Source organism: Rosa rugosa, chromosome 2, assembly GCF_958449725.1.
Source record: "Rosa rugosa chromosome 2, drRosRugo1.1, whole genome shotgun sequence".
NCBI classification, from domain to species: domain Eukaryota; kingdom Viridiplantae; phylum Streptophyta; class Magnoliopsida; order Rosales; family Rosaceae; genus Rosa; species Rosa rugosa.
In genome coordinates this window covers 58393724-58464677 of record NC_084821.1, presented here as the reverse complement: position 1 = coordinate 58464677, position 70954 = coordinate 58393724, and the positions used below count along the sequence as shown (strand labels likewise).

The 70954-nt window shown below is 38.4% G+C and overlaps 8 protein-coding genes and 1 pseudogene across 9 annotated transcripts in view; 4 read left to right on the top strand and 5 right to left on the bottom strand.

The window, feature by feature from the left end:
- LOC133728806 (uncharacterized) overlaps window positions 1-1140 on the top strand; it is a 2335-nt gene extending 1195 nt beyond the window's left edge. The window contains exons 4-5 of the mRNA XM_062156245.1: window positions 2-137; window positions 234-1140. Coding sequence (XP_062012229.1) covers window positions 2-137; window positions 234-476 — 379 coding nt within the window. The 3' untranslated portion in view covers window positions 477-1140. The remainder of the gene's footprint in view (window position 1; window positions 138-233) is intronic.
- Window positions 1141-2853: 1713 nt separating this feature from the next.
- On the bottom strand, window positions 2854-5182 carry LOC133732523 (small ribosomal subunit protein eS4x-like). The gene is made up of 5 exons (XM_062160095.1): window positions 5067-5182; window positions 4549-4626; window positions 4243-4423; window positions 3823-3920; window positions 2854-3469 (listed from the first exon to the last, which is right to left on the bottom strand). Exons 1-5 carry the CDS (start codon window positions 5067-5069, stop codon window positions 3035-3037), a joined length of 795 nt encoding a protein of 264 aa, XP_062016079.1. The 5' UTR covers window positions 5070-5182; the 3' UTR covers window positions 2854-3034.
- Window positions 5183-25637: 20455 nt separating this feature from the next.
- On the top strand, window positions 25638-28700 carry LOC133728805 (galactan beta-1,4-galactosyltransferase GALS3). The gene is made up of 2 exons (XM_062156244.1): window positions 25638-26990; window positions 28112-28700. The coding sequence occupies exons 1-2, from the start codon at window positions 25765-25767 to the stop codon at window positions 28455-28457; spliced, it is 1572 nt and encodes a 523-aa protein (XP_062012228.1). The 5' UTR covers window positions 25638-25764; the 3' UTR covers window positions 28458-28700.
- A 3815-nt stretch (window positions 28701-32515) lies between these two features.
- On the bottom strand, window positions 32516-34166 carry LOC133728801 (uncharacterized). The gene has a single exon (XM_062156240.1). It carries the CDS (start codon window positions 33831-33833, stop codon window positions 32799-32801), a length of 1035 nt encoding a protein of 344 aa, XP_062012224.1. The 5' UTR covers window positions 33834-34166; the 3' UTR covers window positions 32516-32798.
- A 141-nt stretch (window positions 34167-34307) lies between these two features.
- LOC133728803 (ycf3-interacting protein 1, chloroplastic) lies at window positions 34308-37211 on the bottom strand. 2 transcript variants are annotated; one of them, XM_062156241.1, is made up of 6 exons: window positions 36739-37208; window positions 36621-36665; window positions 36409-36522; window positions 35449-35529; window positions 34852-35022; window positions 34308-34455 (listed from the first exon to the last, which is right to left on the bottom strand). In XM_062156241.1, the coding sequence occupies exons 1-6, from the start codon at window positions 37084-37086 to the stop codon at window positions 34366-34368; spliced, it is 849 nt and encodes a 282-aa protein (XP_062012225.1). In that variant the 5' UTR covers window positions 37087-37208; the 3' UTR covers window positions 34308-34365. The 2 variants fall into 2 exon arrangements, with proteins under 2 accessions (XP_062012225.1, XP_062012226.1); XM_062156242.1 differs by lacking the exon at window positions 35449-35529 and having other exon boundaries at window positions 36739-37211.
- Window positions 37212-37930: 719 nt separating this feature from the next.
- On the top strand, window positions 37931-43835 carry LOC133728800 (receptor-like protein EIX2). Its single transcript, XM_062156239.1, has 2 exons — window positions 37931-40622; window positions 43368-43835. The coding sequence occupies exons 1-2, from the start codon at window positions 37956-37958 to the stop codon at window positions 43605-43607; spliced, it is 2907 nt and encodes a 968-aa protein (XP_062012223.1). The 5' UTR covers window positions 37931-37955; the 3' UTR covers window positions 43608-43835.
- A 132-nt stretch (window positions 43836-43967) lies between these two features.
- LOC133728804 (ycf3-interacting protein 1, chloroplastic-like) lies at window positions 43968-47261 on the bottom strand. The gene is made up of 3 exons (XM_062156243.1): window positions 46492-47261; window positions 46288-46401; window positions 43968-44875 (listed from the first exon to the last, which is right to left on the bottom strand). Exons 1-3 carry the CDS (start codon window positions 46504-46506, stop codon window positions 44780-44782), a joined length of 225 nt encoding a protein of 74 aa, XP_062012227.1. The 5' UTR covers window positions 46507-47261; the 3' UTR covers window positions 43968-44779.
- Window positions 47262-51356: 4095 nt separating this feature from the next.
- Window positions 51357-65104, bottom strand: LOC133728802 (ycf3-interacting protein 1, chloroplastic-like; annotated as a pseudogene).
- Window positions 65105-69545: 4441 nt separating this feature from the next.
- Window positions 69546-70954, top strand: part of LOC133731144 (receptor-like protein EIX2) — a 2784-nt gene continuing 1375 nt past the window's right edge. The window contains exon 1 of the mRNA XM_062158589.1: window positions 69546-70954. This exon is cut by the window's right edge and continues 1375 nt beyond it. Within this exon, the coding sequence (XP_062014573.1) occupies window positions 69582-70954 (1373 nt within the window). The 5' untranslated portion in view covers window positions 69546-69581.

Below are 70954 nucleotides of genomic sequence, written 5' to 3'. Positions count from 1 at the left end.
GGGAGGCATTTTCAAGTTTTGATGCAGAAATTGTGGCTAAGTTTAATGAAAAGAAGATAACTTCAGTAAGTGCTGATACTGGTACTGATATAAGCTTGATCAGAGGAGTTGTTGACAATGCTAAAAGAATTCTTGAGGTACTACTATAAGATAAAACTGACCTTATATATTTGACAGATTTTACAATTCTGTGATTTTGATTATTACCTCTCTTTTTTTAACTCTATTTACAGATTAAAAGGGAAACTGGGTCATTTGACAACTACTTGTGGGGATTTGTGAATCACAAGCCAATTTCCACCCAGTACAAGTCATGCCACAAGATCCCTGTGAAGACCTCCAAATCAGAGTCCATAAGCAAAGCCATGGTGAAGAAGGGTTTCAGGTTTGTGGGCCCCACTGTGATTCACTCCTTCATGCAAGCTGCTGGCCTCACTAATGACCACTTGATCACTTGCTCGAGGCACCAACTATAGATGATGATGATGATCATAGAAATGTGTGTCAGATATATTAGACCATATGTAACCCAATAAGCATAGTAGGCTTATTGTCTAACTCTAGGTATTGGCTTTGTAATGTGGGTTTGTAAAAGTTTTAGTGGAAGTCTTGAGAGGCTTAGGAATGGGAATGCAATCCTTTCAAAAAGTGTGTTGATTGAAAAGAAGGGAATATAAATAGAGCTAGGAAGACAAGGAGCATGTGCAGGTGGGTTAGGCTAGGGCAAGTGATATATTTGATCCCAATAGCTTTCATTGCTAGTTGTGGCCACCACACCCACCACCACCTTTATTATTTGCTTGCTTTTGAAAGATTGTGAAGAATAATCAGTGCAGGTAGGGATATCCATGGACCATGATCCATCCCTTATATCCATCATCATCTCTTTCAACTTGGATTGGATCAAAGTGTTGTCAATTCTTGAATGAAAGGCTTCATGTGCAAGCAGATGGACATAGAATTGAGACCCCAAAAGTTGTATCGTATCATCATTCGATTCATCACACAATTTCCTTCTTGTAAACTCTAACCTTTGTGGGAGATTTGTTTGTATCATAAAAATTAATGTCTAAATTTGGTTTTTTGGTTATTGGTCTGTAATGTATACTTATTATCCAAGCATCTACTCCATGTGCTCAATGGTGTCTTTTCTACCTTTTCCTCTATCTGTAACCTTTGTGCAGAAAATGTATATGATGACAGTTAAAGCCATGCCTGTAAGCTTTGATTTTCTGTAAGCTGTAAATCCATGAAAGTGGCATAAGGAATCTTAGCCATGGGTGTGGTGGACCTTGTTTAGTTGACATTCCAAAGGCTTTCCCTCCAATGCATTACTAGCAAAAATCTAGGATTGGATTCCCTCCTTGTATTAGATGATACCTTTTGCCTGTCATTCCCCAATCCTAAAGATTGTCCCTGAAATTGCAGGGAATGATTTAAAGAATGGACTAGTTAGCCATTCAACTCTCTCCATCAGCTTCAAACACATATATGGTAGACACAACATTGCCAGAATAACTCAGAAGCAATTTAACAGAAGTCGGAAGATGAAAAAAACGATTCTGATTATAGTTGGCGAAAGGAAATTGCTTGGTGGTAACAATGTGAATCGTTACTAGGGTTAAGGTTTTGTGCTACTTGAAGAGGATAACTCTTCTCAATAATCCACTCCAAGAGGAGGACCATGCAACAAAAGAAAAAATTTAATAGCACATCTCAATTTCCCTAACGGAAAGGCTCCAGTGAGAACTTTAAAATGAGGACTTTCAAATCAACGGTTGGATGAGTGATTCCAATTTTAGTTGAAATATTAATTTTACAACGCACATGTCATCCAACCGTTAATCTAAAAGTTTTCATGACATCATCATTTTAAAGTCCTCATTAGAGCCTCGCACATTTCCCTTTCCTAAATTTTTTTGCCATTTTTTTCCCTCATCTTTCCTCCTTTACCCTCCCTCTGTTTCCTCATAATATCTCTCTCGCAGTTTTGTCTCTCCTCCCTGACCCTCCTTTTCTGTCTTCCCGGCTGCAAGACTACAACTCTCTCTCCCCTATCTTTTCTCTACCCCCAATCACTCATCTAATCAAACATCATTCCAACTACAACAAATACACAAAATTGCAGAGGAAAAATTATACATTGATGTCTAAGATTCTCTTAAGTGTAACAAGGAAGACGATCCTTGTCTAAGTAATTATGATTTTGTATATATATAGTTGAAACAAGTTGAACAAAGACAGGGCTTATATACATATGTATATATATAATGATCAATGAATCAGTGATGTAGTAGCTATGAACAAAGGTGTGATGCCTGCACATGTAATTTATGATACCCAGCAGGGTGTGTGTGTTTGGTGGGGTGGTAAAGCTTTGGTCTCATATATAAGAGGTCAAAAGTTCGAGCTCCATTAAGGGTGTGAATGGGGTGGGGTTTTTTTTAAAAAAAAAAATAAATAAATAAAAATAATAATAATAATAAAATTTATGATACCCAGCAAGCAGACATTCATCAGAACCTGACGTCACAGGGCAAGTTTTTTAGTTGAAAAGAAGTAGAATAGGAATTTAAAATTGTACAAAAAAATTAGTATTGTGTATTTAACGGTCGGAGCTGTGTAAATATAATTTCTCAAAACAAAACATTAGATTCGGATTGTAGTGCAAGAGACCGGTAACTTCCCACGAGTTTCATACCCATAGTTAGAATGCCAGCCAGACTACAAAGGTAATATCAGTCTTCAGACGAGGCGTTGTGAAAACTATTACAATTAGCAATTACCCTAGAAGGGAAAGAGTTCTCAAGCTGCTGAAAAAATGGCATAGGAACAGTAAGAACCAGACACTGCTCAAAGCGAAAATTTACTTCGAAATAACATAAAAATTAAAGTCTTATCTGTATCAAAGCAAAAGACAGAAAAATTAAAAAGACAAAATTTGCAGCAGAAACTCCAACGCTAATTTAGTAAAAATTACAAAAGTACTAGTGAAATTCTTCAAATAAGCTTAAATTGTTTTGACCAAAATCTTCTAAGCAGCAGCTGTGGCTTGGGCTGCTTGCCTCTTCTTGGCCTCCTCAATGATGGTAAGCTTAATACCCTTACCCTTGGGAAGGCTTACCCATGGCTTGGTCCCCTTACCAATCGTGAACACATTCGCCAAACGGGTTGCAAATTCATGTCCAGTGGCGTCCTGGACATGGATAGTCTCAAAGCTTCCCTTATGCTTCTCCCTGTTCTTGATTACTCCAACTCGCCCTCTGTTCCTACCACCTGTCACCATGACAACATTACCAACATCAAACTTGATAAAGTCGACGATCTTGTTGGTCTCCAAATCCAGCTTGATGGTGTCATTTGCCTTGATGAGAGGGTCAGGGTAACGAATTGTTCTTCCATCATAGGTATTAATGTAAGGGATGTTCTTTTGGCCGAACTGCACAGAACGGACCTTGCAGAGTTTGAACTGCAGAGATATAAACTCAATTATCAGAAAAATACAAGCATCACTTTTCTTAGTCAAACTCAAATGCAAAATTCAGACAGTTTCCTTGCCCCATCTATAAGCAAGCTAGCAATAAAATGGCAGTATATCAACAGGGAATGTAGATTTAAAAAAGAAACTGTTAAAATCAATGGATCCTTCTAAGTTCAACTAGTTTAGAATAGGGAAAAAGCCTTATTGAAATCTTTCAAATAATGGTATAGTTAACCTTTTTTGAGAGGGTAAAACTTAACTCAAAATAAACAATGCATATTCTTTTTCCTTGGCAAAGGAAACCACCCTGTGACAAATTCAAGAGGATGGAAGAAAATCACCTTTGCCTCTTCATCCCTGATTGAATGCAGACGGAACCGTCCTTTGGTGTCATAAAGGAGACGGAAATTCTCATTTGTCTTGGGGATTGAGACAACATCTGTCAAGGTAAAGCAGAATGTTAATAAAGTGCCACATTCCAAAATCAAGACCACTGATAAAAATTTTAGAACCCTATAAAAAAACAAAAGGACACACAAAAGAAAATCAAACAACAAGACCACCTATAAATCACTTAATGCCAGTTATTGAAAGGAAATACAAGGTGCTCGGAAAACTGAAAAACACAAGACTAGTAGACTGGTATAAACAATATTTATTCAATATTAAACTCCATTGCTCAGTATGGATGTCGATACGGAAATAAGAGGATCAAGAACAATGAAGCAGTAATATAGTAAAGGAGGCAGCGCTTCACGTACCCATGAAACCAGAAGGATAAGTCTTATCAGTCCTAACTTTCCCATCGACCATAACATGACGTTGCATCAAGATGGCAATGACCTCACGGTATGTCAAAGCATACTTCAACCGGTTTCGCAAGATAATGATCAACGGAAGACATTCCCTGGATTTGTGAGGTCCAGATGAGGGCTTGGGGGCCTAGACAAGTATAATTCCAAAACCCCAATCAACACATTGAACATTGTCCCATGTAAAAGAACTAGCAACACAATATACACATTCAACTCAAACGAAAAACAAATCGCACTGCAAAATTGACTTACAAATGCACCACCCAATTTGTCAAGCATCCAATGCTTGGGGGCATTGAGCCTCTTCAAATGCTTCTTCAGTCCTCGCGCCTGTAGTCACCAAGAAACAAAAATTAACAACAAAGCTACATAAACACAAAACAATAAAACCCACAAACACACTTCAAGACTGCAATTTTACCACAAACCCAACAAATATAAAAATGACAGCATGATACTATAAACACCTGACAACATAATCAGGTCTCCGACAATGAACAAAGTTGTTTCAGATTTCCCACCAACAATAACAACCACCATGTTATGGCAATTTTATTACTTCAACCTCAAAAATTTAGAACCCTAAAGAGCAGCAGAGCTAGGTTTGTAAGATTTGTTCTATCTCAATATATAGAAAACCAGGCTGAGCAACTAGTATGAGCTAAAGTTGGATCGAGCATGGTATAGAGATTAAAGAAAGAAAAAAACGAATGGAATAGAAATTGCAAGGTAACCCAGTTGAATGTGGTATATGAAAATGAAAGACGAACCATTTTGTGAGCTTGATCTCCCGCCGGCGGCCGAAACTCCTTCTGCTGCTGCTCCCTAACTCCGAAGCGGCTCGCTCTCTCTTAAGTTTACGAAGTACTTGGCAGCTCTATATACCACCACTCTATGCGAAACCCTAATTAGCTTCCTCTTTTGGGCTCGAAATTGGACCTACTTTGGCCCAAAGTTCATTTTGTTTCTTAATTCTGGCTTCTTTTGTCTTCGGATATTAGGCTTCTTGCAGGCCCATTATTATGTATGATATTGTTGGATTAGCAGATTTCTAAAACCAACCAAACATGTGAGCACAGGCCCAATTATTACTTGGGTGTTATATTCCTCCTGGGAGAGGAGAAGTGTGTTGGCTTATTATCAATTGTCTAATGTGCTTTGTTTATTATTATTCCTGTGTTTTAAATTATCAACTCCCATAAATATGACTTAATTTATGTATTTGCTCTGACTAGCTTCTGTCATTCATTTTCAAAATGATAATTATTTTCGTTGCAGACATTGAACTCTTAGTATTTTTTTTTATTTTAATAAATGGCTGATTCGGCTGCCCTCAAATCTTAATTAATGAAACTGCTGAATATTATAGGGTGGGATATTGTGCCTAAACTTTTTATTACAATAAGCATCTATAGTATTTTCCAAAATAATATTTAAGAGCGTGTTAAGTTAGGTGCTAATTCGAAACTCAATACTATACTTGAAAACAATTGCCCTGCTCCGACATGTTTAATAAAACCTTTCAATCTCGTAGAACACCAGTGGTCGAAGTTATAGTATTCAGTACTTCTATAATGTCTGCATATAAGTTGAGATTGACCGGCAAAAAGTAGAATATGATAAAACTGTTCCTCGTTTAGCATAATGAAAAGTGTACAGGTTAATTACGATTATAGGTACATTATTTAACAAAATTATAAATATATATTTGCTTAGGCCGTAATCCTATGATGATCTGTATAACATGCATGAAGAAATAAACGAAAACCAGACTAATAAAATAGGTGCATCCAGTTAGTTGTGAATTGGACGTGGAGTATGGACAGGTTGGCCGACCCAGCTGTTACCAAGAAAATTAAACAATTAAACAACCACCAAAATGGACTTGGCCGATGTGAAAGGTGGGACTTGAGGCCAATACAATGGTGGTGTTAATTCTGGCCATAAAGAAAGAAAAATGAAGTGAAAAGAAATTAAGAAGAAAATGATGAACGTTCTGGCTCTTTCTCTCTCTGAATATTCATGGTTTATTGTACACTCATCAAACCGGAAATGGCAATGAAATTCTTTTCTATGGTTGTTCATTCCTTGTAGAATCGAGTGTGTGTAGGTAGATCTACCGCCTTTTTCTTCAGTATGCCGTTCGCCGCAGTCACTGGAATACCTTCCTTTCTCTACGACGAGAAAAATGAAAACACCCCATCCTTTGTCCTCTAAGCACTTCGATTTTCTTTCCGTACTTCTTTGAGCTTCTAGTACTGTTGAGTAAGTCACTCTCTTCCCATCCAGAAGTTCACGAATCCGGTCGGACTCTCTCCCAAAAGAATGATTTACAAAGGCAAGCCCTTTCTCGGTTTGCGGCGCGTTTAGCCCGCGATTTGTGGACAACGATAGAGCTTCGGATTGAATAAAAGGAAAGGAATCAAACAAGCGCCCCAATGCTTGCTATAAGAATTGCGTACGTCCCTAATGGGAAATTCTTAGTAGTCTTGGCCTTTTTGTTGTTTGTTCTTAAGCAGTGATTAAAAATGAAATGCATCTCTCTCTAATTGACGTTCAGTAATTCTAATTGTAAGAAAAGCTATGAGAAATAGCACCTGCTCAAACGAATAAGAAATGATATGAATGCATGCGTGTTTCTAATAAAATCGCTCCCGATAAAAGCTCTTTATAACAAATTTATAGATCAGCTAAACAAAACCTAAATTCTTATTTTTTAGTTATCTAGCAAATAATTGATTCACATCATCATAGTGTTGTAAACTAAAACAGCCGTTTTATTTAATAAAAGAAAATAATAATTAAGCGGTTTTGATATCTCCTTTGTTTTCATAAATATGCAGAGAACTCAAGGTGCAAGCAGCATGCCCTAAACCCACGAAAAGGTACGGATTTTTAATCAATCACCCAAATTTAATCAATCAGACTTCCAAACCCGGGACCTTTTGCCTCCCCTTAAATTGGAGGACTATTTACAATCTCCTCCAAGTCCATTGATGTCTCTTAAAATGAAAGCAACGAAAGGGACAATGGTCCTATAATTGACACCCACGAAGACTATGCGAGCCTGCGAGGCAAATCATTAACACGTTCCAACCCAAAAGTCCTAGAATCAAAACAAACAATCATTTGTGTAAATAAACAACCATCGTTGTCTATAAAATACGTTTCATTGAAACCAATAATATGAAAAGAAGACATCACTTGGGTTGCGTTTTTCAATATGCTTAAAGTGAACTTTCTTCAACACGTTTAAGGTAAGCGATTGATTATTAGTATGTTTATCTCGAGTCTAATGCATTGCACATGTAAAATATACACACATCAAAACTATCACAAAATTTTATATGAATAGATTGACATAAATGTATGGTATTAAAAAATAAATTAAAACTTAATAATGACGGAGATAATTGTTATGACTCATATAGAGTTTGAATTTTACCCGTTAATAAGCTCATATTATTTGTGAAGTTATCATATCAAGAGCTCATTAATTAGCCTTATTTAGAGACTATTTCTAGAGTATAAAAATGTTTCAAGATTGTCAACGGATTTTTTAATGATTTTTTAAATTATGAAATTATTCTTAGCGTAGTTTTGAATATATATGGAGAAATTATATTTCCACGTCCCTCTTTTCTTGATAAACATAAGCTAACTTTTTGTTCCCTCAAATTACCCAATATACACGTATCCTTAGTACACTTCTACATTGTAAACACATACATAAATTATTAATTTTATTACGAAACTCAGTTGCTAAGATCGATTTCGTAGAATTGCAACTTGGTAATGACAGAATGATGTATGTAGAATTTGAATTTTTCTTGTTCATAACCTCGTATTATTTGCGAAGTTATCATACCGAGAGCTCATCTAGACAAAAATCTCTTTTCTTAATATACAACTAGTTTCTCCACAACAGAGAAACCCTAGCCCGTAGGGTTTCGTGCACAGCTGCGGCCGTGACCAACCGCGTCTAGCGTCGACCTCGGCTGGGTGAGAAAGTATATCGACGATGGATCTATGCAGTCGTGGTGATTCAGTGTTGTGTCAGCGGCGACTCGACGTCGGTGGTCTAGGTAGCTCTCGGGTTCGGCGATTCAGTGGGTTCCGGTGAGTTGGAATTCGGTTGAGAGACGACTGACTTGTGGTGTCAGCAAGGTTTGAACATCTTTTTTCTCAAGCTGGAATTCCCGAGGTATAATTGCCAAGCTAGGTTTGAACATTTTTTTTCTCACGCCCAAAGCCCCTTTTGGGCTTTTGTCAGCAACAAGCCCAGCAGACAGCCCCAGAGCCCCATCAGTAATGCCCCTCAGCCCAATAGCCCCATCAGAACTGCTCCCCGGCCAAAAAGACTGCAGCCCAGTAAAACTTGCTGTCAACCCTAATTCAAAATTAGGGTTTCCCGCTGATTTTTTCGGAGCAGCCAAAGCTGCAGATTCAGCAGCCCCCGACGCCGGATCACCCACCGCCGACCCAGGTTCTCCAACCACCTTTCGCACCAAACCCAACTCCGTCGGCACCTCAGAAAGTGTCTCCAGCCCCACGACCGCCTCCACAGACGCCTGTGTTCCGGCCGCTGCTTCCAGACCTTCGCGGCTCGGTTCCAAAGCATCTCGGCCCGACACCGTCAGTGACAATGCCTCCTCCTCCAGCTTCTGGTCACAGGGACCACTGCCATGGCCGAAGAATCCACATGCCGCACTTAGCCCATGGCACTTCTCATATTGGAACTCCACCATCACTGACACAACCGGCGAGAATTCAAACCTCCGCCACGCCCAAATCCTCCGGTGAACATCTTGAATCACACGGATCCTCTAGACCGAGTCTTTTTTTAGCACCGCCCCCTGATCAACCCGACCAAAATCCCTCAGCGCCTGTCCGATTAGGGTTAATGCTTTCTCATTCCTCATCACGATCCGCAACCCTTTCACAGCCACCCACACCTCAAGAAGATGCAGCGGCGTCGCCTCGAGGGAAGAGACACCATCATAGTTCGCCAGCAACTACATGGAGTTGTTGTAGAACTAAGGACCCTTCTGCTGTTGCTCCCTAACTCCGAAGAGGCTCGCTCTCACTGAAGTTTACGAAGTACTTTGCAATCGAAGCTCTATATACCACCACTCTATGCGAAACCCTAATAGGCTTCCTCCTTTGGGCTCGAAATTGAACCTACTTTGGCTCAAAGTTCATTTTGTTTCTTAATTCAGGTTTCTTTTGTCTTCAGATATTAGGCTTCTTGCATGCCCATTATTATGTATGATATTGTTGGATTAGCAGATTTCTAAAACCAACCAAACATGTGAGCACAGGCCCAATTATTACTTGGGTGTTATATTCCTCCTGGGAGAGGAGAAGTGTGTTCTCTGTTAGCTTAGCTTAAAAGTGAGCTTATTATAAATAAGACACCCTAACTATCTTGAGTAATAGCATCAAATATTAACGACCTAGCAGAGCTCTGCTAGGGTTTGTGAGAGGCCGCCCATGGGTTGGCGTTTCTATACCTCCCTCCATATCCGATGGAGCAAATTTCCGGCCATAGTGTCGCAGTTGGCGTGTACGGTCGAGGCCACACCCTCCTTTTTTCCTTTTGTCTCCAAGACGTCGATATTCACCATCCGGGTTGAGCTGGCGGCCCTCTCTCTTCCTCTGATTGCCACGCGCAGGGGATTGAGATTGTCCTCGGCTCGATGCTCTATTGGATCAGTGGCTGCGAGTGACTGGAGGGTTTGGGATCCAGGGATTCTGCAAGCGTCAAGGTGCCGGGCAAGGCTAAAATTGGATGTGCTAGATAGATCGGGTCTGGGGGCGGTGCAGCTAGGTAAGAGGCTTACGTTTGGTCGTTGCTTGATCATGATTACAGGAGGTGGGAGGATGGCAGATCGGCGGCCGGAATCTGGGTTTGGTTTTGGTGTTCGCTGCCCTGTAGATTTGATCAGAGGGGGTTGGGTCGGGCTGAGAATCCACCTTCCTCTGGTTCTTCGTGGGAACCGTCCCAAGTCTGGTGGGGTAGGCGGCGACGCATTGAATCGAGTGGCCGGTGGGGCCGGGTTTATCCGGCGAGGGATGGTGGAACAAGGGAGGTCAGGGCAGGTTTGGGTGCCTAACTGTGGATCTGGGCTTCTTTTTGTTTGGGCCATTCAAGATGGGCCTCTGTTTGGATCCGCATTTGGGATTCAGGAGACTTTTTCGGGACTCTGTTTTCTGCTACACTTTGGAAATTGAATTGCGGCAATTTAGGTAGAAGATTGCTCTCTACTCGACGTATTATTTTGAGTGGGGTGGGCAAGATCGGTCACACTACCGGCGGTTATCTAGATAGAAGATTACCCTCTATTTGACACATATCTTTGCGTGGAAGTATGGTCGACCATATTATTGGTACCGTTTTACATAGCCCGGACTCTGTCTGGTGCTTCATCAAATGCTTAATTGCATCCCTTCGTATCCTTGCTAGGTTTTATTTCCGATGCTTTGTTGCATCTAGTATTTCTCTTGTTATTTTATATTTTGATGTAGTTTTTACATCTATAAGTTGTAATTTTTCTTATGTTTATTATTAATAAAATGGTTGACCGTTACTCTCAAAAAAAAAAAGTGAGCTTATTATCAATTGTCTAATGTGCTTTATTTATTATGATTATTCATGTGTTTTAAATTATCAACTCCCAGAAATATGACTTAATTTATGTATTTGCTCTGATTAGCTTCTGTCATTCATTTTCAAAATGATAATTATTTTTGTTGCGGACATTAAACTCTTAGTATTTTTTTTTTTTTTAATAAATGGCTGATGCGACTGCCCTCAAATCTTTTTTTTGAGTTCAAATGAATTCCATTGATAGAACGGCCAGAACGGCACATACAAACGGTCCATATGGACACCCGGTACCATTCACTGTTACAAATCTTGCTCAATTATTCAAAGAGCTTGCCAAAACTAAACCTAAAACTAGGCTTACAAAAAATACTTTTGACTTGAGCCTCCCTTTGCCAATGCACGCAATTGTGGTGCGCCAGAAGGATCAAATATTTAGTGCAAAAACATAGCAGAGTTTAGAGAGCAAGCTTAATTAATGAAACTGCCGAATATATGGCGGGATATTAAGCTTAAACTCCTTATTACAATAAACATCTATAATATTTTCTCAAATAGTATTTCAGAGCGTATTAAGTTAGGTCCTAATTCGAAGCTCAATACTGTACTTGAAAACAATTGCCCCTCCTCCGACATGTTTAATAAAACCTTTCAATCTCGTAGAACACCAGAGGTCGGCGTTCATAGTATTCAGTACTTCTATAGTGTCTGCATATAAGTTGAGATTGACCGGCCAAAGGTAGAATAAGATAAAGGTGTTTAACCACTGCAAGTTGCCTAGTGGTTCTTGCCTAGTTGGGTGTGCTCCCCAACCTAGGTTCGAACCCCGAAGCTGTCAAAGTGGCGAGGCACTGTGCTGCAATGCACAGTTGGAGCATTTCACATGCGCCGAAGGGGTTTATCTTGGGCCTAGGAAGTGTTTGGGTTCCCCTTTACAAAGTCAAAAAAAGATAAAGGTGTTCCTCGTTTAGCATAATGAAAAGTGTACAGGTTAATTACGATTACAGGTACATTATTTTACAAAATTATAAATATATATTTGCTTAGGCCATAATCCTATGATGATCTGTATAACATGCATGAAGAAATAAACGAAAGCCAGACTAATAAAATAGGTGCATCCTGTTAGTTGTGAATTGGACGTGGAGTATGGACAGGTTGGCCGAGGTAGCTGTTAGCCTGTTACCAAGAAAATTACACACACTCTGAACAAATAAACAATTAAACAACCAAAATGGACTTGGCCGATGTGAAAGGTGGGACTTGACACATCGGCCAATACAATGGTAGTGTTAATTCTGGCCATAAAGAAAGAAAAATGAAGTGAAAAGAAATTAAGAAGAAAATGGTGAACGTTCTGGCTCTTTCTCTCTCTCTCTCTGAATATTCAGGGTTTATTGTACACTTATCAAACCGGAAATGGCAATGACATAGGTATTATTATTGCAGTTGACGTTCAGTAATTCTAATTGTAAGAAAAGCTATGAGAAATAGCACCAGCTCAAACGAATAAGAAATTATATGAATGCATGCGTGTTTCTAATAAAATCGCTCATGATAAAAGCTCTTTATAACAAATCTATAGATCAGCTAAACAAAACCTAAATTCTTATCTTTTAGTTATCTAGCAAATAATTGATTCACATCATCATAGTGTCGTAAACCAAAATAGCCGTTTTATTTGATAAAAGAAAATAACAATGGTGTTCACCTGGTCAGTTGCTGACAAAAAAATTTATACTCAATAACCCTTAGATTTACATCAAAGGGTGGAAAACAAAACACTTCAACTTAATAATAATTCTCTCTGCCATTGTATTTACATCTAAGGGTGGTTGAGCATCATTTTCTTGGTCAATAACTGACCAGGTGAACATTTTCGAAGAAAATAATAATTAAGCGGTTTTGATATCTCCTTTGTATTCATAAATATGTAGAGAACTCAAGATGCAAGCAGCATGCCCTAAACCCACGAAAAGGTACGGATTTTTAATCAATCACCCAAATTTAATCAATCACCACATGACTTCCAAACCCGGGACCTTTTGCCTCCCCTTAAATTGGAGGACTATTTACAATCTCCTCCAAGTCCATTGATGTCTCTTAAAATGAAAGCAACGAAAGGGACAATGGTCCTTTAATTGACACCCTCGAAGACTATGCGAGGCACAAATCATTAACACGTTCCAACCCAAAAGTCCTAGAATCAAAACAAACAATCATTTGTGTAAATAAATAACCATCGTTGTCTATAAAATACGTTTCATTGAAACCAATAATATGAAAGGGCAATGATATAGGGCCTCAATGAGGCCTAAGATTTGTGGCCTCAAATCCTAGGTGTCATGCCATGTAAGCAAATACAAATTTTATTTTCATTTCCACATAATATATCTTGCCATATCATACTATTGCAACACCAACTTTACCCTTTTATACTTCCTTTTAGATGTTAGGGGGTGAATTAATTACAATAATGAATTTAATTAGGTGACGAAAAAAAAGATAAGCTATTAATTATGTATTAATTTAAGAGATATGTCTAAAAATTCTTTGACCAATATTTTTCTTAATTTAATTAAATTCTTTCCTATAATTTTTCTTTCCAAATAGTATTAATATATTAAATTAGGTGTCAAGAAATAGGTATTAACTTTTCTTTCCAAACATTGATTAATTTCATCCAAAAAACTAGCATTAATAAATTGATTTTGGAAAATACGTATGTCTAAATTAAGAGGTAAGAAAAAATTTCATGTTAGTAGCAGCCATTAATTATCATCTACAATCTAAATATATGGGGGGAAAAATAAAAAAATAATAAACTCAAATATAACGTTTAAACCCTAGCTAATAAAGAGAAAAAAAATGAACAAAAGAATATATATATATATATATATATATATATATATATATATATATATATATATATATAATCGTATGAATATGTATTTTTCACACTATATTTTCAAAATTTACAAGAACCCAACAAAGGTTGAATTCATATACATGTGTTAAGCAAATCTATTGTGATCGAATGTATGTGCAAATCCATTGACTGAATTTCATGAAAATTTTCTATTCTTGATTGGAGAAAAAAATTGTTATTTAAATCTAAGCATGAGTGTAATGAAAAAAAAAAAACTAAAATAATTTTTTTTAGAAAGCCAAAATAACAGTCATTAGATTTTGGAAGGATAAAATTGTATTTTTCTCAAGAGTTACATAGCATGATTTGACAAATAGTTGATGTGTGTAGGTGACATGGCATGACACCTAAGATTGAGGCCACAAATCTTACGCCTCATTGAGGCCACAAATCATTTTCCTAATATGAAAAGAAGACATCACTTGGGTTGCGTTTTTCAATTTGTTTAAAGTGAACTTTCTTCAACGCGTTTAAGGTAAGCGATTTGATTATTAGTATGTTTATATCGAGTCTAATGCATTGCACATGTAAAATATACACACATCAAAACTATCACAAAATTTTATATGAATAGATTGACATAAATGTATGGTATTAAAAAATAAATTAAAACTTAATAATGACGGAAATAATTGTTATGACTCATATAGAGTTTGAATTTTGTCCGTTAATCAGCTCATATTATTTGTGAAGTTATCATATCAAGAGCTCATTAGCCTTATTTAGAGACTATTTCTAGAGTATAAAAATGTTTCAAGATTGTCAACTGGTTTTTTGATGATTTTTTAAATTATGAAATTATTCTTGGCGTAGTTTTGAATATATACGGAGAAATTATATTTGCACGTCCCTCTTTTCTTGATACACATAAGCTAACTTTTTGTTCCCTCAAATTACCCAATATACATGTATCCTTACTACACTTCTAAATAGTAAACACATACATAAATTAATAAATTTTATTACGAAACTCAGTTGCTAAGATCGATTTTGTAGAATTGCATAAATCTTCCTCCTCGTTGGCTATCAATTTGATAAAAAATTTCTATCAAATTTCTTTTTTTTTCCAATCAATGTTAACCTCTTCATAAATCAAATCCATTAATATATATCTTTATAATATATAATTCACACTACGAAAATAGATTGACCTAAATGTATGATATATAACATCCATTAAATCCATTAATTTTAGAATAAATTGACGTAAATGCATGATGTCAAAAAATAAATTAAAACTTGGTAATGACAGAATGATGTATGTAGAATTTGAATTTTTCTTGTTCATAACCTCGTATTATTTGCGAAGTTATCATACCGAGAGCTCATCTAGACAAAAATCTCTTTTCTTAATATACAACTAGTTTCTCCACAACAGATAAACCCTAGCCCATAGGGTTTCATGCATAGCGGTGGCCGTGACCAACAGCGTCCAGCGTCGACCTCGGCTGGGTGAGAAAGTATATCGACGGTGGATCTGTGTAGTCGTGGTGGTTCAATGTTGTGTCAGCGGCGACTCGACGTCAGTGGTCCGAGTAGCTCTCGGGTTCGGTGATTCAGTGGGTTCCGGTGAGTTGGAATTGGGTTGAGAGACGGCTGACTTGTGGTGCAAGTGTCGGTGATCCGATCAGGTTTGTCCGGATTGGTTCTGGCCGTGATTGGTGTACTTATTTCGGCCGATGAGTTTGCAGAATGGAGGCAGCGACACTTGCAGGACGTACTCTGACCTTGATGCGGCCTTGGAAAGGCCGACATCTGGAAAGCTTGGCGGCAGCGGCTGGATAGGAGGTGCAGTGTCTTCATCCCCCTGCTAGCTCGGGTTTTGCCTGGGTCTGGGCTTGGGACTTGGCTTTTAGGCCGGGTCTCAGGTATTGGGCTTTTAGCCTAGGTGCTTTATTTAGTTAGAATAATGTCTCTGCTAGTAGAAACTTCTCTAAAAGCCTTTGTAGAAGTATCTTGCTCTCTCGTACCACAATGGCGTATTTGGCGTAGTAGAGTTAGGTAGAATAGTTTGCTTACGAGGCGAGTTGATTTTGTTAGCATAGACTACTCGGAGCTTACATTGTCTATTGGGAGTTGTCTACTTTGTACTATTCTTTGACCATGATCAAGGATCATAAATTAATATGAACTCTTATTTTTTCAAAAAAAGAGCTCATCTAGACACTGAGAAAATAGAGTGACGTAAATGCATGATATATAAAATTCATTAAATGCGTGATATATAAAAATCTATTTATATCTTTATAATATATCAAATCCATTAATTTTATATGACTAGATTGACATAAGAGAAATTTTAAATACACACCCCTAACTACTTAATACACATCCCTATTATTTTATATTTCAAATTAGATTTTATAAATAAGTTAAATGACCAAAATAGACATCTATGTATTAGAGAAGAAAAAAAAATTTGAATCGCGCATTTCTATATCTTTTTTTCTAAATCCTATACATTGCAATACATCTTTCTTCTCTGCACTTCATCACCTGAATTTCGACTATGGACATGAATTTGAAGACCTTGTTCAACAATCTTCAGTTGAGATATGTATTCTTCATCTTGTATTGAATACAATTCAACGTGATCTCGAGAACTATCTCATTGAGATCCACCGTCGTTTTGGAGGTGGTAGTCAGTAAATTGTGAGAGTGAGTACAGTAAGAAAGCAAAGCATTTGGTTTTTTTTTTTCCTATCAGTTTTTAGTTTTCATCTTGCGTAAACATATTGAACATGTAGTGCATGAAAGTGTAAATTTTGCAGACAATATTGAAAGTTTAAATTTTGAAGGACTTGCAAATGTTCGAAATTTTATATTTTCAAATTCCAATTGATTGATGTCATAATGGAGTTGGGATAGGCCAAAATTTCCAACAAAAAATATAAGAAAATATGTAAAAGAAAATTATGAAATCTCAATATACTAATATATAATACTCATATTAAATAATAATCTTAATATAGTCGAATAATAGGATATTTCATGGTTTTAGAGATTAAGGGTATTTTAGGTAATTTGGGTTGTGTATTTAGTCTAATATTAGAATGAAAAATTAAATAGGTGGTGTATTGAGTATGAGGTGTGTATTAAGAAAATAGGGGTGTGTATTTAAAACTCCTCTTGACATAAATGTATGATATCAAAAAATAAATTAAAACTTGGTAATGACAAAGTCACAAAGGTAATTGTCATGCTGCATGTAGAATTTGAATTTTGCTCGTTCATAACCTTGTATTATTTGCGAAGTTATCATATCAAGAGCTCATCTAGAGACTATTTATAGAGCTTTTAAAAATGTTTCAAGACCGTCAACAGGCTTTTTAATGATCTTTTAAATTATAAAATTATTATTGGTGTGATTTTGAATATATATGGAGAAATTATATTTACACATCTCTCTTTTCTGGATACACATAAGCTGAATTTTTGTTCACTTAAATTACCCAATATACCCATATCCTTAATACACTTCTAAATATAAATAAATTAAGGGGGGTGAAATTTGCACACCCAAAATTGCAAATCACACACCCTCTTATTTTTTTAATAATATTTCATATCACATATTTTTTCACTTCCTATAACACCCTCAAAGTCAGATTTTTTTTTTGTCTGTCTGGGTCTCTCTCTCTCTCTCCCCTCCCCCAATTCCTCGAGGCCGTCCTCTTGGCCCTCTAAGCTCACGAGACAGTTCCGTCACCGTCAACGTTCCCAACGTGTCCCACCCCAGCCTCTACCACGAAACCAAGGCCGCCGCCATCAAGAGCAACGCCACCGGGCTCAACTTGGCCGTTATATCAGCCGGCGAGGGGGATGCGGAGGGGGGACGCGGGAGAGGTAGAGGCCGGCAACGAGGGGGAGGAAGCGGAGGACGAGGAGCTGGAGGTCGGGATCGGAGGACTAGGAGGTGTCGTAGAGCCAAAGGCAGAGGCGGGCCTTGAAGAGCTGCTTGGCTTTCTTGGCCTGCATGCGCTTCCCCCTGCCACTTGGATACGCCGCCGGGGAAGATTCTGGGCACGCCGCCCATTCGCATGAATGTGGGCTTTGGGGTTAGGGGTTTAAGGGAGAGGGAGATGGAGAGGTTTGTGTGGAGGAAGAGAGGGGTTGGGGAGGTTAGGGATTTGGAGAAGGAGAGGGATTGGTGTGTGAGAGGCGTGGAAGTCTGGAAGATTGACATTTTTGAAAGGAAGATTCAGTTTCAGGCTTCAATCTGGCTCAGAAATCTTGAAGAACTGAATAGATGGGAATTGGGGTTTAAGGCCCAGGTCTGGATTTTCTGAGTTTTGTGGCTGTTAGCTTCTTAGCTTAGATGAGGTTTAATTTATCAAGTCACACTAGATGGGTGCCATTCTCATATATATCAAGTTATGAATCAATGGAGTTTGTCTCACATAGGACCCGTATAGGAGGATTGGGGCTGAGCCGCTGAGGAATTGGGGGGGGGGGGGGGGGGAGAGAGAGAGAGAGAGAGAGAGACCCAAACTGAACAAAAAAATCTGACTTTGAGGGTGTTATAGGAAGTGAAAAAATATGTGATATGAAATATTATTAAAAAAATAAGAGGGTGTGTGATTTGCAATTTTGGGTGTGCAAATTTCACCCCCTAAATTAATAAATTTAATTACGAAACTCAGTTACTGAGATCGATTTTGTAGAATTGCAGAAATCTTCCTCCTAGTTGGCCATAACTTTTTTTTGAATAGAAATTGACTGTTATTCAATAATCAACAGCCAATTGGCCATAGCTTACATAAGAAATTCAGCAAGAAAAAACCGGTGAAACCTATCCAAGCTAAAGCAAACTAACTAACATCATTGGGCGCTCATAATTAAGCAAGCCTATCCAAGAATGACAAAGTGTTCCCTCCTACGGAAAGAAATCATTTAACTAGCTCTCACTTGCCAATCACGCAATTGTGGTACAAGGAAGGGACTAGAAACGTCATAGAAGACTCATAGAAATTTAACCATCCTCACACAGGCTTAAACCTTCGTCAGAACAATCAAACAAGAAACAGCTCCTTCCCATTCGGGTTGGAGCTTAAATCCACACTTGCTTTATTATTACCTTCTGCTTTCTCCGGAGACAATATACGTTTAGCCCGGCGTCCATGTGGACGACCCTTCTTCTTTGGAGCTGTCCGCATCGAAATCGGAACATCCACCAATCCGCCAAGCTGGAATTCCCGAGGTATAATTGCCAAGTTAGGTTTGAACATCTTTTTTCTCACGCCTAAAGCCCCCTTTGGGCTTTTGTCAGCAGACAGCCCCAGAGCCCCAGCAGTAATGCTCCTTAGCCCAATAGCCCCATCAGAACTGCTCCCCAGCCAAAAAGACTGCAGCCCAGTCAAACCTGCTGTCAACCCTAATTCAAAATTCGGGTTTCTCGCCGGTTTTTTCGGAACAGCCAAAGCTGCAGATTCAGCAGCCCCCGACGCCGGATCACCCACCGCCGACCTAGGTTCTCAACCACCTTTCGCACCAAACCCAACTTCGCCGACACCTCAGAAAGTGTCTCCAGCCCCACGACCACCTCCACAGACTCCTGTGTTCCGGCAGCTGCTTCCAGACCTTCACGGCTCGGTTCCAAAGCATCTCGGGCCGACACCGTCAGTGACAATGCCTTCGCCTCCAGCTTCTGGTCACAGGGACCACTGCCATGGCCGAAGAATCCACATGCCGCACTTAGCCCATGGCACTTCTCATATTGGAACTCCACCATCACTGACACAACCGGCGAGAATTCAAACCTCCGCCGCGTCCAAATCCTCCGGCGAACATCTTGAATCACACGGATCCTCTAGACCGAATCCTTTTTTAGCACCGCCCCCTGATCACCCAGACCAAAATCCCTCAGCGCCTGTCCGATTAGGGTTAATGCTTTCTCATTCCTCATCGCGATCCGCAACCCTTTCACAGCCACCCACACCTCAAGAAGATGCAGCGGCGCCGCCTCGAGGGAAAAGACGCCATCGTAGTCCGCCAGCAACTACATGGAGTTGTTGTAGAACTAGGGACCCCCATAAAGTACCCAGTTCTTCACCTCCATCTCCTTGAATTGGAAGACAAAGATATCCTCCTCCTCTTCCTGCCGAATAAGAACTCTCTCCTTCAATCCCCAAACATTTGAGATTGCCGTCGAGAACAACAGAAGCACTACCGCTTTCTTGGACAGAAGTCAGCCACAAAGATAGAAAAAAGAATCGTGGATAGCGTCCTCTCCACCAACCATGCTCATAATGGCCTCTTTCGACAGTGTCATCTTACCAGACTCGATCAGTTAGACGGCTAGGGCAAGAAACCCTAGCTCAGCAAAGGTCGACTAAGTAATATCTTCAGCACATGTATTATTTAAACATATTCTTCAAAATATTCATTGGCCATCACTTTGATAAAGAAGTTTCTATCAAATTTCCATTTTTCAAGTTAATGTTAATCTCTTTACAAATCAAATCCATTAATTTATCTTTATAATATATAATTGATTTACTTAGGGTGCGTGTGTTTGATGAGATTGTATGACAATGACTTTAATTTATTTGGGAGGTCATGTATTCGAGTCTCATCAAGAGTGGAGAGAAGTGTGCTTTAAAATATATAAATATATATATTTACTTGCTATTGGACTATAGGAGTTGGTATTAATGGATTCAATGGTGATTAAGGACGAAAGTATTCTCATATACGATTTCTAAGAAGATAGTAACCAAAGAGGAAACTATAGTTGAATGAATCCAGAACTGGAATGAACAATCGTTCTCACCGAATAGTGATCGAGTTCTGTAATTATTATTTTTTTAGTTGGGAGGTGTATTAGACACAAGGGTAGTTCAAGGAAACAAAAATTCAAGTAATCTAAAAACGAGTTGTGCAAATAAAATTTCTCATATATATATGAACTTGCTACATGCACACGTCCTCAAATTTTTGCCCATTTTATAGGCAATTTCAATCAAACTCTCAAAGTCTCAATGAATTTGCAACAAAATTACTTTCTGAAAGTGTTACATAATAAAAATACTCTCATAAAAACAATCGCAAATTAGCCATAAACGTAACTAATCATGAAAACTCAATTTAGCATAATTTTATGAATAGAAATGAACAGTTTGTGTTACACTAAAACCTTCGAGTTTTTAGTGATTTAAATTTTCTTTTTGATCGAAATAGACTTTCATTAACAGACAAGACTTCGATAAGAGCAAGTCCACTGGTTCCTCTTTAACCGAGCAAAGCATGGATTTGCTGAGGTGGTGACCGGGCAAGAAAAAAAACTCTCTTCCACCAACAGAAGCTTGACCAGGCAAAGGATGAACTTTCTTGACTTCAGTCAAGAAAAAAGGCAAGAGGATGACATTTTCCTTGCCCAGCCAAGGCCTGTGCCAGCTCGGCCCACACCCAAACGTGGGTGACGTCTGCGGAGAGAGAAGAGGTGAGGCGACCTCGGGGGCAGCAGCAAGGAGAAACTGAAGCAGCAACAGCAAGCATACCCGCCTGGGGTTGCTTCGATCTCGGCCTGGGGGCAGCGTCTGGGCCGGCTGACGCGACGGAGCGGCCGGACGAGGTGAGGCGACCTCGGGGGGGGGGGGGGGGGGGCCGGGTCCTTGGCCGAAGGACGGAGAAAAATCCGGGTCGGGTCGGACGAAACCCGCCAGGTCTGGTGCAGCTGCGAGAGAGAGAACCGGAGGAGGGGGGAAATGAAAAAAAAAAAAGAAAAATTTTCGTCCTTTGAAACAAAATAGAATTTTTTTTTTGCTATTTATAGAAAATTTTCAGATTTCAAAAATTCATAATAAATTTATACAAACTCCGAATATTGAGTTCCATGTATGCACGAGATCGTATCGACGAACTCTACAACTTTTATAAATGAAGTTTTCCCAAATTCCTAATGTATAAAAAGTCAATTTTGACGACCCCCTAAATAACGTAAAAGTTGATGAACAGTCAAAGTGGGTGAACAGTGAAAGATAAACAGTTTTAACCGGTCAAGAAAAAAAAACGGGTGTAAACTCATGTCCAGTGGCAGTGAATAGTAACTTGACTGGTCGAATTCTTGACTTCTCGACTTTGCCTTTTCTTAACTACGGGTGAACTTGCTCTAATAACCTCAACAAAACACATGATTATTCTCTCATAAAAAAAAAAAAAAAACACAATGATCATTTTTTTTTGGGTTTTTGTACCAACAGTGTCTGGAGACTTGGGTGACTGACAATATGATACCCGAACTTATAAAGTTATCAAAGTAATACCCGGACTCAATTTTTCTTATCAACGTAGTACCTGCGGTCAATTTCCGTCACGTCGCCGTTAATCTTGACCACGTGGGACGCACGTGAGTGGCAAAATGAGGGCAAAAAAGACTTTTTCACTCCATCAAACCCTAAATAAATAAATTCAAAATTAAAAATAATTGGTTTTTCTCTCTCCTCCTGAAACTCCATGTTCATCAATTTTTTTTTTTTTTTATCAAATCATGTTCATCATCTTAAATGCAGCAAAAACGCACCCCAAAAAAAAAAACAAAAGAATTCCTAGCAAACATTGATGTTCTTGAACCCATTCAAGTTCATCTTCTTAAACCCAGCAAACCATTATGATGCCATCTTTCTCTCTCTAGAGTTCCAATCAATTGATACAAACTGACAGAACAATAAAACAAGAAAATTTGATCAATTGTACAAACTCAAACAACAAAATCAAGTAAATTTGATCAACAGATCTGCTCTCATTCAACAGATCCATAACTAACATCCAAGTTCACCACATGGCCAAAACCCATAAACTCCTCCTAATTGTCATCCAATACAAAACCTCCATCATTGATCCCAAAACCATCAAAGCTATCATATGGAATCGATATTCCATCAAACTTCACCTTACCCAGTTCCGGCTGAAATATCATAGCGCTATTCCAAACCCAATTCAGACCAGCAAACAACCCACCATCCACCACCTTCTTCTTCTGCTCATCCACCCCAAACCCATAAGACTCACACCACTTCTCAAGCTCGTTATCTGGAAACTCAGTTATCGCCTCTGGAACGCCTGCGTCGATCTCTGCAACACCACTTCCCTCCACTCCCTCCCTTCCTCCAAAGCCGAAGAGAACGCCAAGCTTTGCCACATTGCCGCCGACCTACTCTGCATCGCCGGTGAAGTGTCCGGCGTTCCTTCCCCGGCAATCAAGTCGGCCTCCTTCTACCACAAGACAGGAGTCAAATGGCACGAACTCCGAAAATTCCACCTCGCTTCGTCGTGCTTCGAGAAATCCCCTGATCTCCTCTAGAAGATCGAAATCAGCACGGTCTCCGACGTCGGAGAGAAGAAGCTGAGAGGTGGAGAGGATAAAAAAAAGAAAACGTTGAAGGGAGGGGAATTGAGCGAGAGTGCAGAGGAAGAGATGAGAGGTGGAGAGGATTTAAAAAAAAAAAAAGATAAAAGAAAAAGTAAATAGGTATATATTATTAATAATAAGTAAAATGTCAAATAAAGGGTAAATCAGTCTTTTTACCTTCATTTTGCAACTCACGTGCGTCGCACGTGGTCAAGATTAACGGCGACGTGACGGAAATTGACCGCAGGTACTACGTTGATAAGAAAAATTGAGTCCGGGTATTACTTTGATAACTTTATAAGTTCGGGTATCATATTGTCAGTCACTCAAGTCTTCAGACACTGTTGGTGCAAAAAACCCTTTTTTTTCCGACTAGAAACACAATGATCCTTGATGAAATTTATCAACAAAAAAAAAAAACGAAAAAGGCCATAAAGCAGATCCTTGATGGAGGCGTTGCGTCCTTAAACGACCCACGTGGCACAATGCAACGTGTCAGGGTATGGAAAGGCGTAAGCGAGACTGTTCAAATTCAATTAAAATAATTGGGAAAAAGATGGTCCCCACCAGCTGATGTCCTTTTATAGAGAAGACAGCCTACATTGCCAGGTGGCAGTTTTGACAGCGTCGAAACCTGCTGGTTTTCAGCAGCGAATCCTCCACGTGTCCACCCCTCCCCATCACTCGCGATCTCCTATTGCACCGATTATTTTTTCTTTTTTTGGGTTTCGCAACAGCCGCCGACACATTTCATTCCTTGGTAAAATATTAGTTACCAGCTAGTCATCTTGGACTTGTAAATTTCAAATGGTTAAAAATAGAAAATCATGGTAAAAATAACTAAATGGGTTACATTGTATACGCGAATGCAGGTAAAGGAGAACTTGGGGGAATCATAACATTGACTGAAAAACATGACATTCTTTTTCCTTTTTTCATTATGGGATGAGAAAAGGTGGAGTTGGGGAAAAAGTAGGGCTAAAGGAAATGCAACATGTACATATGATCATTTGGGAATAATAATGATCAAGATGTTAAGTGTCATTACACTTTAATAAATAATACGTTAGAAATACCCTATGGGTGGTGTTTTTTTTGTACATTTTTAGGTCATATAACATGCTAGATGTTTGTTCAAACAAAAACATGCTAGATGTAAATACTCAGTAACAAAATATAAACATGCTATCAGAATTGAAGAATTGAAGTGAAGTTTGGTCGAATTTGACGAGAATGTGAATGTCGCTTGTTTGACCTACCATATATTAAGTTTAGCTTTACATGATTTACGTTCATTTAAACTCGAGTTGAACTTAAATCCGATTGATTAACTAACATGTGAACTTTACGAAAAGAATTTCATTTAAATTTGAGTTGAATTGAATCCCAACTATTAATTGAATATACGTAACTTGTACGAATTCAATCCAAATCTGTCTCCGATTTGTCAAATCCTCATTTGGTGAGTTCAATGCTAATCTATCTATCTCCCATGTGTCAAACTTTCACTCACTGCATCTTCCTAACAGCATGGATGTATAGTCTCTCCATATTCGAAAATTCTTCAGTACACGGAGGGTGAATGTGCACGGCGTATGTGGTGAAATCTGAGCCGTCGGATACGTTATCCAAGTTGATCATCTGATCCAAAATATCTGGGCCCACGTAGTGTAACCAATCAGAGTTGTTGCACATGGGCCGTGTATGTACACGGCCGTTTACCGAAGACTCTCCGCTCCATATTATAGAAAAAGTTAAAATCAGTGACAAAAAGCCTATTAGATAAGGATCTAGAAAGAGGAAACAAATGAACTAACTTGGTAACATACAAAATTGGACCTCTTTGCTCCCCAAGCATAACCACATTGTTACAAACCGGTCAATACTTTACATATCTTTCACTGTTCAAGAAAGTACTATACCTAAATTCACAGTCCAGAAATAAATCTCACTGCTACCCCAACAAAAGAAAAAGAACATTACAAAGAAGGGCACAACCCAAAACGAGTAACGTAAAATCCAATTATGATGTTCAACTGAGAAACAATAATTACCAAGACGACAGTCAATAAAAGCAGCCTCCATAATTAGAGAGTCGTTGCAAACCAAAAATTTACTAGTTTTAACTTACTGGTCAAAAACGTCATAACTATGTCTAAAACCCAATCAAAATCTAATCCTACTAAATATCTTCGCAAATCTCAGTCTCTGACCAATACTAACTCGTAATCGAATTGGCAAGCTACCTCATTCCGATTAAAAAAAAAAAAAAATCCAACCCCAGTATAAACCCAAAGCAGCAGAACTGTTCACTTTCCTCCTCCTCCGCGTTCTTAGTTAAATCAGTCCTTGTCCAGTTAATCCCGTAAACTAATAATCACAATTTCACACCCACAATTCCTCCCCCAGTAAAACCCAAAAAGATTCATATATATACTTTCCTCCAACATTATATAAAATACTCCAAAAACAGAGACACCCCACACTAGCGAGAATTTCATCTCTCTAGTTCTCACCACTTTTCGCCCATACCTCCTCCTCACCCTTCTTCAGAGCCGTAGAAGCTCTCTACACACATTATCAATGGCCAAAGAGAAGCAGAAAGAAGAGAAGAAGCTCTACGTCGGCATAGCATGGAACTACACAGCCGAGCTGAAGCTGCTGCTAACAGCTCTCCTCATCCTCTGCACTCTCGCCACCCTCCTCCAGTTCATCCCTTCCCGCTTCACCATCTCCACCTCCGACCTAAGGGTCTGCATCTCCCGGGTCCTCACTCCGGCCCAGCCCCAGCAGGCCCAATCCCCGGCCCAGCAACAAGAAGATAGTATTGTAACTAATGTTGATATTTCAGCTGCTGCTGCTGCTTCTGCTTCACCGCCGCCGCTTCCGTCTCCTCCGCCTCCTCCTCCACCGCCGCCGACGGAGGAGGTTCTGAGCAACGGAATAATAAAACGCGTGTTTAACCCGCACGGCTCGGCGGCTTATAGCTATATCAACATGGGAGCTTACAGAGGAGGAATGAACACTTTTGCTATAATGGGTTTAGCGTCGAAGCCTCTCCACGTGTACTCAAATCCGACGTACGAATGCCAGTGGATCCCCACCGTCAACTCCTCCGCCACCGTCTCCGCCGTCGGATACAAGATCCTACCGGACTGGGGCTACGGCCGAGTTTACACCGTTGTGGTGGTTAACTGCACATTTTCTCAGCCCGTTAATTCCGATAACTCCGGCGGCAAGTTGGTCCTTCTCGCCTCCACCGGCGGCGGCGGTGACCGGAACTTGAACGTCACCGACGAGATTGAGGCCTTGACAGAAAACCCAGGAAGCTTAGACCCTTCAATCTTCACTTCCAAGCCTAAATATGATTATTTTTATTGTGGGTCATCTTTATATGGGAATTTGAGTCCTCAGAGAGTGAGGGAGTGGATTGCTTACCATGTGAGGCTGTTTGGACCCAGATCTCATTTTGTGATTCATGATGCTGGTGGGATTCATGAGGAGGTTTTGGAGGTTTTGAAGCCATGGATGGAGTTGGGGTACGTGACCTTGCACGATATAAGAGACCAGGAGAGGTTTGATGGGTACTATCACAACCAGTTCATGGTGGTGAATGATTGTTTGCATAGGTATAAGTTCATGGCAAAGTGGATGTTCTTTTTTGATGTGGATGAGTATATCTATATGCCTCCCAAGAGCACCCTCAAAACTGTTCTGGATTCTCTGGCTGAGTATTCACAGTTCACCATTGAACAGATGCCAATGAGCAACAAGCTCTGCCGCATTGAAGATTATCACAAAACTCACAGGTACATACATCATCACACACCCTGAAATTTTATGTTCCTTTTGCTTTTTCTGAAATTGGGTATGTCAAATACTCAAATTTGTGATCATAGTTAGTATAGAATTACTCAGAATCAGATTTTGACATGTGGGATATCTTCATTACATCAAATTGATTTGAGTGAATTGACCTATCCATGTTAGTTTAACAATCTCATTCCATTGTTGGTGATCAAAGTTTCTCAATTAATTGGTGAGCATTGGATTCTTACTGGCATGAATATGATTGAAGCAGCATTATGGGGTTTCTGTAGATCACTTTAGGGTCATTGTTTCTTATGGCGGTTGTGTCTTGGAACTTTTTGCATTTTCATGTTTTAAAAATTTATTTTGTAATTTTTTTTTGGGCACATTCTTCTGCATTTATTGAAGATTCCTGCTTTGCTTAATTTTACTTGGGCAAGTTGTAGTGGGTTGAACTTTGTTCTCAAGTGGGTGTTTCTTATTGTTGGTTAGGGCCTTATTAATAGTATAATTACCCATCTTTCTGCAAGTGTCACTTTTTTATGAGAAGCATCAGAACCAATCTTCAATAATAGATGTTACTTTTCCTTTATAAGATACAAGAACAGTGAGAATGATCAGAATGATATTATTTGGTCGAGGAAAAGGTGTGAAGATGTTGTGAACTTGAGTTGTTAGATCTCTATTTGAAGTGATTTCAATTGCCAGCTTTCCTTTCTTATTCAAGATGAATTTACAACGATCAAAGATGTTGTTTATGGAAATGAAAAATTGGGCGTAGTGAAATGAGTAGGGAGAAAAACAAAAAGAAATAGTGTATGTTGTTTGATTATTTAAGTTGAGTTGAGATTAAGACTGATGCTGATGCTGACCAAAGAAAAATAAAAATGAAATACCGTATTGGAAGATTAGGACTGATTTGTTGGGACATATGATTATTTTTGTGATCAGATCTGGATTCCAGTATAGATGTTAGTCACAAGAAGTTTCCAATTCCAATAACCATGTGAAGTGTTGAAAATTAGGCTCTAAAATTGTCAATTTATGACTTCAGCATATTCTTTAGTGTTCATCTTCTTCTGCTCACATGCTAATGTGTTTTACATTTTTGATGGTGCAGAAAATGGGGGTTTGAGAAACTTGTGTTCAAGGATGTGAAGAAAGGCATAAGAAGAGACCGAAAATACGCGGTGCGACCGCGCAATGTGTATGGCACCGGGGTGCACATGTCGCAGAACCTAGCTGGGAAGACGACGCACAAAACTGAGAACAGGATCAAATATTTCCATTACCACGGTACCATTGCAGACAGGCGTGAGCCTTGTAAGAAGCTGATCAATGACACACAGATCTACCTTGACAAAGTCCCTTATGTTATGGACACAACCATGAGAGATGTTGCAGGGGCTGTGAAGAGATTTGAGCAAAGAATGATTGGATCCAGGTTACAACAGACTAGGCAATGATAGAACAGAACAGAACATCATCTTCCCAGTTTTTTCTCAGTACTCTCTCTCTGTTTTTTTTTTTTTTTTTTTTTTGATATGTGAATCTTTAATTTATAGTTGCTGTAGAGAAATTCTTTTGGGGGGGGGGTTCTTCCTTGTATTATAGTTTTTAGTAAAGGTATAAGTTACAGGTTGGTATATGAATATGATCACTATGGTTTTGAGAAAAATAATTAGAGGTGTTCTTATTCTAATTCTTTATTTATTTGTTTAACTTGACAATAAATTATGGTGAATGATTAATCAAATTCATTGCTAGATTGAATAGTCGGTAGGAATTTTAAGGACCACCACCAGCACTGAGGCAATTGAAGGTGGCTTTGGTGGCAAAAAGTGCTTTTCATAGCTACTTTTCCTTTAAATTTGCTACTCCTCGTCACTTTTTATTTTTGTCCTCTTGGATTTATTTATGCTTTGCTTTTATATCCAATTATCCATTAACTTAGAAAAAGATTTCCAGAATGTTATACCTGGGGCTTTTTACATTTCCAAGCATCACATTTTCTGAAATGAACTTTGGTTTTGTGCAGCCCTGAAAGATTTATCTTAAAGCTGTACTGTATATGAATTTTGATGTATATTAAGCTTTGGAATAATGCAAAGTTCACAAAGAGTTGGGCTTTATCTAATATCTATGGAAGAAGTCAAAAAGAGCTGGTGGGTGATATGTCTCATCCTTTTAACTAATCTAACACATGGACTGAAAGTAAGGAAATCAAAGAATGAATCAACAATGGTTTAGATAAAAACTGTCCTCTTGTTTATAGAGTATTCCCTGGCATGTCTTTCAGACTCTGCTTTCTTTTACCTTTCATTTTCAGTTTCCCCACACCACTCTTTAATCATCACCTAACGGGACAACTGTGGCTCTTGTAACCCTGTTGGTGTTTGATAATGATGTACCTATTTTCAGGCTCTAATAAAAGAGTTTATTAATCAGTTTGACGTATTATTTGTTATCGGATCATTATTAGTTGAAATTTTGTTTGCACATTAGTGGTTTTGGGCATATTTTATGCAAACTAGTAAAATTAGAGCAAGATGTGGAGACAAAATAATAGGTCCATTTATAATTTATTTGAAGATGTTTAGCTATAGAGGCAAATTGTATTGAAAAAGTTAGGAGTTCAACAAGAGGGTACGACATGATCAAAAAAAAAAAAAACAAGAGGGTACGAGAGAGTGCTTGAAGATTCAAATATGACATAATTAGCGTAATTGGGTAAATTTACGTAACTTAATATGCAAATTCATCTCATTACTCGGATGACAAGTCTCCGAAACTTGGTGGTTTCGAGTTAGGACCTTACACTAAAATATAAACAAAGACAACGATAGCAGTCGTGAGGAGGGACTTTAAGCCGTTTCGTTTGAAAAATAAAAACAAGCAGGCAAGGACCCGTGAAGAAGCCAACGAAGGAGAGACTGCCAATTGGTCATCCTCGCCATGAAGAAATATTAATGCTATATATATTATATAATCTGAGACTCTCTGAGAGCATATGCTTCACAATATGAGTCGGTCCAAGATTGTATGAGAATGTGGCCGATTTAGAGGGTGACAACCCGAAAAATAATGGGTGGTGGGTCGGTTTGGTGACCCCAGTGATGAATATGACCTAAAATGATCTAGGTTTGATGTAGCAGCTCATGCCTTTGAAGCTTTCTAATAAATGGTGGTCTGTAACATTAACATAAGGATTTATTACTTTCCCATCTGGTGGAGGAGAGGGGATCATTGGCTTTATGAGGCAAATTGGGTTTTACTTGCTGAAGTGAAGTGTGTGTCTGAGTGTTAGGTTTTCTGAGGTAGGTTGCTTCTGCATCACTCTGCCTCTTTCTTTTCACAAAGTACAAGAAAACCCAGACCCAGTTCTTTGCAGACTCTCTGGCATTATATATTATTAATGATTCTTTGCAGACTTAATTGCCTCCTAATCAAGAGGCTAATGTGATGATTAAGGGGATAGCTTGCCAGAAACTGTTGCTCGAGAATATTATTTTTCTATGTAAATTATTAATGGAAAGAAATACAATAAGAGAGACCCATTATTTGGAAAAACATGTGGGTTGATTGCTTCCATGTGAGAAAGAGGCCGTGTGAGGCTGTAAGCTAGCTAGAGAAAAAGGGTGTTATACATATGTTACTGTTTGTTAGTATTGCTTTCGTATAATCGTATTAGATTTTCTGTGTTGTCTGAGTTTAGGTTTAAAAATACAGAAGATGATAAAAGGGGTTTTGGCTGGCTATGCGTAGCGCGTTTGGTGAATAATTGGGTGCCAACACCGGCCGCCCTAGCGGTGGAGGTTTGCGTTGCCATGCAGCTGGCACTGGCTGCTGCGCTTTCAACTTCCCATTTGTATTATTATCACTACTATCCCACATTTTTTGTTTTTCTTTTTTTAGAAAACGATCGGCCCAAGACTAATTGCCAAGAGTTCTGTTAGGGTTCCGAGAGAGAGGCAAAGGCGCTCGAGTTTAGGTTTCAAAGCCAAGTATTGAGACTAGCTCAATTTTACTTGAAAGGTATTATACGCACGTTATTCAACATTTCACGTATAACTGAAATTAAGAATCTTGAGAGAAAGTGTTGCATTGTCAACTGTGCTAATATAAGAGTTCATGGAGTATAAATTCACATTTCTAATTTCTTTCACGGTTTTAGGTTGTTTAGGCGTATCGCGTATGTTTACAATAAAAATATATAATATTTGAAATTACTGAAGTAGTGATTATTTCTGTGGGACATTTACGGATTAGTCCGATAAGTATCAATTCAGTGATTCACATACATGTCCTTTTTTTTTTTTTTTGGTCAAACACATACATGTCCTTGAAGACAACATATTTCTCCTCCCTTCACCTCTCATGTCCCTCCTTAGCGTTTAAAGATTAAAATTTTGAAAAACATGTACATATTGACTGTTCAAGTAAAACGTTTGATATTTTGACTACCGAAAGATTAATTGTTTGCTTACACTTTCGGTCTCGATAAGGAAGTGTACATAAATCTCTTTATTTCTAAAGCTACGATGAATTGATTGGAGAGAAAAAAAAAAAAAAAGAGTAAGGAATTTTTTTTGTTTGTAAAAGAGTAAGGAATTGATAGTCGACGGGCTAATCCAAGTTTGTTCAAGGTCAAAAATAGTGCCCACACGTCACATGAAGGGATCATGTTCAAAAGCATGGTTTACCATGTATGTCCCAATTCGTGTTGGCCTGTCACTCTTGTCTGCAAATCTTCCCTGGTTAAATTTGGAAAAATACAAAATGTCCAAATCTTGATCATGTAGTTGACGATTTTTTTAGAAGAAGTTTCGTAGCCAAAGCAAGGTCCGTCGGTGTCACTTGCAAATTTGCAATGCACACGTTGCTAGTAATGATTGAAATTTGGTAAGTATTAGGGGTCCAATTGTTCCAATAAACAAAGTCCAGGCCCCCTCTTTCTCTTTGGCTAGGGCAGCCTCGGCCAAGACTTTTATGCACATGATCGTTACATTACTCAATTATGATCAGTTTTGATACATTGCACAATTATTATGATCTAATTTAATAGAAGTTTTGATTGATTAATATAATCTGTAAACAAATAAACGGAATAACTAATTGTCTCTTAAGTTTACTCATATTTACCAATTTATTTCATAACTTTCCATTTTTAATAAAGTATATTTTTTCTATTTTTTTTTATCAATTTACTAATAGCTCATTCCAGAAGTTTAACCAAATTCACCTGATCACGTGCTAGCCCCATAAGGGTATTTCATAATTTTCCCCTTCAACACGATACACATTAAGTACTTACATAATCGATAAAGTATTACAAAATATGTTTAAATAACGCAATTGTGAATTGCAAATTTGAAAAATGAAAAATCCTACAAAATTAAGAGTGTAAATTTTACTCCCCTAAAATCATCTTACGAAAAGCTCAATCTTATGCGTCAGCTTGAACGCAACACGATTATGGATTATTCAACTAATTAGATTAATGCCACACCTTGGAATCCAAAGAAGGCGTTTTTTCCTCCGCCCAAGCCTGTTGGGCAGTTTCAGTAGTTTTTGAGGCTTAGTTGCACAGAGTTGGCAGGTTTTTGAGGCTTAGTGGGATAAGGAATGGCCCAATATTCTTAAGCTCAGCCCAATCCAAAGCTCTTCAGGTTGATGCCCAGTTCCGATCCATGAGCAGAGAGTAGGATCACAAAATAATAACAAAACAGGCTCAGTAGTTTGCATTATTTTACAAAATGCAAAGTACATTCATCAAAACTTGATCAAATATAGCAAAGGCCATATAGTCATGCACTCTGTGCTTCTAAGAAAGCATTGAAATCCTCTCTAGCTTTGCGCAAGCGAGGCGTGATGCAAGAACCTGGTGAGGCAGGGTAAGATTTGGGAGATGATGTCGAAAACCGAACGTGGCGCGGCGATTCATATGATTTTCTAGCTGCTGATGTTCTGGCTGAGCCATTCTTCAGGACTCCTTTTATATCCTTGTCAAAGAGGAAACCTGTAGTAACTGGTGAATGTGCATCATTTACATTGCCTCTTATTAACTCCAGAGGCAGATCAAAGTGACCCATGGAGTCCTCTAAATTGCCACTTACCATAACTTGAGAAGCCCAAGAACCACACTCAAATTTTTCCAAGGAAACTGATCTAGAGATGACATTTTGATTTTGCAGTTCGGATTCTCCCTTTCTTGCTCTCACTGGCTTTGCCTTGCTGCCGAAGCCAGGAAGGTAAAGGCAGAGAGCTCCACATTTGAACTCATCGATATCATCACTTGGATCATTGTTCTTGCCATTTTTATGCACAGCTCTGTTGACTTCAGTTTTGGAGAAGCTAGTGTAATTGGTATATGCTTTGTTGACAATTTCAATGGCATTTGGTTGAATCAGCCAAAGATCAAAGTCATCAGGAGCATATTCTCTTCCTTCACCGCACGACTTGGTCCGTCGAAATTGTTCTTGTTGCAGAGGAAGCGGGTTGTAGGATGCAGAGTGGAGGTGGTTCACGTCCTCAACTTGCTGGGGAGATACTTGCCTTTCATTCTTCCATTTCTTCTTCAACAATGAGGCGCCAAATCGTGGTGATGAGGCGGCTGAACTTGGCAGACTTAAGCTTAAAAACTTGGAATTTGTAGGAGGCAATAGGGGCGGCAGTTGGTTCGGTCCTTTTGGCTTTGGAGTAGTAACAACAGTCTGCACTGGATTATCACTCAATTCTCTGTTCAATGATATTGGATCCACAGAAATCTGCTTTTCCATCGTTGTGTTCCGAATGCCATAGCTTGAGATATGAAGCATTTCATCTGAAACTGGATCTCCCATGGTATAGAAAAAGCAGAAATCCTGAGGAGGAAGATGGTTTGGGATTGGACTACTTAAGGAAGAGGTAAAACAGGCTTATGGTTTAGACGTGTGCAGCATATTCCCAAGTACCACATCTAGTAGTGATAACCATGTTCTCTCCTTAAAATAACTCTAATCTATTCTTTAATCCCTACGAAGAAGTTGACTTGAACAAAAAAGGAGTAAATTATTCAAATTGAGTTCCTAAATATCAGAGAAGGGGATAATCATCCTAAGAGTTTAGGATGGAGTATCAAGCTTGTTGATATGCTTGCGTCAGAACTATATAAGATTCATACATGCAAGCAATACAGGAATATATGCAGAATAAACAAAGCAAATGGTTGATGGCAGTGTACCATAATATTACAGAAACATGACATTAGCATCATTATTAGGATATAAAAACTTGTGTAAAAGCATAGGAACATGACAATAACACTATATTCAATATATTGCAAGGCATAGATATTTTTTTAATTGAAATATATATGGCATTTAGACAAGATTTCTACTGGAGTGAATTGTAAAATAAAATTAATACCACTGATACACCGATAATGACTGGAAAAAGTGTGACTAAGTACAGTGCTCCGTAGCCCTGCAAGATAATAAAATGTCTTAAGAACCAAGGATTAGCTAAACCAGAAAAGCATTTACAACATTAAGCTCTGAGTTAATGAGTACTTAATGTGTAATTAAACTTTAATCAGCATTCATATTGCACAGGCTAAAAAGTACTGATGAGCTGTTCTTGAATGAACTAAATCAAGAAGGTATCATAGTAATCTACTTCTATTTCAAATTCTAAACATTACTTACAACAATGGTAAATTATTCTTTTGTTTTTCCTTTTTACATTATTACTGTAAACCAGAACATAATTAGCTATATATGTGTAATAGTGTATTCATTATTCCATATTCTTCTTAATCTGATAATTGCAGGAACATGATTAAAAACACCAATTCATCGTGAGAAAGCCAAAGAAACAAACCACAACTGAAGGCACATCTGACTCATCCTTAACATCAGCATCGTCAATCTCTGCAGCTGTATCCCAATCAATGTTCAGTCTCTTAGCAGCCTCTTTCAGATCAATACCGGTGTCTGTGACTCTTGCATATAGTGATTTTCCCGGCTTTTTCTTTGCTGGTTTAATCTGAACCTACAGAATGACAAAATTTAAAACAAATGAGAAATTTGATACCCAGAGTTGGACAGATAATTATGAAAGAGTACGGTGGTGAGCCATCTCATGAAAAGTCTATGGTGAAAGTAAAATGTCATCTGTTCTGTGTTTTCTGAGATTCTGTAACGAGCATTGAAAAAAACATTTCAATTGAGGAGTTCAGCAGGAAATCTTCATCGCATGAGTTCTAACATGTTGACTAAGATAAAAAAAAAATTGTATAATTTTTCAGACAGATTTATTTTGATTTGGCAGTATCACAAGTCTTTCCCAGAGTAAAAGAGTGGACCATTAGGACAAACAAGGAGAAGTCACAACCAAAAAATCGAAACCTTAAAAAAGTGTCTACAGATTACAGACAAAAAGTATCATATCTAAAATCAATTCAAGTTACAATAATACCTCTAGATTGGGCCATCGATTCATTTCCTCAGCTAGCAGTTTAAGTGCAAGTCGATTTTTGGGGATTTTCCCCTCATGCACCTATATCAGCAATCACATATTAAGGGCATTATAAATAGATTTTCTCATTTCAATTTTCAACATCTCATGAATCTCAAAGACAAGGTATCCTTCTTCTGCCAAAAAGACTAGACATCAAAACGAAGAGCAATTACTAGCATACAAATTCAACTTTGGTTACTAATAATAAAATAATATACTATAAAATCATCTTTCTTCATCATACTCAAGACCACAAAGCTTTTATAATACAGTTATCAGTAGGAACTCTTTCTTCCACTCATCCAGAAGCTATAATTGAACTTTACATAAACAAGGCACAGCTGAGAACAATATTTCACAACAAGAAAGTTCAATATAAAAACTGAGTGATGACAGAGAATTTATCAAAGTCAAGATTGAGCAATGATAACCACTACTCCATGTTATAGCAATTATCATAGGTCTGATGAATTCTTTTGAGAATTGAAATGCATTATAAGCTACTAATATTCTAGTTCTGCTCATTCTTTATACATTGCTTCCTTAATTATTGATATAATACGACCCCCCAGCAGAGAAAAATGGATACTTGTTTGACTAACTACAATCCATAGTGAAATTAATTGATGAATAACAAATGCCAAACATGCATGTACTGAAGAATGTCTCTAAAACTACCCCCCGCCCACTGTTCGGACTACGTGTACCCAATTTGTGTAGTTGGACTAGATTCCACCAACCATTTGATCCTAGCTTCATGTATTCTTTGATTGTATAAGACAATAGTGTGAAATGTAATGATATCATTGTAACCAAAAACATCCACACATGCGGTAATTTGGCAGTTTCATGAATCATGGCATTCTAAATTCGCTTACAATGAGCACAAAGCATAGGAATTTAAAAGGTAGGACTTACTTCTTCAAGAACAGCAGCCAACTCTTCTCTGGTCGGAGCATCGGGATCCTCAATGCCAAGGAGTCTCCTCCGCTCAACTTCTCTTATGTCCTCAATCGCAATAGTAAGCTTAACCTTCATATTGATCCACAACATTGCAAAGTCAATCGAGATTGAGAAAATCAAGTAGTAAAGAAATAGAACAAAGAAATGCTCAAAAAACTGTATTATACCTCATTGAATATCATGTCTCTGTTGTTCTTAAGAAGCTCTAACACCTATCAACAACAAGAGTGAGTTTCAGGGCCAAGTGAAAAGAAACCCATGAATCTATGAACTAAAGCAGCATACCCTTTTGATTTGGCTGATGTATTCGAGGTCGTCAGGAGTAGGGTCACTTTCTTCTTCTTCTTCTTGGTCATCGTCTTCATCTTCTTCATCTTCTTCATCGTCCTGGTCTTGTTGGGTAGTCCAAGATGACGACGGAGACGATGAAACTTGCAACTTCCTATCTGGGTTTCCGGCGAGTAGTATTGTGGACCTTGGGCGGTGGCGGAGAGTGAGCTGAGGCCGTGAAGGGTGGCAATGGCAATGGTTGAACCAGACTGGGAGGGTTTGGGACGAAGAAGAAGATGAGGAGGAGTAAGCGTGTGATGCGAGTGGCGCCACCTGGAGCATTTGCGAACTCGTCATCATCATCGCTCCACTAGAGTGAGGAGCTGAAATCTTTTACAGGGTTCGTTGCATTGGGAATGTGTGTTCTGGGTAGAATTACGGGTTAATTCTATCCTCAACCTTTCTTCTTTACATGCAATTTTAATGGTTAGTTGATCAAAGAATTACTATTTTTGTGGGTTTTAAACTCGTACGTAGTTGAGTCCAAACTCCAAAGGTCCAACCAAAGTTTGGGTTTTCCATGTACATTGTTTTGGACTCAATCCAAACTTCTCATTGAACACATGCCAACACCATTTTGGTTTTTGTTTTTACAAATTTTTTTTATCAAATCATTAAAAGCATGTCCAACAACTTTCCTAAAATTTTCTTATTATAGAGATTCAAAAGTTAAAATTTTTATCCATTTAAAAAAAAAAGTTAAAATTTCTATAATTTTTTATAACAATAAAATAAAAATAAAAATTTCAACAAGTTCTCCATTACAATCTCTATAACTTACTATCTAGACCTAAATATGATATTACTTTTTAAATTAAAAAATGTAATTAAATAATTTATGGCGCATATATATAGCATTCGGTAACTGGTTGCTAGCCCAACACTAAAACTATCAAATGCTTTAAGTTGGCGTGTAAAACGTGTTATTCAACCCGACAATTTAGTAGTCAATTATTGAATAGTATGGTGAGAATTTTATAACCCAAATTAAGGGTTGGAGCAAGATATTGAGACTTAAAGAAAAATCAAGTCAAAAAGAAAAAGCAGGTCCCCTACCCTAGTGAGCCAGTACATTATTAATTTTACGCGTCTCTAGCTTCTTATTTAATTTGATCACTTATCGTGCTTGATCAGTACCCAACTATCCCTTACAACAAAAACAACATCAAATTATGGTTAACTTGAACCCGATCTCTCACCTCATTCTTCACCTTTTGCTCTTCCTATTTTTAGCTTCTTCAGGTTCGGGGCATGGAGTTCCAGGTTCATGCTTCGAAGAAGAGAGGCAAGCTCTTCTCAACTTCAAACATGATCTCGCCGATCGTTCTGGCAGGCCTTCTGACAGACTTTCTTCTTGGGTGGGTCATGCATGCTGTCAATGGCAAGGGATTTCATGCAACAACCGAACTGGTCATGTTGAAAAGATGGACCTCCGAAATACATATTCAGATACCCACTATGAAGATTGGAACTACACTAAGTATAACCAGTCCGTTTTAGTGGGTAAGATGAATCCTTCTTTGCTTGGCTTGAAACATTTATCTCACTTAGATCTAAGCCAGAACGATTTTCAATTCGTTCACATCCCCAAGTTTATTGGGCAGCTTAAGAGTTTGAGGTATCTCAATCTCTCATATTCCGACTTTGGAGGAGAGATTCCCTCTTCCCTTGGTAACCTCTCAAACTTGAACTATTTGGACCTCAAGGGTTATGCCTATCACAATGGTGTTTCTTCCAAAAACTTGAATTGGCTTTCTCATCTATCTTCCTTAAAATATCTCAATCTTAGAGGTGTGAACCTTAGCAGCACAGGAGTAAGTTGGCTACATGATGTCAACATGCTTCCTTCACTCTTAGAGTTGCATTTGTCTGATTGTCAAATTGATGGAAACCAGCTTCCACTCTCCCTGCCCGCAATTAACTTCACATCACTTTTGGTCCTTGATATGTCTTCCAATGTTATTAATTCTGCATTCCCCACATGGCTTTTAAATCTTACTAGCCTCAAATCCCTCGAACACCTAGACTTATCTGGTATGTATCTCCAAGGTCAAATTCCTCAAGTTATTGGACATCTGTGCAAGCTAAAGATGTTAAATCTCAGGGGGAACAAATTTAGCGGAGGTCTTCAAGAGATTTTGAGTGGTTTCTCAAATTGTCGAGATAATGGGGGGATGGTAAGTGAATTGCAGCATCTTGACCTCAGTTCCAACTCTTTTTCTGGATCATTTCCAGAATCTTTTCGACACCTATCATCCTTGAAAACACTTGACCTCCGTTTCAACTCTTTTTCTGGATCTTTTCCAGAATCTTTCCGACACTTATCATCCTTGGAAACATTGGATCTCTCTTATAATCGTATGAACGGTTCCATTATTCCTCAAGGTTTGGGACAACTCTCTCAGCTAGTCTACCTAGATCTGTCTGGGAATCCATGGAAAGGAATTCTAACGGAAGCGCATTTCATAAACCTCACGAGATTGGAGACATTTCGAATAGGCCCAGACAGACCTGCTTTGTCATCATCCCTCATTTTCAATGCGACTGATGACTGGGTTCCCCCATTCAACCTCCGCGAAGTTTACATTCAAAACTGCAGAGTGGGTCCTGCGTTTCCGGTATGGATTCGATCTCAAACTCAACTAGTTGATGTCCTGCTTGATAATACTGGAATTTCTGATCGAATACCTGAGGAATGGCTCTTGAAGATATCTTCACAGGTTGAATCCTTGCATTTACCTAACAATGACATTGGCGGAAAACTTCCCTTCCAATTCAAGTTTCCGAAAATAACTGTCATAGATTTGCGTCATAGTCAATTTGAAGGCACACTCCAGCAGCTTTTGCCCACTAATGCACCTCTGTTACAAGAGTTGTATCTTTCTGATAATCATTTGAAAGGAAGTATTCCACCTTCAATTTGCCAATTGCAACATATGGGAATTCTTTCTCTAAGAAACAATCAGTTTTCTGGAGAGTTCCCTCAAGAATGGAGTCTGTGGAGCCAAATAGTTGTCGTGGATGTCTCAAACAACAATCTCTCTGGTAAAATTCCAAGTTCAATGGGCATCCCAAGTTCTCTTGACGTTTTGAAGATGAGCAACAATCTTTTTGGGGGAGAAATTCCTTCTTCCTTGCAAAATTGCTCTCGTTTGATTGATATTGACTTTAGTGGCAACAAACTCACTGGAATCGTACCTGTATGGATGGGGTCAAAGCTATCTCAATTGCAAGTTCTACAATTGCGATTCAACTTTTTAAGTGGAAGTATTCCCCAACAGTTGTGCAATCTTCAATACCTTCATATCCTAGACCTAAGCCATAACAACATTTCAGAGACTATTCCCATGTGTTTGAGTAATTTGACTACTCTGCGCTACGATGTATCCACCTGGTATGACTTTCACAATTACGACGAGTCAACAACTGTTAGCATGAAAGGAAGAGAACTTGTATATGACATTGATCATACTTTACATTTCGTAATGAGCATTGATTTTTCATCTAATAATTTAGAAGGTGAAATCCCTGAAGATATAAGTTCTCTCGTTGAATTGGTTTCCTTGAACTTGTCCAGGAACCAATTAATTGGAAAAATTCCATGGAAGTTCAGCAACTTAAGCAACTTGGAAACGCTTGATCTCTCACACAACCACCTTTCAGGAGAGATTCCCCAAAGCTTTTCTTCTTTGACCTCACTGTCTCACTTTAACTTGTCTTGTAATAACCTTTCTGGAAGAATTCCTTCAGGGCCCCAGCTTCAAACATTGGATAATTCATCCTACATAGGGAATCCATCACTCTGTGGTTTTCCTCTTTCAACCAAGTGCCAGGGAGATTATTGAAAGTCACAATGAATATAATTGATTTATTAGCTTGATTACATGAGACTAATTGTTGGGATTTTATTGTAATTGATAGGTTACAAATCTGGCAATTAATATTGTCATATCTTGTTGTAATTATAGGCTGATTGTATAGAATGATTCTCAGCCTCTAGAATTTTCTTTTCCTTTGTATATAATTATAACACATTCTACTAAACATATATGAAAATATAGAGAATCATTCTCTGCAATTTTTATTCTCAATCAGCATTTTTAACATGGTATCAGAGCTCCGATCTTGGTTGCTCTAGACATTTTCACCTTTTGAAAGTTATTCTATTATCTTAGCTATTCAACATGGCGAATCACTCAAAGCTTTCGAGAAGTGCCCTTATTTCCAAGTTGAAGTCTATTTGGGAGGAACTGGTGTTCAACAATGATATTCCACCTTGCACATGTGGAGCTATAAAGAATCTCATGGAGGTCGAGCCAATTCAATCAGATACAGAAAATGGTACATTCTTTCCATCTTGTCATTCCGCTCGCTCTTTATCACAACAATCTCAAGATTGGATTATTGATAGTGGTGCAACCGACCACATTGTGTCATCACCCAAATTCTTTGACAAATCATCATCAAAATCTTCTTTTGTCAACCTACCCAATGGTTCTAGCGTAGGTATCACTTCTGTTGGGTCAATAGAACTCAATTCAAATTTGCCTATTAACAATGTTCTTTGCGTGCCATCCTTTCGAGTCAATTTACTTTCTGTTAGCAAATTAACTCGCCAACTCCATTGTACTATCCTCTTTCACCCAGATTTTTGTGTCTTACAGGATTTGGCAACGAAGAAGGTGATTGGCATAGGGAAGCATCACAATGGCTTGTACTACTTGTCCCAAAACACCGCAGTCCAACCACCACCCGTAACACATAATGTCTCTATTACCCATGATTTGTGGCATCGTCGTCTTGGTCATCCATCTACCGCACCATCCCAATTTTTGGAAAAATCAACATCTGGTATAACTTTTGACTTAACATTTGGTCCCCCGGGAAAAAATGCCATTGGTTGCAAGTGGGTGTACAAAATCAAATACAACTCTGATGGCTCCATTGAACGCTACAAAGCCCGTTTAGTTGCCAAAGGGTATACTCAGAAGGAAGGACTAGATTATAAAGAGACATTTGCTCCTGTTGCCAAACTTACTACTGTCAGATGCCTCTTAACTATTGCCTCCGTTCGCAATTGGCCATTGCACCAACTTGATGTTCAAAATGCATTCCTCCATGGTGACTTGGTTGAAGAAGTTTACATGGTCCCACCTCCAGGTCTACGTCGACAGGGGGAGAACATGGTGTGTCGACTCAACAAATCTTTATATGGGTTGAAACAGGCATCTCGCAATTGGTTTTCAACATTTGCACATGCCTTACAAAATGCAGGGTTTCGACAATCAAGGGCAGATTATTCATTATTCACTCGGTTACATGAAAATTCATTTACAGTTGTTTTGATTTATGTTGACGACATGATCATTACAGGGAATGATGAATCTGCAATCCATAATCTCAAAAATTTCCTGAGTAACAACTTTTGCATCAAAGACCTTGGAAATTTGAAATATTTTCTTGGTGTGGAAGTTGCTCGTTCTAAGAAAGGCATTGCTATCTCCCAAAGAAAATATACTCTTGATCTTCTTGATGATGCTGGTTTACTTGGTGCACGTCCAGCAAAATTTCCTATGGATCAGAACTTGAAATTGACTGCAACAGATGGAGAGATTCTCAAAGACCCTTCACGATATAGAAGGTTGGTTGGTCGTCTCATTTATCTCACAGTCACAAGGCCTGACATCACATATTCAGTTCATATCCTCAGTCAATTCATGCATCAACCTAGAAAACCCCATTTTGAAGTAGCATTACGAGTTTTAAGATATCTAAAAGGCACACCAGGTCAGGGTTTATTGTTTCCATCACAAAGTTCTTTAAAGCTAAAAGGTTATTGTGATGCAGATTGGGGTGGTTGCCCCACAACAAGGAGATCAGTTTCTGGTTATTGTGTTTTCCTTGGTGATTCTCTTATCTCTTGGAAATCCAAGAAACAAAGTGTTGTATCTCGCTCATCAGCAGAAGCAGAGTATCGTTCTATGGCCTCTGCTACTTGTGAGCTCACTTGGTTGAAATATCTTCTTCAAGATTTACAGGTACATCATCCAGAACCTGCAAGGTTGGTTTGTGACAACCAAGCTGCTCTATATATAGCAGCAAATCCTGTATTTCATGAGCGCACTAAACACATTGAAATGGATTGTCATGTTGTTCGTGAAAGAATTCAAATGGGAGTGATTGCAACAGCCTATACGCCATCTACCCAACAAGTTGCAGACATATTTACCAAGCCCCTAGGTGCTACGCTTTTCCATTCACATTCACGCAAGTTGGGCATTTTAGACATTCATGCTCCAACTTGAGGGGGAGTATTGAAAGTCACAATGAATATAATTGATTTATTAGCTTGATTACATGAGACTAATTGTTGGGATTTTATTGTAATTGATAGGTTACAAATCTGGCAATTAATATTGTCATATCTTGTTGTAATTATAGGCTGATTGTATAGAATGATTCTCAGCCTCTAGAATTTTCTTTTCCTTTGTATATAATTATAACACATTCTACTAAACATATATGAAAATATAGAGAATCATTCTCTGCAATTTTTATTCTCAATCAGCATTTTTAACAGAGATGACACGATCACAAAACAAACTATTCATGGAAGAGACAGTGAAGATGAAGATCATAACGGAAAGCTTGGTTTCTATATCAGCATGGTCCTTGGGTTTGTCATAGGCTTTTGGGGTGTTTGTGGCACGTTACTCATAAAGAAGTCATGGAGGTATGCCTATTTTCAATTCTTTGGCAACATCAAAGATAAAATAGCACTGGCAATTGCTTTAAAAGTAGCTTGTTTGCAGAGAAGATTCTGATGGGGAAAAGAACTTGTGATACAATAACAAGAATCATGTATGTTCTTTCTTTTAAATATCGTAATGTAATGTAGCTATAGATAATAAATCAAATCAAGGATAGTATGATGCTAACTTGATGTTCTTGATTTTTTCGCTTTTCTATCTTTGCATATTTGTTTTAAATTTTGATAGTGGAATAATGGCATGTTCTGATCACTGGTCAAGAAAATGGTTCGAAATTAATTAGTTGCGAATTGTGTGCTCATGATCACTGTTGTTTCATTGAAAAACCTAAAAACTCTAGAGTAAACTCTCCCTTGCTTCAAGTACTCTTTGGTTGATATAATTTAAGACTCCAACCAGCATTTGATCTTTACTTGATTCATTGCATTAATGGATTCTTTGTTTGAATAAAAAACAATACTGTGAAGTGTCTCTTTATGGGTCTTTGGATGGTTGGTGAATGGCCTAGATTCAAAGTCAAGGAAACCAAGGACCAAAACTAGCAAGGAGAGGGTCTAAATCCAGGAACTTAAAAGGAGGGACTTCTTCAAGAACAGCAGCCAACTGTTTCCTGGTGGGAGCATCGGGACCTTTGATGCCAACGAGTTTCCAGCTCAACTTCTCTCATGTCCTCAATTGCGATGGTGATTCTTAACCTTCATATCATAAAGCATTACAAAGTCAATCGAGTTTGAGAAAATCATCAAAAGAATTGCTCAACGATATTGTATTATACTCATTGAAAATCATGCCTCGGCTTACACCAAAACCAGAAAAGCATTTACAACATTAAGCTATGAGTTAATTAGTACTTCATGCTTTAATCTGCATTCATATTGCACAGGCTAAAAAGTACTGATGAGCTGTTTCTGAATGAACTAAATCAAGAAGGTATCATAGTAATCTACTTCTATTGCAAATTCTAACCATTACTTACAACAATGGTAATTATTCTCTTGTTTTTCTTTTACACTATTACTGTAAACCACAACATAATTAACTATATATACATGTTTAATAGTGTATTCATTATTCCATATTCTTCTTAATCTGGTAATTGCAAGAACATGATTAAAAACACCAATTTATCATGAGAAAGCCAAGGAAACAAACCACAACTGAATGCACATCTGACTCACCCTTAACATCAGCATCATCAATCTCTGCAGCTGTATTCCAATCAATGTTCAGTCTCTTAGCAGCCTCTTTAAGATCAATACCAGTGTCTGTGACTCTTGCATATAGTGATTTTCCTGGCTTTCTCTTTGCTGGTTTAACTGAACCTACCGAATGACAAAATTTAAAACAAATGAGAAATTTGATACACAGAGTTGGACAGATAATTATGAAAGAGCGCGGTGGAAAGCCATCTCATGAACAGTGTATATTGAAAGTAAAATGTCATCTGTTCTGTGTTTTGAGAGATTCTGTAACGAGCATTGAAAAAAAAATGAATTGAGGAGCTGAGAAGGAAATCTTCATCGAATGAGTTCTAACATGTTGACTAAGATAAAAACAAATTGCATAATTTTCAGACAATTTTATTTTGATTTGGCAGTATCACAAGTCTTTCCTAGAATAAAAAGAGTGGACCATTAGGACAAACATGGAAAAGTCACAACATGTTACAAAAAATCGATAAACTTAGATAAAGTGCAAAGCAACTGATATTAGCTACAGATTACAAACAAAAAGTATCATATCCAAAATCAACCATTACCAAACTCAAGTTACAATAATACCTCCAGATTGGGCCATCAATTCATTTCCTCAGCTAGCAGTTTAAGTGCAAGTCGATTTTTGGGGATTGTTCCCTCATTAACCTACATCAGGAATCACATATTAAGGGCATTATAAATAGATTGCTCTTTTCAATTATCAACATCTCACGAATCTCAAATAAAAGGTATCCTTCTTCTGCCAACAAGACTAGATATCAAAGCAAAGAGCAATGACTAGCATACAAATTCAACTTTGGTTACTAATAATAAAATCATTTTTCTTCATCATACTCAAGACCACAAAGCTTTTATAATACAGTTATCAGTAGGAACTCTTTCTTCCACTCATGCAGAAGCTATAATGGAATTTTACATAAACAAGGCACAGCTGAGAACATTATTTCGCAACAAGAAAGTTCAATATAAAAACTGAGTGATGAAAGAGAATTTATCAAACTCAAGATTGAGCAATGATAACCACTACTCCACGTTATGGCAATTATCATAGGTCTGATGAATTCTTTTGAGAATTGAAATGCATTATAAGCTACTAATATTCTAGTTCTGCTCATTCTTTATACATTACTTCCTTAATTATTGATATAATAAGATCCCCAAAAAGAGAAAAATGGATACTCGTTTGACTAACTATAATTAATAGTGAAATTAATTGATGAATAACAAATGCCAAACATGCATGTTTTGAAGAATGTCTCTAAAACTACCCCGCGCCCAATGATCGGACTACGTCTACTCAATTTGTGTAGTTGGACAAGATTCCACCCACCATTTGATCCTAGCTTCATTGCATTCATGTAATCTTTGATTGAATAAGACAATACTGAGAAATGTAATGATACCATTGTAACCAAAACCATCCACACATGCGGTAATTTGGCAGTTTCATGAATCATGGCATTCGAAATTCGCTTACAATGAGTACTAAGCATAGGAATTTAAAAGGTAGGACTTACTTCTTCAAGAACAGCAGCCAACTCTTCCCTGGTAGGAGCATCAGGATCCTCAATGCCAAGGAGTCTCCTCCGCTCAACTTCTCTTATGTCCTCAATTGCAATAGTAAGGTTAACCTTCATATTCCACAACATTGCAAAGTCAATCGAGAAAATCAAATAGTAAAGAAAAAGAACAAAGAAATGCTCAATAAAACTGTATTGTACCTCATTGAAAATCATGTCTCTGGTCTTCTTAGGAAGCGTGTGGTGCGAGTGGCGCCACCTGGAGCATGTGCGAACTCGTCATCATCATCACTCCACTAGAGTGAGGAGCTGAAATCTTTCACAGGCTTCATTTGCAGCATTTAAGATGAGTTGAGTAGCATTGGTAGGCAGCTGGAAATTATCCTCAAAAACTACCTTATTTCTCCACTTCCATAAATACCAACAAGTGAAAACAAAAATATTGCACCATCTTAAATTCTCAGTATAGAAAACAAGGCAATAGAGATTTGCAGAAAGCCATCCAAGCCAATCCAATTGAAAAGCATTTCTAATAGTGGTAGGCCAACTAAGAGATTCCCAGATGGTGGGAGCTTTAGGGCAGTCCCTAAATAGATGCAATAGAGTTTCTTGGCTCCTTGAACAAGCATGACACATATCATTTTCAGTAAAACCTCTTCTAGCTCTCTGGACATTTGTAAGAAGTCTACCATGAACAATAGTCCATAAAAAAGGTTTTTAATTTGGGAGGTAATATTCATTCCCCAAATGAATTTCCATTGAAATCGATTAATGGATTATTTGTTTGAATAAAAGACAATATTGTGATGTGTCTCTTTATGGGTCTTTGGATGGTTAAAGAATCGCTCAGATTCTATGTCAAGGAAACTAAGGACCACAACTAGCCTAGGAGAGGATCCGGGAACTCAAAAGGAGGGACTTCTTCAAGAACACCAGCCAACTGTTCCCTGGTGGGAGCTGTAGAAAGTGATATTTTGATATTTTGATGTTTACAAATGTACACATATATAGCAGTGAGATACTGCTGTTACAATGAACCTATTAAACTCTATTTACAGCTATAATCAAAACTGATATGCAATTATAGCAGAATCAAAACAGCCTATGTATTCAATGGAGGAGAATCATATGGCTGGAGTTTAGGAGAAGATTTAGTTTCTCTAACATCCCCCCTCAAACTTGGCGGTTCTGGACGAACAAGTTTGCCGGAAAAGAGAAGATGACGAGACTTGTGAAGCGGTTTGGTGAGTAAATCAGCAGGCTGATCAATGGAAGGAATGAAGCAGACACGGTGACTGCCAAGAGCAACCTTTTCACGAACATAATGATAGTCCAGCTCAATGTGTTTGGTACGAGCATGAAACACAGGATTAGACGCCATATAGGTAGCACTTAGATTATCACAATGCAAGAAGATGGGGAACTGAACGTTAGCACGTAGTTCATATAGCAGATAGCCCAACCAAGTAGTCTCTGCGCAGGCATGAGCAAGAGAACGATATTCTGACTCGGCACTCGAACGAGCAATTGTAGGCTGCTTCTTGGAGCACCAAGAGACCAAATTGGAGCCAAGATACACAAGATAACCGGATGTGGAACGACGGGAGTCAGGGCAGCCTGCCCAATCGGCATCAGAATAAGCAGAAATATGAACCGGTTGCTTCTGAGGAGCAAAAAATAATCCATGACCCAAGGTGCCTTTGACATAGCGGAGGATGCGTTTCACGGCAACCAAATGAGGGTCACGAGGCTGACTCATAAACTGGGAAACTGAGTTGACCGCAAAAGCGATATCCGGACGGGTAATCGTGAGATACTGTAAGGCACCCACAAGGGCACGAAATTCTGTGGGATTGGCAAGTAAAGCACCATGAGTGGTAGTGAGGGTATGTTTGGCAGACATAGGGGTACTGACTGGCTTACTGAGCAACAAATCATGCTTGGAAAGAAGATCATAAGCATATTTCACTTGATTAATATGCAGGCCATGTGAGACGGTATGAACCTGCAAACCAAGAAAGTAGTGCAGTGGCCCCAAGTCTTTAATATCAAAACAGCGACCAAGGGCATCAATGAAGCTTTGGAGAAGATCAGCATTGCTGCCCGTAACCACAATATCGTCAACATACAGCAAGAAATGAATAGTGTCTTGACCGTGGTGAAAGATGAACAAAGAGGAATCTGCCAAACTTTGGAAAAACCCAACCGACAACAGAAAAGAGCTCATTCTTTGGAACCATGCTCGAGGAGCCTGTTTCAGGCCATAAAGGGCCTTGTGGAGCTTACAAACATGAGTTGGCCTAGCTGTGATCAATAAAACCAGGAGGTTGAGTCATGTAGACTTCCTCCGTAAGAAAACCATGGAGGAAAGCATTCTTGACATCTAATTGGCGAAGAGCCCAACCACGAGACACAGCAAGACTAAGAACAGTACGGATTGTAGCAGGTTTGATGACAGGGCTAAAAGTTTCTTGAAAATCAATACCTGGCTGTTGGTGGAAGCCCTTAGCCACAAGACGTGCTTTAAAGCGGTCGACTGAGCCATCCGGATTGCGCTTCACCCTGAAAACCCATTTGCAGCCAACTGTGTTCTGAGCCGGAGAGAAGGGAACCAGGGACCAAGTGTTATTCTTCATGAGAGCATTGATTTCTTCGGTCATGGCAGCACGCCACTCTGCTTTCTTTGAAGCTTGTGAATAACAGGTGGGTTCGGCAGAGTCAATCAAGGTGAGGAGAGCTCGAGGAATGGGATACCTGATTGTGCCGTCAGTCCGAATTCTGGTTTGGTGAGTACCATCCCGGAGTCGTGTGACCATGGGGTGGTGTGGAGGAGGAGGTGGGCTCACAGCAGGCGCTGGAGGAGGTGGGCTTGCAGTAGGCGCCGGAGGGGGAGGGCTCAGATCAGGCGCCGGAGGAGGTGGGCTTGTAGTAGGCGCCGGAGGATGCGGAGGGCCCGGTTGCGCATCCGCAGATGGCGACGGAACCGAACAGAGAGGGTCAGCGACAGTTGGGTCGGCTGCTGATGGTAACGGATCCCGAGCTGGAGGGTCAGTTGCAGATGGCGACGGAACCCGAGCTGGAGGGGAGGCTGCAGATGGGTCGGCCGCAAACGGTGACAGAACAGGTGCAGGCCCCTCGTGGACTGCGATGGGCTGGGAATGAGCGGCGGCGACGGGGGCAGGCCGGGGACGGCGGTGGTAGGTGATGATGGGGGCAGGCCGGGGACGGCGATGGTAGGTGATGATGGGGGCAGGCGATGTAGGGACTGATGGAGGCGTGGTTGAGTCTGAAGATGGTGATGCCGAGATAGAATCTGGAAGGGAGGGAGTGGGCTGAAAGCTTGGGCTGCCAGGCAATTGGGCTTCTGGAGCAACAGTCAGGCTTGGGCTAGACAAAGATGTGAGCTCTAATGTGCTTGAGGCCTGTGTAGGCAGGTCCTGCAAACTTTTATAAGGAAAATGTGATTCGTTAAATATGACGTGCCTAGAGATATAGACACGACCAGTGCGGGGATCAAGACAACGGTAACCTTTATGGTGAGGGCTGTAACCTAGAAAAACACACTCAAGACTACGACTAGAGAGTTTATTAGAGACATAAGGACCGAGATAAGGGAAACAAGAACAACCAAAGACTCGAAGAGAGGAATAAGAAGGTGGACTCCCATAGAGACGAGTATGTGGTGTATCCCAATTAAGAACAGGCGTAGGAAGAATATTAATGAGGTAAACGGATGTTAACACGGCTTCAACCCAAAGATGATGTGGAGCACCTGAAGTAAGAAGGAGGGTGCGAGCCATGGTGGCAATGTGGCGGTGTTTACGCTCGGCAAGACCATTTTGTTGTGGTGTGTGAGGACAAGAAAATCTTTGTTGAATGCCCAAGGATTGACAAAAGTGAGAAAAAGCACGATTGACAAATTCAGTCCCATTGTCACTTTGGAGAAATTGAGGTGATTGTTGAAAAATATTGCGTATCATAGCAAGGAAGGTTTGAAAATGGGTGAGAACTTCATTTTTGCGACGCATTGGATAAATCCAAGTATACCGAGAAAATTCATCGGTAAAAAGAACATAATATTTGAATCCGCTAACGGAAAGGGTAGAAGAGGACCAAACATCACTATGAAGAATTTGAAAAGGAAAAGTTGCGCATTCTTGATTATATTGAAAAGGCAATTGATGAGATTTGCTAAGTGCACAATCTCTGCAAAAAGAGCGAAAAGACAACTTAGAACCAATACTAGACCCTAAACGAGCTAAGACATTTGAAGAGGGGTGACCCAAACGGTTGTGCCAGATGGCGGAGTGAGTGGAGGCAAGTGCATAGGGAGTAGTGGACACGCTTGATAGATGGATAGGATAGAGACCATCCTTACAAGGGCCTTGAAACAAGAGACGACCAGTGAGTAAACAATAGATTTGATAGAAATCAGGAGCAAAGAGGAAAAACACACGATTATCTTTAGTGAACCGTGCAACCGACAATAGATTTTTACGAATGGAAGGAATACGGAAGACATCAGATAAAGAGAATTGAGAGGAGCCTAAGGACAAAGGAAGAGTACCGGTATGAGAAATGGACATTGAATCCCCATTACCCATATACACGTTGTGTGGACCACCATAAGGTTGAGAATTGTTGAGAGGCATAGCAGTCATGTGGTGAGTTGCACCCGTATCAGGATACCAATTGGGATCAGCAGCAAAATGAGCTCCAGCAAAGGGTGTTGCTGTGGATGGGCCAGGAAATTGATGGGGACATTGGTGCAGCGAATGATGACTTGTGTGGCAATTGGGACACCAATTTGGAGGTGAAGAACGCACAGCCCAAGCAGGAGGAGTGAAAGGCCCAAAGGGCTGAGCTAGCTGCTGTGGCGCATGAAAGGGAGCCGCACTGGTGGAATTCGACAAAAACAGAAACTGATTAACACCATTGGAGGAGTTTGGTAAAGGATTGGAGGAAGAGGTGGTGGCAGCCATGGAAGAGGAGGGGGTGGGGGAAGACAAGGACAGAGAACAAAGGAAAGAGGATCAATAAGGTGAGAACCTAAACTACTGATACCATGTAGAAAGTGATATTTTGATATTTTGATGTTTACAAATGTACACATATATAGCAGTGAGATACTGCTGTTACAATGAACCTATTAAACTCTATTTACAGCTATAATCAAAACTGATATGCAATTATAGCAGAATCAAAACAGCCTATGTATTCAATGGAGGAGAATCATATGGCTGGAGTTTAGGAGAAGATTTAGTTTCTCTAACAGGAGCATCAGGATCTTTGATGCCAACAAGTTTCCTGCGCTCAACTTCTCTCATGTCCTCAATCGCGATGGTGAACTTAACCTTCACATCATAAAGCATTACATAGTCAATCGAGTTTGAGAAAATCATAAAGCAAGATAATAAGATGTCTTAAGAACCAAGGATTAGCTAAACCAGAAAAGCATTCACAACATTAAGTTTTGAGTTGGTGAGTACTTCATGTATAATTAAACTTTAATCAGTATTCATATTGCACAGGCTAAAAAGTACTGATGAGCTGTTTTTGAATGAACTAAACCAAGAAGGTATCATAGTAATCTACTTCTATTGCAAGTTCTAAATATTACTTACAACAATGGTAGTTATTCTTTTGTTTTTTGCGTTTTACACTATTACTGTAAACCACAACATAATTAACTATAGATGTTTAATAGTGTATTCATTATTCCATATTCTTCTTAATCTGATAATTGCAAGAACATGATTAAAAGCACCAATTTTTCGTGAGAAAGCCAAGGAAACAAACCACAACTGAAGGCACATCTGACTCATCCTTAACATCAGCATCGTCAATCTCTGCAGCTGTATCCCAATCAATGTTCAGTCTATTAGCGGCCTTCTTAAGATCAATACCAGTGTCTGTGACTCTTGCATATAGGGATTTTCCTGGCTTTTTCTTTGCTGGTTTAATCTGAGCCTACAGAATGACAAAAATTAAAACAAATGAGAAATTTCATACCCAGAGTTGGATGGATAATTATGAAAGAGCGCGGTGGTGAGCCATCTCATGAAAAGTGTATATTGAAAGTAAAATGTCATCTGTTCTGTGTTTTGAAAGATTCCGCAACGAGCATTGAAAAAAACATTTCAATTGAGGAGCTCAGCAGGAAAGTCTTCATCGAATGAGTTCTAACGTGTTGACTAAGATAAAAACAAATTGTATAATTTTCAGACAGTTTGATCTTGATTTGGCAGTATCACAAGTCTTTCCCAGAGTAAAAAGAGTGGACCATTAGGACAAACATGGAGAAGTCACAGCACCTTACAAACAATCGATAAACTAAGATAAAGTGCAAATCAATTGAGATTATCTACAGATTACAGACAAAAAGTATCATATCTAAAATCAACCATTACCAATACTCAAGTTACAATAAATCAATAATACCTCTAGATTGGGCCATTGAATCATTTCCTCAGCTAGCAGTTTAAGTGCAAGTCAATTTTTGGGGATTTTTCCCTCATTCACCTACATCAGGAATCACATATTAAGGGCATTATAAATAGATTTGCTCTTCTCAATTTTTAACATCTCATGAATCTCAAAGACAAGGTATCCTTCTTCTGCCAAAAAGACTAGACATCAAAACGAAGAGCAATTACTAGCATACAAATTCAACTTTGGTTACTAATAATACAATTATATACTATGAAATCTTCTTTCTTCATCATACTCAAGACAACAAAGCTTTTATAAGACAGTTATCATTAGGAACCCTGTTTTCCAATCATGCAGAAGCTATAATGGAAATTTACATGAACAAGGCACAGCTGAGAACATTATATCGCAACAAGGAAGTATAAAATAAAAACTGAGTGATGACAGAGAAATTTTCAAACTCAAGATTGAGCAATGATAACCACCACTCCATGGCACAGCAATTATCATAGGTCTGATGAATTCTTTTGAGACTTCAAATGCATCTTAAGCTACAAATATTTCTAGTTCTGCTCATTCTTTATACATTGCTTCCTTAATTATTGATATAATAAGACCCCCCAACAGAGAAAAATGGATACTTGTTTGACTAACTACAATCCATAGTGAAATTAATTGATGAATAACAAATGCCAAACATGCATGTACTGAAGAATGTCTCTAAAACTACCCCCCGCCCACTGTTTGGACTACGTGTACCCAATTTGTGTAGTTGGACTAGATTCCACCAACCATTTGATCCTAGCTTCATGTATTCTTTGATTGTATAAGACAATAGTGTGAAATGTAATGATATCATTGTAACCAAAAACATCCACACATGCGGTAATTTGGCAGTTTCATGAATCATGGCATTCTAAATTCGCTTACAATGAGCACAAAGCATAGGAATTTAAAAGGTAGGACTTACTTCTTCAAGAACAGCAGCCAACTCTTCTCTGGTCGGAGCATCGGGATCCTCAATGCCAAGGAGTCTCCTCCGCTCAACTTCTCTTACGTCCTCAATCGCAATAGTAAGCTTAACCTTCATATTCCACAACATTGCAAAGTCAATCGAGATTGAGAAAATTAAATAGTAAAGAAATAGAACAAAGAAATGCTCAAAAAACTGTATTATACCTCATTGAAAATCATGTCTCTGTTCTTCTTAAGAAGCTCCAACACCTATCAACAACAAGAGTGAGTTTCAGGGCCAAGTGAACAGAAACCCATGAATCTATGAACTAAAGCAGCATACCCTTTTGATTTGGCTGATGTATTCGAGGTCGTCAGGAGTAGGGTCACTTTCTTCTTCTTGGTCATCGTCTTCATCTTCTTCTTCATCGTCCTGGTCTTGTTGGGTAGTCCAAGATGACGACGAAGACGATGAAACTTGCAACTTCCTATCTGGGTTTCCGGCGAGTAGTATTGTGGGCCTTGGGCGGTGGCGGAGAGTGAGCTGAGACCGTGAAGGGTGGCAATGGCAATGGCAATGGTTGAACCAGACTGGGAGGGTTTGGGACAAAGAAGAAGATGAGGAGGAGGAAGCGTGTGGTGCGAGTGGCGCCACCTGGAGCATTTCACTAGAGTGAGGAGCTGAAATCTTTTACACGGTTCGTTGCATTTGGAATGTGTGTTCTGGGTAAAACTAGCATTCATGCCCGCGCGTTGCTGCGGGTTTTAGAACAAAATCTGAAAGTTTAGAAGGATAGAGCATCTCGTTAAGAACTTGTTTTACTAAAATCTAGTGTTCAAAAACAGGTTACAGTTGCTGTTGGAACAGCTTGCCAAAAATAAGTTGTTCTACTTGTAGGCTAACTTAATTACAATGAATGCCTAATCTGCTTGCCAAAAATAAGTGATGATCTCCATTAGCATATATGTGTGCTAAGAAGTTGTTAGCTAGTGATGATCAGTGGTGGAGGTTGTCCAAAAAGTTACTTCCTCCAGTTCTATTTACACCAAAAGTGTCATGACATTTCAGTCCATTTTTTCTTTGTTGATGGTTTTGGTCGATGGTGTTGCTGATTCAATGCTGGTCTCCCTGTCATTGTGAAAGTAAGAAATTATAAAAGCGACAGTAAAAGTCAGAAATTATAAAGGAGGCAAGTTTCATAATGAAAAAAGGAAATAATTTTTTTTTTTATCCCAATTAGCAATAGCCAGAGCAATGGACATGTTTAATACAGCAATGTGCCAAAAGGAAGTTGGATACAGGAATTGTAAGTTTACTTAAACCACAATAAGTTCAAGTTTCAACCAACCCTTTATTCAATACGAATCAACACCCATAGCTCACAATGATTGGAATCAATACTGTAAGCATTACCTCCTTAAAAACGATGGATGACTTAAGCCCTGGAAATAGTATCTTCTCTAATCTGCTAATGATGACATCTGCCCCAAGCTCCTTCTTTGATTCATAGTCCTTTCGAGAGAAGTCCCTAATATAGAAATTACCACCTCATTAGCAATTCAAATTTTACAAACACTGATTCTAGAAGGGGTTAGGGAAGAGGGTGGGGAAAGGAACAATAATGGTCAACCATTTATTTATTTTGATAACATATATTTACCTCCCAGTCTTCAATGGAAGAGGTCGTAAATATGAAGAATACGGTGCCCTTCTGGAGCCAACGATGAATCAAGAACAGTTGGAATACTTATGAATATACTTCCATAAGGCTCCTCTAACCTTCTCCAATCGTCCTGAAAAAAAAAATGCAAGACAATGAGGACTGCATGAATTAAAACACGCCTATTTCATGTACAAAAAAATACCAAAGGTAATATTATAACTGAATTTTATAGAAGTTAAAGATCTTAGTATGGTATGTCTTTCAAATTTACCTTTAAAAGGATTTCTCTTCCATTACGTATTGATACACCTGAACATGTATCAAAAAGCATATTTTAGTAGCAATATTAGGAAGAAACACAAATTTTTTTCCACATCAATTGCCCCAAGATCGATGCATGACCTATCAATTGAACATTTGTTTCACTGTGCTATCATTGGTACAGTTGAAACTGGGATATATGATTCCATTCAACAATTATGAGCTAGACATGATCAAACTTCAAATATAAACGATGCCAAAGCTGCATCAACAAAATAAATTTAGATGTTAAATAAGTCAAGGCCAAAGTGACTACAAAGTCAATGTAAATGTTCTGTAAACATTAGAAGTATCAGCAATTCTTTTTTGGGTCTTTAAGTATCTGGGATTAAACACTTTAGAATCTGAATTATTGATATCAAAGGAAGCATAAGAAGACTCCCAGAAGCAGGGCGCATCATTTGTTAGCTTGGCTATTAGTTTGTTTAGTATGTTGAGTATGTTATCAAGAAAAGAAGATTGAACAAAATTAAAAAAAAAAAAACATGGGAACAAAATCAGTCAACAAATAATGAAAATATGCTCCCAACATTGCACACAACAGAGAAGTCAAGAAATTCATTGCTAACTGTCCCAGTGATCTGGCTTGCAGAGACTATGAAGATCATGAACCTATCTCAAAATTAAACCCCCAAACACCTGAAACAGATAAAACCCATATGATATTCCAGGCTCCAGAGTCCAAATTGGCTCTGAAATTAAGTATCACAGCCACCCACACCTTGAACACAAACATGAAGATCATACAATCAATGATCCCAGAAACCATGCAAACACAGCAAACCCAAAAACTCGATGAAGATAAAAATAAAAAAGGTACCGATTGTTCCCGTCCCCCTCTTCCTTTTCTCTGAGTTACCTACCTTCTTCACCTGTTAATTTCAAATATTACCAATCAGATGACTCCAGCTCTTCCAATTATGGGAAACAAATGGAATTTAATTACCAACCTTATCAATCATTGAAATAAGAAATGGAAACAAATGGAATATCTAACCTGACCTCATCGAAATAAGACAGAATCAACTCCATACAATAATCCAATACAGTATGAATAAGAAAGATGCTACACCTGGAACGAAAAAGAGAAGAAAAAAGAAGTGTTCATAAAGACACCAAATGAAAAATTGCTCGCAGAAATAACAACAAAGCAAAAAATGATATATACTAACAGATGCATGACACGATTTGCTAAATCTAACTACTTCCCATATCTAATTCCACATAACACAGCTCTAATGCAAACCCACACAAAACCCAGATTAAAAAAAATGCTAAATCACCCACAAAACCAAATTCAAATGCCAAACCAAACACAGCTAGATAAACCCACATACCCACATACCTTCACATGCATGCACCTGTAAAGCTTACATAAAGCGTCAGAATTAGAAAGACGAAAAGAAGGAAAAATGGGTAAGAAAAAAAAAAAAAAACTTGAGTGAGGAACCATGTCTCACAAACCTTCCAATTTGTCATATTGCAATGGACTTCTCCTGATGTATCTGTCAATAATGGAAACGCTCATAAGGTTTTGAAATGAAGCAAGCATTCATGCATGGAAACATTCATGAGATTTTGACATAAAGTAATGATTCCAGTTTTTGGTAAAATTTACAGAAATCCATTACAACAAAATTGCATGCACCGACATTCAAAACCAACCGACCAAATAAGAAGCGCTTACCTAAAGCTCAAAGTCTCAAAGATATCTGATTGCTCAATCGGATCGTCTGATTTGATCAAAAGATTGCCAGCTCAATCGAAACCGAGAATCCGAAACCCCTGCATAAGCCAAACCCCAAATCAATCACATATAAACACAAATCAATCACATACAAAGATTCGAAACGAATTTCTTTCACAAAAACCCAACAAATAAGTCCTAAATCGAACAAAAATGCAGTAAATGATGACATGCAGAACCTACCCACTGTTACCAACCCTCTCCCTCTCTCTCACTCTCTGTCAACAATAGAACGCAGAACTCAGCTGAAAAACGAAGAGAGAGGAAAAAGATCGCTTCTATCAGTTCAGCACATTTTATAGGTAGGTCAAACAGCAAACCGTAATTATTCCAACAGACGAAGGGCAAAATGGTCTTTTCACATTAACGGCTCGGCTCGAGCCGGCACTGTTACTAAGCCGATGAGCAGTTAACTGAGAATTAGAAGATACTAGAAAATTTGCCCGCGCGATGCTGCGGGTTAGTATTTTTTTCCATGAATTTTTAATTTTATACGCATGGAGTAGTAACCCCAAACCAAGAAATATTGACCGAATATGTTGTTGTTTTACAAATTTTGACCAGACTTGAATATATAGATATTTCAAATATGGACGTCTTGAACAGGAGCTGGTATTTAAGCCAAGCTTCTGTATTTACATTTTCCAAAAGACAGATATTCTAACCAAAGATATTATTTATATACAAATTAAAAAATGGTTAGTTCTGGTGAAAATATCTTACAATTTAAGATTGAACCAATCATTCCATATGAGTTCTTCAGATGTGTAGACTGTTGCTTCAGATGTGTACTACTTATGGATTTCGAGAAGATGAATAGCACCAAGGTCGAGCTTGTAACATACTGCAAGTTACTACTAATAAAGAGAAGTCCACCTGCAAACAGAGCAACGATAACTTCAAATCAACCATTAACTAAGAGTTTAGTTATTTGGTCATTAATACTGTAAGATAATCATACTGGGTGTTCTTTGAACCTGTGTAGAGCTACTCCTGGCATCACTGCACATATAAATGACTCTGCATTGGTGTTGTACTTGAGCAAGTTAGTCTTTCCAGCATGGTATTTTTGTGACAAAATCTAGATGATTACTTTACATATTCATCATGATTGCAGTGTACATACCTTGTTTGGTATTAATTCTTTGTTCACTTATCAGCTACAAAGTGTTACTCTTGCTGGCATAAAAGAGTCTAGGGAAATACATTTGAGCAGAGCGAAGACTGTTTATTCTCAAATTGGCAGTGAGAAAGAGAGAGCTGGAATCATGAAAAATTTGAAAGGTTTTAGCATAACTCAAATGAAATCACAACCAAAAACATTCAAGTACCAGAAACATGCTTACCATTTTGATAGATTTGACATTCATGAAACAATCACCAATGTAACGAATCGGATTTTTAGAACGTACAGAAAATAAATTCAAGAGGTAAATATTTCAGACACGACTACCAGTCTACCTAAATATTTCAGCTTCAGCATCACAAAGCCTTAAACTTGATTATGCTCAGTAAAAAATGTAAACTAAAGGCAAGACTCAGTAAAAATCTTACCCAATCATGGAGTTGTTCCTCTTGATGAGTTTAGTTTGTGTCTGCATTTCTTACTCCCTTTTGGTAGCCCTAGATTTCCAGATCTGCAGACCACCACAAAATGAAAACAAAACCATAACTTTACTACTGAAACTTACATTACAAACACAAAAAACAGAGAAAGTTCTAACCTCTTCTAAACTACAAAAAAAAACAAAGAGCATTGCACAGAACATTATTTGTTGACTTCCAGGATAAATTAACAGCTTCTTCAGGGAGTGATTGAGGTCAGTTAAAGTTGTGATTCTGGAAAGAAAAAAAAAATACCGATTGTTCCCGTCCCCTTCTTCCTTTTATCTGAGTTATCTACTTTCTTCACTACCCCAATATAAACTACAGAAACCTCTATGTGCATTCGCAAAGCTCACATCTTTACCATTCACAGGTTCACCAAATTAGAGCAGGGAACAAATCAAACCCAACAAACCTAGAAACACAGATTAAACAAATCAAAACGAACCTGATACAATAATCTTCTTGTTATCAGACACCTTCACTTCTCTAAACACATTCAATGCGGCAGAATCCTTAACAATCTGAAGTGGGTCTTTTTTAACCTGAAGCATTCCAGGAAATTGTAAACCAACTAACCTACATGCCAGAAAATGTCCAATATTGACTAAAAGGAAAACGCTAAAGAATATTTGGTTGGTCTCTGCAGAACCCCAACAATTTGTCTCTTTTCTAAAAATGTGTTTTTCATTACTATAACTTGGTAAAGCAAATTTGGACAAATCAGAGCCCGAGTTATGAGATTAACATAGTGATTGGAAAGAAGGAGTCCAATATTGCAAATTTGAAGAAACCAAGCATATATAATCATGATGCAGCAAAAAAATGAAAATATGATCGAGGACAGAAAGAATTGGAAAGAAGGAGATGGGGATTTACCTCAACTGATGGATTCCGTAATCGAGTCTGGGTTTGCTCCGATGTTGATCTCAGAAGCAACTGAAGGCTGGCAATTGGTGATTCAAGATTCCACCAAAGCCGATCGATCTGTAGGAAACATATTTGCGATTAAATCACATACCCATTATCAAAACAATGGAATAAAGCCCAATTGCATCCATCTAAATCAAGCACAACATCTATTTCAAAACAAAAAGATCCAGACTAACCAACAATACCTCAAAACAATAAACTGACCGGTAGCAAGTTTGAGATTTTGAGCAGGAAATGTATCTCTATCTCGGTTTTGGATTTCTGTGCGAGGAGCGAGAGAAATTTGTTGATTCGAGTGAGAGCAAGAGCGATTTGGATTGGGTTCACTGCGACTGGCGAGAGAGAGGAAAATAGATCGATTTGCATGTGACTAAACACGATGAAGGCTTCCATATAACTGACGCCTTTTTTATCTCTGTATACAACTCGAGGGCAGAACTGGCATTTCGCAGGTGAACAGTTATGAACCGTGCTTAGGAACAGTGTAGGACCAACTTATGAGGAAGCAAAGTTCAATTCTCTGTGACTGATAACATGACCCTAATTAACACAGTATATTACCATCCGACTTTCATGTCATAATCTTGAATGTCTGCATTATTGTTTCTGCAAATAGAAGATAAACTAATTTAACAAAAACTCATCCAAGGTTTCATTTTTTTTTTCTGCGTTCACTTATTCATCCTACCTACCCTTCTAAAATATAAAGTAAAAGTTGATCATCATTTTGGACAACAGAAGATATCCCAATATTAAATCATCAAAAAAGTTTATGTAACCGAGAAGTTTTTGAATCAAGTAAGGTATCACACCAATCATCAACAATTATCTTCTCAATCACAATTGAATTTAAAAGCAGAAATCTGATGAGTGCTAGTTCAGGTGTCATGCCGGAAATGTCACTTACTTTGACAACTCGCAGTTGGTTGAATGCACAATTGTTGCTATCATCTAACCAACAGCTTGCTTCTCTTCAAATAGGTCCATCTTGTCATTGATTCTACACAAAGGTGAAAGTTTCTACAGCATTAGCATCTGAAATTTCTGAAGAAATAAAAAGTTAACAAATATAAAGTAGGTTGTAAATTTCATTTTAAATTGCATTTCAACTGCAACAGAACAAAACGAAAACTAAGGGGAAAATGACTGTTCAATTTGCAGGAACCTTAAGAAGAAGGTCAAAAACATGATTAATAAAAAAGCTGTAAACCAAAAATATGAACAAAAACAAAGGAACTTTTTTTATGCATAAGCTGATTCATATATTAAAAAGACAAACAAAAAAGGCACATAATGGTTCAACAATAAACCCGGATTAAATAAAAGAATGAGTTAATAGCCACCAATAGCAAAATAGAGATATACCCAAAGGAAAAGTTAAAAACAACAATACAGAGAGCAAAAATCACTTCAAGCTTACGCATAAATCTAATGATCTAAATGTTGCTGTTATTCACACGAAGTCAATAGACAAAAGCAACTACAAACTAATGCAAAATGCAATTCCAATTTTATACTAAATTAACCACATCCTTGCTTGTATCTTAAATCTTTTATAGACTGAATCATACCAAACTTGAAATTCAGCAACGCAATAAACAGAGGTAAATAAACATGAGTGTAGATAGTATTTGAAATAAGCAAAAGCTAGGAACTTGTTGTGAAGGGGGGAAAAACATACACCATCAATCCAAAACCAGACAATAACTGGAATAAGCACCTTTGAAAAAAATGGAAGTGATCGACATCTCACCTGTCAGCTTTCTTATGGAGTTCCTTTGTAATCATGGAAGAATGCAGAGATAATCAAAATACATGAACTTAAATTTTTTGTACAGGAGGTTGAGTTTACCTTGCTGAAATAAAGTTCAGTCTTGTCAAGGAGTGGACCTAGGGGAGTTATATCAGATTGGCTGCATCAAAATGACCCCCGAATCAGAACCCAAAATAAAACTTTAAAGAAACAGGAACCCAAATTTTGTACATAAACTGGGACAAAAAAACCGAACTGGGTTTAAATTTGTCATTAAAAGCCACAGTCACAATAAATGCTGATGACTAATAAAAAGAAAAGGGAGTCCTATATATTGTCAATAGTATCTTTTTTAATGTGTATGCAGGTCGATGTACAGTACAGCTAATTGTACTAATCCAATAAGGAAAAGTGTTATGACTCCTACTTTCCAGTTTCCATTGATAGAGGTTGGCTAATGGTAGGATTCATAAAAGGAGCATGATATATGTTGAAATCAAATATAAATTAACACATAGCCAAAAACTCCTCAGCTCTATTATCTCCTTCAGCCTACTGTGCATAATTAAACAACAAATCTCACAAAAAGACATAAAAGATGAAACCTGGAGATTAACAATTAAAACAGAAACACTTGCTTGTTTCTTGTCGTACACATCCATGTTCTTGTTGTATTCAACCTTCCTCTTCTCTGCCTTCGCCTAGTAGGGTTCTTTCTCCTATATAATTTTTACCTAAAAGCAACAATCAGAAAACTATTGGAGAATATTCCAGCAATAAACAAATTATTTACAAAAAGAAAGCCTGAAAACTCACAACATCAGACAACGATTGTCATTTCTCACCACCAGTTTTGCCAACCTGGTCAATAACGTCAAAGAAATTATAATAGACTAATTAAAATCATTCAAAATTTGATCAAAAAAATTTCATATTTAGGAGAATTTAGCATGTAGATCTGGGAAATGAGATTGACTTACAGCAGCGTCCAATTTTTTGTTGGAATGTTCCTACCTGTACCTCTCTAAACACCTGCCTATTCAAAACCAAAACGAAAAGTCAGCGAAATAGAGTCACACCTTAAAAAAAAAAAAGGGGGGAAATTTTCACAGATCTAAAAAATTCATGAACATGCTCAAAGAGTCAAAGGTCACTCCTTTCTCTAAATAAAATGAATCCCACAACCCTACAGAGATCATCACTCGATATATGTTATATACTAACCATAGCCACAGTTTTGAACTTATAAAAACATGTCAATTCATCCAATTAAGTAACCGAATCTATTACACTCAATTCACCTCAAAAATCAATAATAAAGCAAGAAGAATGGCATTATACACAGAAATTTCACTTTCATACCACATATCCATAAGTAGGCAATGATGGTAACTTAACAGTCTAGCTGATTACGATATGCATAGAAATTGAACACCCTTAAATAACATTAAAAAATATATCAAAATTTCAGCAGCAAAACAGACTGACCTTGCCACAGAACTTGCTGACCTTATTCACCGCACAGTATGCAATTCCTCTACATCAAGTATATCCTAAACCCTAAAGTGAACGCAGGAAAAAAAAATGAAACCTTGGATGAGTTTTTGTTAAATTAGTTTATCTTCTATTTGCAGAAACAATAATGCAGACATTCAAGATTATGACATGAAAGTCGGATGGTAATATACTGTGTTAATTAGGGTCATGTTATCAGTCACAGAGAATTGAACTTTGCTTCCTCTCTTTTTCTCTTCGTCCGCAGAACCCAAATGGTTTTGCCCTCTGAAAACCCAAAAGCCACTATTATGCAAACTATAATAGGAAATCAATGATACACAATCGCTCACCCGATCAAATATGCCTAAACTTCTCATGCTATGCCCAATTGAATAAAATTAGCAGAAATCAAAGAGCAAAAATATCCCAATTGAAATCAAGACTGAAACTTTAGTGTAAAATCCAATCCAACTTATGAACCCATAAACTAACTGAGAAGAATCAAGGAAATCTACTTACAGGAGACTTGGTCTTTGGACCTCAACAGCGATCGCAAGCCTGCACACTCTTCTCTGCAAATGGCGTAACACCAATGTTTGCAGGACATCAAGTAAATCCCTCCTCTTCCATATTCGCTGATTCTTAGTTCATGTTCATTTTGATAACATGATGCTATTGCGAATTGGATGAGTCCCTTAACCCTCAATCGGCCTAGATGCGGAAGCAGAACCCATTCCCTTTCTCCACCCCTCTCTCTCTCTCTCTTTTTGAGTAGAACAAAAAAGCAGATGTCCATTTTCCAGAGCAAACACGTAGATGTAATCAAAACACGCAGCAGTGGCAGGCTGCGACACCTATCGGGGGCAACAATGCAGAAGTCCAGAAAACAGAGGGGTAAAAACGGTAGTGCATGTCTCAATTGGTAGTCCCGTTGTACATTGCAGAAAGAGCAGGTATCAAAGAGAATTACCTTGCTTCTGGAGTAGATTGCTAGTGGCTCCTCACTGTAAATAGGAGTACAAATAAGAAAGGTGCTGAAAATATCAGAAATATGGAAAAAGGACATGCTCAATTCATGGGAATTTTTGCAGCATAGCTAGTTTCAACATTGGATGTTTTGGAACGACCTGGAGAACCTAGCCTTTTCCGATCACTTTCGTTCCGACTCCCAGCACCATCTGCATTACAATTTCCATTATTTCTAAAAAAAGGAAAACACAATGAGTATATCAGAATTTAAGAAAGGCAAAACATGCAGGTACTAAATCCATTACGCCCTTCCTCATACCTGTTTGACGGCGTATCCTCCAGAAGCCCAAATCTTAAAACATCAACTGCACAAAAAAAACCCAATTCAATCTATCAACAACTCATCCGACTAAGTTTGAAGTCTGATTCAACCGAGAATGAAGAAGAAGAAAAAACTAACACAAAAAAATTACAGCTGCATGAAGGCTCAAACCTGAGAAATCAATCAAAATACCTGAAGACATGAAAAAAAATATCACCGATTAAACCATAAAAACTGAACAAAAAAAAAATTGAAAATCGAATACCCAAGATTCGTGTTCTTCTTCCTTAACTGAGAAACCCATCACCAGCCTTTCAAGATCATTAATAATCTTAGCCCAAACCCCAAATCAGTGACATAAAAAGATTTAGTGTGATTTTGAAGAATTTTTTTGAAAAAAAAAACCCAGTAAATACCTCTTAAATCGAAGTGAGTTGTACTGTATCTCTCCTCAACGAAGCAGACCCAATTCTCTCCCCCTCTTTTTGCGAGGCAAGTAAGCTCTCTCTTTTGCGTAGAGAAAGAAGGGCATGCAACAACTCTACTATCTGTCAGCTCAGCATATCAAAAGGTGGCAGGGGAATAGAGTAAAATCTGGGTCAGGCAGCGGGGGCAAAAGCGGAAGTACACTGTTCATAAGGAGTTGCTTATGAACAGTGCCTATGAACAGTAACCCACCTTTAGTATATAGTAAATGAAAATTACATGCATTGGTTAATTCTATATATCCTCAACCTTTCTTCTTTACATCCAATTTTAATGGTTAGTTGATCAACGAATTACTATTTTTGTGGGTTTTAAACTCGTATGTAGTTGAGTCCAAACTCCAAAGGTTTGGGTTTTCCATGTACATTGTTTTGGACTCGATCCAAACTTCTCATTGAACACATGCCAACACCATTTTTGGTTTTTGTTTTTGCAAATTTTTTTATTGAATCTAGAATGTCCAACAACTTTCTTATTATAGAGATTCAAAAATTAAAATTTCTATAATTTTTCTATAACAATAAAATAAAAATAAAAATAAAAATTTCAACAACTTCTCTATTACATTCCCTATAACTTATTGTTTAGACTTCAATATGATATTATATTTTAAATTTAAAAATGTAATTAAATAATTTATGATGCAAATGAATATAATTTTAAAAGAGAAAAAGAAAAGTGTTAAACATAAAGGGAAACTAGTGATTATTGTAATATGAACTCCTCAATATCTCTAAGATAGAGATATGTTTAGAGAAGCTAGTCGAGCAAAAAAAAAAACAAAAAAAAACTCATTTTTTTCTTAAACTAGAAAAAAAAATGAAAAAAATTGTTGGAGATAGTTCTAAATCTAGAATTTGCATTCGATGTAATGATGTATGCGGTATGCCTATTGAACTTGATGAAGTTATAGCATTCGGTGACTAGTTGCTAGCCCAACACTTTTTCTGATTGCTTATCAAAGCATTTAAGTTGGCGTGTCAAATGTGATATTCAACCCGACAATTTAGTAGTCATTGGAAGGAATAGTATGGTGAGAATTTGATAACCCAAATTAGGGCAACTCCAACGCTTGGAGTCATACCCAAAATGACACCCCCCCCACTCAAATGGGTCATCTCCAACCCAAAAAAAAATAGAGTCAAAATGACTCCATCGTCAAAACACGAGCTAAAATGACTACACATTCAAGGACGAAAGCCAAAATGACTCTGTGGGCCACGACGTGGGGCTGAAAAATTTGATAGTTGAAATGAAACGCGCCTAAAGGAGTGTGATTCATAAACTTGCGGTAGAAGACAAAAAAATGGGTCTGATTAAGTTGCACCCTCATGTGATGCGCATAAGTCAAGGAAAACATGTGGAGCCCACATGTCTGAAGCCTTTGGAGGTAGTGCAATCTAAGGGTCAAGATTAATTCAAATTTGTAATAGATGGCCCAGATTCATTCATTTTTCAAACACAAGAATGAATATATAATTAGTTAATTTCTAATTCGGTGGTCATAAAAATGCGATGAATTAAATTCAACGGCTAATAATAGAGTAACTAATTTTTAAACAAAAAGAACTTGAAAAAAATAAAACAAAAATTTCAGTAAATATGAAAAATATGTAACCTATATATGTAAAAGAATTCTCCTAAAAAAAAAATAACTCCTCAAAAAAAATAATTATGATATATAAATTCATAATGTAGTTTTTTTTTTTTAATCGAAGGAGGTCAGCCCTTTATTGAAATTGAAAGATTACAACGATGTGATGCCAAAAGACATCCAGAAGGGAATAAAGCAGTACGAAACGAAAAATACATATGAAATATAAAACATAATAACGCAAGAGCAGCAACGTCAAGACGCAGCGCTGATTTTACACTACGGATTGCAGCCGTGTAGTGAATTGAGTAGTCGGTGGTTTGACTACCCATCGAACTCCAACGCACAAATTGACAAAAATCAACTTGGCGCCGGAATGAAGGCACTCTCCCACCTAAAGATCGAAGCCGGCCAAGGGTGTCAGAACATGGCCATGTTGGCAGACGATCTTTCACGAACAGATACCAAAGACTTGGGTCCTAAATCCAATACCAGTAACGCATAGGAGCCCCAAACCAAGTTAGCAACTGAGCAACAGTCCAACAATAGTGGGACGCAGCCCAAGCCCCACTCCCTCCTGGATCCCAGATCTTGATCCATTTGCACAACCCACCCGGATCCCAGATCCGGGTCCTTCTGATGCCAACAACAGACAAACTGAGGTCGATGACCACCACCCTGTGGAACCGAATCAGCCGGCCGGCAACAACAACCCCAGAAATTTGCGAACTACCACAGCCACCACCGTGAGGATCCAAACCAAAATTGATGCCCGGATCCCTCAATCCCCAACCATCTCCACCAGGAGCCGCCGCCCAAACGAGCCTAAAAACCGGAGCAGTGAACGGGCTCCACTGTCCCGCCGCCCGAATCCTTATGCCGTCCATCGGTAACTCAAGAAAAGTATCACAGAAAGAAGCCCCCAAAACCCCATCCCGGGATGAGATAACCTTCGGCAAGCCTTCTGGAATTGATAGACGACCGCCTCCGCCGCCGCCGCCAATCACAACACCATCACCACTTTGGATAGCGACGAGAATAAGAAGGAACAGGCCTGAGCCCGTGAATAACTCCATGAGATGGAGCAGGTACAGGGATGACGAAACCCGATCGGATGCCGTTTCCCAAACCCTAGCAGAGCTAGGTCATTGTTACTATATTCCTAACTTTCATAAACATAATGCCATAACATTGATAACTGTATGTGATAAATTCATAATGTAGTTAAATGATTGTCTAAAATAAATGATTGTCTAAAATGATTGAATTTTTCAAATGGCTATGGCTTTTGACTAAAGGGAGTTGGAGATGCAAAATATGAATGAATAGTAATGACACTATGAGTGTCAAATTCAAGGAATGGCTATGGCTTTTGACTAAAGGGTTGGAGATGCTCTTAGAGCAAGTCCATCGGTGCCCTCTTGACCGGTCTCCAGCTGGGCAAAGGTGAGGTGGTGACCAACATGGAGAAAAAAAGGCTTCCACCGGTAGAGAAGTGACCGGGCAAACCTTGACTTTTGGTGACCGAGGCCAAGAAAAAGGCCAAGCCCCTGACCAATTTCTTGACTGAAGCTCGCCGGCTGCCAGCTCGGCAACAGCTCCAGATCGTGGCTGATGTCAGCAACTCGGTCGAGAGACCTCTACGCGTCGATGCCAGTCTTCTGTCGAGTAGCGGAGAAGACGCCGGACCGCCAAGTCGATGCCACCCAAAACATCAATTCCATCAAAACTCGACTATAATCCAAACCAAGTATATAAACCTGTAGAGCGTGAAGAGAAGATTAGTGTCTATACTTCATGCATCAACAATGGTGATCGGAGTAGCCGGAAAAAGCATAAACCCAACTGCGGTGTCTATACCTCATGTGCTCGATTCTCCCCCCTTGCTCCATTTATGGCTGAGCCGTGATCGGGAAGAAGTCGGCGATGACGAGCTGAACCCAACTGCGGTGGTCCGCAGCCTTTTTGTTTCCGGAAAAGGAATTTCCGGTCGGGTCTTCTTTCGGGTAGCAAGGTCATCGCACGGGTCGAGGGTTCATGCGGGTTTGACCTGATCTGATCCCCATTTATAGCCTTCCCCAATTAATTTTGGGCGGCTCAGATGAATCATTGGAAGATTCAATAGTCCTGATCGCACCACACCTATTTTCTTTTTCATTTACATGTTTTCCAAAATTTCAAAACTTCTGAAATGCGTAGAAATTAGTTTGAGTATCCAAAATATTCCCCAAAAATTCTCACGGACTCGTCGCATCGCATACTTTATTATCGAGTCAAAAAAGTACCGATTTCACCATGTGAAAAATTCATATAAATATTCCCGAGTATTCAAATAATAAATATGTGTATATATAACGGTAATAAAAAACGGTAACCAAAAAAATTGTAAAAGATTCTAAAAATAAAATAAATTCGATGTGCCCAGTACCATTTGGTCTAGTGGCATAAGTCTCCCATTTGTAAGTGGGAGGTTGTGAGTTCGACTCACAAAAAGACTAGTTGTTGATGTGATCAAAAAAAAAAAAAAAAATTCGATGTCTTATTTGATTCACTTAAAATAATTAATAATTTTGTTAGTAGGTTATCCATAAATCTCCATTATTACCATCTATTTACATCAAATCTATTTCAATTTTCCAATAAAAAAAAAAAACAAAAATCAGAACAGTTCGACCTTGACATTTCTTGACTACGGGTGGAGTTGCTCTTAGGGGTTGGAGACTTGGAGCAAGATCATGAGACGGTTAAGAAAAAAGAAAAAGCAAGTCAAAAAGATTGACTAGGCCTATTCATTTATGGCTGTTACCTGAGTCAATAAGAAAAAGAAGGTCCCCTACCCTAGTGGGCAAGTACATGATGCGAACTCCCCGACCTTAATTCAATGGGATTATTGATTAATTGATCGATTAATGTTGAATTATTGATTTTACGCGTCTCTAGCTTCCTATTTAATTCGATCACTTACTGGGCTTATCAGTACCCAACTATCTCTGAAACAAAAACAACATCAGATTATGGTTAACCTGAACCCTATCTCTCACCTCATTCTTCACCTTTTGCTCTTGCTATTTTTAGCTTCTTCAGGTTCGGGGCATGGAGTTCCAGATTCATGCTTCGAGGAAGAGAGACAAGCCCTTCTCAACTTCAAACATGATCTTGCCGATCTTTCTGGCAGGCCTTCTAGCAGGCTTTCTTCTTGGGTGGGTCATGCATGCTGTCAATGGCAAGGAATTTCATGCAACAACCGAACTGGTCATGTTGAAAAGATGGACCTCCGAAATACATATCCAGATACCCACTATGAGGTTTGGAACGACACAGAGTATAACCAATCCTTTTTAGTGGGTAAGATGAATCATTCTTTGCTTCGCTTAAAACATTTATCTTACTTAGATCTAAGCTGGAACTATTTTCAAGGGGTTCACATCCCCAAGTTCATTAGGCAGCTTACGAGTTTGACTTATCTCAATCTCTCAAATTCCTACTTTGCCGGAGAGATTCCGTCATCTCTCGGTAACCTCTCAAACTTGAACTATTTAGACCTCAAATCTATTTATGGCGGTGTTTCTACCAAAAACTTGAATTGGCTTTCTCATCTCACTTCCCTAAAATACCTCAATCTTAGATATGTGAACCTTAGCAGCACTAGAGTAAGTTGGCTACATGATGTCAACATGCTTCCTTCACTCTTAGAGTTGCATTTGTCTTCTTTCCAAATTGATGGAAACCAGCTTCCACTCTCCCTGCCCACAATTAACTTCACATCACTTTTGGTCCTTGATATGTCTTCCAATGTTATTAATTCTTCATTCCCCACATGGCTTTTAAATCTTACTAGCCTCAAATCCCTCGAACACCTAGACTTATCTTCTATGTATCTCCAAGGTCAAATTCCTCAAGGTATTGGACATCTGTGCAAGCTAAAGATGTTAAATCTTGGGTACAACCAATTTAGCGGAGGTCTTCAAGAGATTTTGAGTGGTTTCTCAAATTGTCGAGATAATGGGGGGATGGTAAGTGAATTGCAGCATCTTGACCTCAGTTCCAACTCTTTTTCTGGATCATTTCCAGAATCTTTTCAACACTTATCATCCTTGAAAACACTGGACCTCTCTTATAATCGTATGAACGGTTCCATTATTCCTCAAATTTTGGGACAACTCTCTCAGCTAGTTGATCTAGATCTGTCTAGGAATCCATGGAACGGAATTCTAACGGAAGCGCATCTCATGAACCTCAGGAGATTGGAGACATTTCGAATAGGCACAGACAAACCTGCGTTGTCATCATCCCTCATTTTCAATGTGACTGATGACTGGGTTCCCCCATTCAACCTCAGCGAAGTTTACATTCAAAACTGCAGAGTGGGTCCTGCGTTTCCGGTATG

What these genes read in the sequence shown, in the direction of transcription:
- LOC133732523 (XM_062160095.1), bottom strand. An exon ending in ACAAATTGGGTGGTGCATTT is followed by an intron (nt 4,424 to 4,548) that starts GTAAGTCAATTT and finishes ATACTTGTCTAG; the next exon opens with GCCCCCAAGCCCTCATCTGG. An exon ending in TTATCCTTCTGGTTTCATGG is followed by an intron (nt 3,921 to 4,242) that starts GTACGTGAAGCG and finishes TTACCTTGACAG; the next exon opens with ATGTTGTCTCAATCCCCAAG.
- LOC133728805 (XM_062156244.1), top strand. Translation starts at nt 25,765, where the DNA reads ATGGCCAAAGAGAAGCAGAAAGAAGAGAAGAAGCTCTACGTCGGCATA. An exon ending in GATTATCACAAAACTCACAG is followed by an intron (nt 26,991 to 28,111) that starts GTACATACATCA and finishes TTGATGGTGCAG; the next exon opens with AAAATGGGGGTTTGAGAAAC.
- LOC133728801 (XM_062156240.1), bottom strand. Translation starts at nt 33,833, where the DNA reads ATGGGAGATCCAGTTTCAGATGAAATGCTTCATATCTCAAGCTATGGC.
- LOC133728803 (XM_062156241.1), bottom strand. Translation starts at nt 37,086, where the DNA reads ATGATGATGACGAGTTCGCAAATGCTCCAGGTGGCGCCACTCGCATCA. An exon ending in ACATCAGCCAAATCAAAAGG is followed by an intron (nt 36,666 to 36,738) that starts GTATGCTGCTTT and finishes TGTTGTTGATAG; the next exon opens with GTGTTAGAGCTTCTTAAGAA. An exon ending in GAGACATGATATTCAATGAG is followed by an intron (nt 36,523 to 36,620) that starts GTATAATACAGT and finishes ATCAATATGAAG; the next exon opens with GTTAAGCTTACTATTGCGAT.
- LOC133728800 (XM_062156239.1), top strand. Translation starts at nt 37,956, where the DNA reads ATGGTTAACTTGAACCCGATCTCTCACCTCATTCTTCACCTTTTGCTC. An exon ending in CAACCAAGTGCCAGGGAGAT is followed by an intron (nt 40,623 to 43,367) that starts TATTGAAAGTCA and finishes TTTAACAGAGAT; the next exon opens with GACACGATCACAAAACAAAC.
- LOC133728804 (XM_062156243.1), bottom strand. An exon ending in TGGCTGCTGTTCTTGAAGAA is followed by an intron (nt 44,876 to 46,287) that starts GTAAGTCCTACC and finishes GTCATTCGGTAG; the next exon opens with GTTCAGTTAAACCAGCAAAG.